The 72,089-nt window shown below is 40.3% G+C and overlaps 1 protein-coding gene and 2 pseudogenes across 1 annotated transcript; 2 read left to right on the plus strand and 1 right to left on the minus strand.

Annotated features, from left to right (window-relative positions):
• Positions 1-22,655: 22,655 nt before the first annotated feature.
• LOC101414803 (olfactory receptor 4P4-like) lies at positions 22,656-23,612 on the plus strand (annotated as a pseudogene).
• Positions 23,613-43,341: 19,729 nt separating this feature from the next.
• On the plus strand, positions 43,342-44,280 carry LOC101413917 (olfactory receptor 4P4-like). The gene has a single exon (XM_004473972.1). It carries the CDS (start codon positions 43,342-43,344, stop codon positions 44,278-44,280), a length of 939 nt encoding a protein of 312 aa, XP_004474029.1.
• A 5,467-nt stretch (positions 44,281-49,747) lies between these two features.
• LOC139437516 (olfactory receptor 4P4-like) lies at positions 49,748-50,658 on the minus strand (annotated as a pseudogene).
• Positions 50,659-72,089: the final 21,431 nt, after the last annotated feature.

The following is a 72,089-nucleotide window of genomic DNA, read 5'->3' on the forward strand; positions in this document are numbered from 1 at the left end:
TCTTCCCAGATACAAGTAGTGGGATCACCATTTTCTGATCACAGCTTTTTGATTAGTGACTTCAGATTTCTGGGTGCTCAGCTTTAAGGGCAACCATTTAGTCCAAACTTCCTGAGACAAAAGTAGCAACAGAGACTTAAAGACATTATGATTCCTCAAGGCTGTGGGAGACAGTTGAAGGGATGCAGCTGCTGGGCAAGTCAAGAAAGTTCAGTTTTGGTGAGTCATGGAAGGAAGTTCATGGAAACTTCCTGATCCCCTCCACAGGGCACATTGGAGCCAGTCCATGACCCTTCTGTGCATCCCTAACTTGGTTTCATCTGGGAAAGACTGACTTGGAAAACTCCTTTCTGGTGTGTCCCCCTTCTCAGAATTTGCCTTTCAGGGAAAAGCAGTTTGAGACAATGAACAAAGTATAAGAATTTATAAGAATCTATAGAGGTGAACAGCTAGGGAAAAGGCCTGCCTCACTTAAACACCCAGAAGAGGGAGTGTTTTATCTTGGGAAACAGAGGGGTTATTCAAACTTCTGTAAAAGGGACAACTACAAAACAAATAACAAGCACAAGCCCAGGACAAACACTGGCCCAGAAAAGAAAGGAAGTTCCCTGAACACTGCATTCACCTTGGACTGACCTTCCTGATAGGAGGGCTGAAGCTCCAGAAAAGCTCTATTTTGTCACATGGGGTGACAAAATCAAGAAACCGACATCTCAGGATTAAATCCTAGAGTTAAGATTTTAGAATATTAAACTGTGCAGTGTACAATAAAAGAGTACAAGACAACAAACAAACAGGAAATGATGGCACAAGCAAAGGAAGCAGTTAAAAACACAGAAAAAAAAGTAATGTAAAATAATGTGGACAAACCAAACATAACCTTTAAAAATTGTGCTCACAGCATGAAGATAGTTTTGAAAAAGTTTATGACACTTATTAGTTTGATAAATAATAAATTGAACAGCTGAAAATTATATATATATATATAAAATATTCAAATGTTCAACTAGTTGAAAGACATTCCAGAGAAAGTACTAAAGATATCAGGAAAACAATGAATGAACAATAGGACAGTATTATAAAGAGATAAAAATTATAAAAAGGAACCAAACATCATGACTGGAGTTGAAGACCACAATAACTGAAAAGAAAAATGTTCAAGAGGACTTCAAGAGCAGATTGTTGCTGGTAGAGGAAAGAATCAGTGAATTTCAATTAAAGATGAAGTGAGTAAGGCTGAGGAGCAGAAAGAGAAAAGAAATACTAAAAGCAAAACTAACATAGGACAGCTATGGTATACCATCTGGCACACACACACACATATATATATGTATATATATATATACACACACACACATGCACATTATGGGACTCTCAGAAGAAAAAGATAGAAAGAATAGTCAAATAATAACAGAGAATTTCTCAAACTTTTGAAAAGAATTAATGTGCATGTCCAAGAAGCTCCAAGAACACCGGACAGGATAAAGATGAACAAAAATATATCCTGTCATGTAGTGATCACACTATTTAATGCAAAGAAAAAAAAGAGAGTTCTGAAAGCTATAAGAGAAAAGCAACATGTTGTTTACAAGTGAGAGCCAGTTAGATTGAGTGACCATTCTCATTAGAAATGATAAAGGCAAGAAGGCAGTGGGTTGAAATACTTAAAGTCCTGAATGAAGACAAATGAAAACAAGAATTTTATTTATTTATTAAAAAAATTTTTTTAAATTTCTCTCCCTTCCCCCACCCCCAGTTGTCTGCTCTCTGTGTCCATTCACTGTGTGTTCTTCTGTGACCACTTCTATCCTTATCAGGGGCACCAGGAATTTGTGTTTCTTTTTGTTGCATCATCTTGTCCTGTCATCTCTCTGTGTGTGTGGCACCATTCCTGGGCAGGCTGCACTTTCTTTCCCTCTGGGCAGCTCTCCATACAGGGTGCAATCCTTGCATGTGGGGCTCCCCTACACGGGAGACACCCCTGTGTGGCAGGGCACTCCTTGCACGCATCAGCACTGCGCATGGGCCAGTTGCACACGGGTCAAGGAGGCCCGGGGTTTGAACCGCGGACCTCTCATGTGGTAGGCAGACGCCTTAGCCACTGGGCCAAGTCTGCTTCCCGAAAACAAGAATTTTATATTCAGTGAGACTTTCTTTCAAAATGAGGGAGAGATTAAAATCATTCCCAGATAAACAAAAGCTGAAGGAGTTCATCACCACTAGATTTGCCCTACAAGCAAAGCTAAAAGGAGTTTTTCAGACTGAAAGTAGAAGACACTAGACAGTGTAACTATAAATGTCAGTAAGTATGTATTGTATTTTTTGGTATTTAACTTCACTTCTTCCTACATGTGCTAAAATGCAAATGCATAAAAAGTAACAATAAATCTATGTTTTTGAACATAAAAAGTAAAAAGTTAAAATTGATTATAAGTAGAAAAAAGATGGGGGATTTAGAGGTATAGAAGAAGTATGTGGTAGGCTATTGAAGTTTGGTTGGTATAAAACCAAATATTATTATTTATTTAGGATGTCATATTTTAACCCTATTTTAGCTAAAAGGAAAATATATGAAAAATATATCCAAATAGAAAAGAGAAGACACTCAATATGGTCTAACACAAAAATCAAATAAATATAAAAGTAGGTATTAATGGAAGAATTAGGGACAAAAATGGTATTAGACTTACAAAGTCTGAATTTAAAACAAATAGCAGAAGAAAGTCCTGAATTATCAGTGGTAAATTTAAGTGTAAATTAATAAATTTTCCCAGTATAAAGGCAGAGATTGGTAGAATGGATAAAAGCAACCCAAGTATATACTGTCTAGAAAAGACACACCTTAAATTCAAAGATACCAGTATGCTGAAAATGAAAGGATAGGAAAAAAATATATATGTACCATGCAAATAATAAGCAAGAGGTAGCTGGGGTAGCTATATTAATATAAGGTAAATTAGACTTTAAATAAAAGTTACGGGAACAAAGAAGGACATTTTACACTGGTAAAGGGGCCAATCAAACAGGAAGATGGAACAATTACAAATGTATATTCACCTCATAGTAGAGATCCAAAATATTTGAAGCAAATACTGACAGATTTGAAGGGGAAAATTGATGATTCAACATTAATATTGGAGACTTTATTTTATTTTATTATAATATGTATTTTTATTTTTAAAAGATACTTAGATTACATAAATGTTACACAAAAAATATAGAGATTCACATATGCCCCACTTTCCACACCTCCCACATAAACAACATTCCTCATTAGTGTGGCACATTCATTGCAATTGCATTGCAGTTGATAAATACATCCTGGGGCATTGGCTCTGAGCATTTTCCATAGTTCACATAGTTCACATTGTAGTTTACACTCTCTCCCACAAAATTCTGCATGTTATGGGAAGACATCTGTCATTCAGGATGATATTCAAGTTCCATAAAGGGCCCCAAATTACACCTATTTTTCCCTCTCCCTGCCCACAGAACCTCCAGTGGCCACTGCCTCCACATCAGTGTTGTAATTTCTTCCATTGCTAGAGTCACAGTGAATCTATAAAAAATATCAGTAAGTCCTTTCCCCTAATCCTGAGGATTCTGGGATGATGATGTCCACTCTAACTCTAATGGACAGTGAGCTTTGATCCCATACAGCCAATGGTTGGGACTCTCTTGCTTGCAGTTGTAGGCTCTCTTGTTTCCTTGGTATGGTGGTTGTCAATTCTCACTTCCTTGTTAGGTGTCCTGGGTGAGTCCAATGAACTGGAGAGTAGGTGTTGCAACTCCACTGAGGCACAGGGCTCAGCTGGCACAGGGACAGCCTAAAGAGTCCAAAATCTTTTGTATGTATACCTACAAACACCAGCACCAAATAGGGGAGAGTTTAACCTGCAATGTAAATTATAATCCATCCGGTGCAGCAGTGCTTCAAAATGTGTTCACCAAATGCAATGAATGTGTCACAATGATGAAAGAAGTTGTTGATGTGGGAGGAGTGGGGTGGGGTGTGGGGTATATGGGAACCTCTTATTTTTTTAATGTAATATTTTTATGATCTATGTATCTTTTATAAAAAGGCAATTAAATAAAAAAATTTAAAAATAAATGCAATGAAAGAAAAAATAATAGAAGAGACAGATGAGCATATGTAGGGAAGCCATAAATGAGTCCAACTCGGTCACTCTCAGGAGCAAAAACTCCAAAGTAGGGCCCTCTTGCAAGGCACCAACTCTGGAGCTATCTGCCCTGACCATAGGACCTGGATGTTTCCAGAGCCCTCAGGAGACCTACTATTTGGGGTAGTATCCACTTTGGCAGTCTATGAGATCATGCTGAGATGAGACTTTAGTACACCACTCAATACTGGATAGAACATCTAGTCAGAAGGTCAATGCAGTAGTACAAGGCTTGGGCAATACCAAGCTTCACCAACTGGACCTAACAAACATATACAGAAACCTTCACCAAACAACAAAAGAATATTCATTCTTCTTAAGTGCACATGAATCATTCTTCTGGATAGATCCTATGCTGGGTCACAAAAGAAGTCTAAGAAATTTTTTTAAAACGTTGAAATCATGCAATGTATCTTCTTTGACCACAGCAGAATGAAACTGAAAATCAATAATGGAGGGGAAAATGGAAAGCACAAATATATGGAAATCAACAATAGATTCTTAAGCACTCAGAAAGTTAAAGAGGAAATCACAAAGGAAACTAGGAAATATCTTGAGGTGAATGAAAATGAAAATACAACATACCAAAATACATGGGTCACAGCAAGGCCAGTGCTGTGAGACAAATTTATAACTCTAAATAGTTACATTAAAAATGAAGAAAAATTTCAACTCAAAGATGTAACCTCAAAACTATAAAAAAAAAAAACAGAAGATCAATTAAACATAAAGAAACCAGAAGGAAAGAATAAAAAAGATAAAATCAGAAATAAATGAAATAGAGAACAAAAATCAATAGGGAGAAACAACAAAATCAAAACTGGTTTCTTTGAAAAGATCTATGAAATTGAAAAACCTTTACCTAAACTGACAAAGCAAAAGAGAGCATACAAATAGAGAAAATTAGAAAAGAAAATGGGAAATTACTAAGGATCATGCTGAAATAAAAAGGACTATTAGAGAATACTATGGACAACTGTATACTAATAAATTATATAACTATATAATTATATAAATAAATTATATAATAGACAAATTCTTAGAAACACAGAAACTACCCATACTGACTCAAGAAGAAATAAAAGATCTTAACAAACCAATTAATAATAAAGATATTCAATCGATAATCAAAAACCACCCAACAAAGAAAAGCCCAGGGCCAGATGGCTTCACAGGGGACTTTTCGCAAACATTCCAATTAAATCCAATTCTGTTCAAACTCTTCCTAAAATTGAAGAGGAGGGAACACTCCCTAACTCATTCTATGAGGCTTACATCACTCTCAAACCAAAGCCAGATAAAGTTACTATGAGAAAGGAAAATTACAAACCAATATTGCTTATGAATATAGATGGAGAAATCCTCAACAAAATGTAATGGTACACTGAAAGACTTAAACTACCATGATCAGGTGGATTTATCCCTGGTATGTAAATATGGCTCAACATAGGAAAGTGAATTAATGTAATAAACCACATTATCAAAATGAAGGAAAAAAAAAACACACACATTTACCTCAACTGATGAAGAAAAGGCATTTGACAAAAGTCAGCACTCCTTCATGAAAGAAAAAAAAAACACTTAGAATATTAGGAATAGAATAAAAGTTCTTCATCATAATAAAGGGCTTATGTCAAAAGCCCACAGCTCACATCCTATGTAATTGTGAAAGACAGAAAGCTTTCCTTCTAAGATAAGGAGCAAGCATTTATTTGGGTTCTAATTGCAATTCAGGTAACAATACAAGTGTCCCATGATGGGACTTCCAGGCAAAATTTTTAAAGAAAAAGGTTATGTAAGTTGTTTGTAAAGCATTATGATTGGGAGATATTTCGGGTGTTCCAAATGTTCTTCAACTTAGTTTCCTGTTTTCTTTATCTTATAGTTGTTCATGGCATCCAGATGTCTTCAGAAACGTTGTTTTTGGGTTTGCATCCTTGTCAGATTGTGATAGCTGGCTGAAATGTGCAAAATAGGAACTTTCTGAATGGTCAACAGCTTCCATTTTTTGTTTTTTGTTTTTATTTTTATTTTTTTTTCTCCACTTCCCTCTTCTCCCAACAGTCTATCTTAAATCTCATTGCCATAGTAACTCCATTTTGTTTTATCTATTTTCTCAGTTCTTAAAGTCATTCTACTAACTAGATTCAATTTGTAATAATTTTTTAAAAATTCACCTCTGTCTCAATGTACATATATAAAGAATGCAATATATAATTTTCATTAATGAGGTATCATTTTTAATTCTAATTTTAAATAAATTTAAAGAAATAAGGAAAAATTATTAAATTTTTTGAGGTACTATAATTAGAAGACAATTTCAAGCATGAGACCTGTTGTCTTTATGTTGAAAATGTAGGGGCGGCGGACTTGGCCCAGTGGTTAGGGCATCTGTCTACCACATGGGAGGTCCACGGTTCAAACCCAGGACCTCCTCGACCGGTGTGGAGCTGGCCCATGCTGTAGTGCTGATGCACGCAAGGAGTGCCGTGCCATCCAGGGGTGTCCCCGAGCCCCACGCGCCGGTGAGGAGAGCTGCCCAGCACGAAAGAGAGTGCAGCCTGCCCAGGAATCGCGCCGCCCACACTTCCCGTGCCGGTGACAACAACAGAAGCGGACAAAGAAACAAGAGGAAACAAAAATAGACACAGAGAACAGAAGGGGGGGTGAGGGGGGATTAAATAAATAAATAAATCTTTAAAAAAAAAAGAAAGAAAATGTAGAATAGAAAGTCTTAGGCTATTGCAGACATAATATGACCAAGTTGAGATTTTTCTTTTTTAATGTAGTCAAAGATACTGAGCTAAAATTGAAAAGGGAATTACTTTCAATAAATGATACAAGGTGTTTTAAAGCTATGTCTTTTTACCACCTAATATTACTTCGATTATTACCAGAAATATGCGTGCACAATGTGGAAAATGATGGACATTAATTTATGCACATATTTGGTTCAAAAAATTCTGTATATAAAAATGTTGTCTATTGGGCCAAGATATGGTTGATATAGCTAATCTAGGAGTAAGGTGAAAAGCCCACCTTGAAACTAACTAATTTCTAACTGGTGGAGAAAACAGCACTCAGAAGAGGAACTCTTTTATGATAAATACTTCCATTGCCTTTATGGAAGTCCTGTCCTTATCATAAAGAAAATAGTATAACCAAATATTGAATAAGTCATGTAAGAGATAAGAGCTATATACTTCCTGACCACAGTACTTGTCTATGTTTATGTTGTATAAAATCATTTTATTAACTTTAGTGCAATAATTTATTCTAGCATAACCCATTAATTGTGCAGAACTCAAGGTAATTGTGTGCGGTCACCCCTCGGGCTGAAGTGTGGTTTGCTGGCCTGGTGAGGGGCAGCGGCCACGGCTGTGGTAGGCCTAATTCCAAGCCACTGCCCCCATAATAGGGTGGTTGGTCAGGCCCACCGCCACCCCTTAAGGAAGCTCGGCATGGGCGCAGAGTGCCCTCGGGTCTCCCCTTCTCGGCAGCCATGCTTCTGCGGCCGCCCCTCCTCCCGGATGGCGCCACACGATGCCTTGTGGGGCGGCACCCTTCTTCTTTCTCCCTGCACAGGCGCAGGGCGGAAAAATCCAGTCTGCCCTTTCCCCCCCCCCCCCTGACAGCAGCAACAGCCAGGCATGGGCGGAAAAATCCAGTCTGCCTCCCCCCGACAGCAGCAACAGCCAGGCGTGGGCGGGAAACTCCAGTCTGCCCTCTACCCCAGCAACAACAGCCACCAATCACTAAACCCTGCCACTTCCCCCAGCAACAGCAACAGCCAATCCCTAATCACCACCCCTCCCCTGTCCAGTACCGCCCACTGACCTTTCTCCAGCAACCAATCAGAACAGGGCGTGGCTTCGACCAATCAGCTTTCCCCAGCCCCTATAAAACTGTTGCCTCTCCCTCAATGAAGTGGACTTGCGTGTTTACCTTGTCTCCGCGGTAGTTCTTCTGCCGTGCGCCCTCCAGTCCTGAGAGCCCCCGACAAGGGCCTGGCCTCCCTTGTCCCCAGTTCTTTGCCTGCTTCTCTGGGTGACCCCCTCGTCGCCGGCTTCGCTGGGCGACCCTGTCAGCCGAACCGCGCAACCCCTGTGAGACCGACCCCTCGTCTGCTGCCGGACCGACCCCTCGTCCCAAGCTGGACCGACCCCTCGTCCGCAGCCAGACCCCACCTCTACCGACCGAGCAAACCGTTGCAGCTGGTGCCCAACGTGGGGCAAGGCAACCCCACCAGAGCCTCACTCCATAACCTGGCGGCCCCCCCCCTCTTCTCACCGTGGGGCTTCTCTCGAGCAACATTGCTGCTACCTGAGCCTTGGCTACCTCATATGATCCACGGTGGTCTAGGAGAATCGCTGGATGGCTTTCTCCTTCCATGTCGGGGGCTTATACCAACCCGCTTTGATTAAGAGGAGCCTTGGATTTCTCGGGAGCGCGCGCTTGCACGTCTGAAGTAACCCTACCACAGCCCTATGCCCTCCTCTTTTCTCACCCCTATATTTTCACTCTGCATTGCTGCTCCTGAACCTTGGTGACCTCATACGATCCACGGCGGTCTGGGAGAATCGCTGGATGGCTTTCTCCTTCCATGTCGGGGGCTTATACCGACCCGCTATGATTAAGAGGCACCAATAAAACTCTCAGGAGCGCGTGCCTGAGCACCTCCACCCCTGTCTTCAACTCTGCCTCCTCCCCTCCGCGCTTGCTCCCCTTTGCCTTGCTCCACTGCTCATTGTTCCGCCTTCCCCTCGTTGGGGCCTTCTCTTGGCCTGCGACCACTGTCGGAGTCCCATTGGCTCCGACCCCTCGTCTCACCGTGCACCTCGGCTCCCATCGCCGTGCTCTCAAGGTAAGGGCCCCTTTTCTTATCGGCTCCAAAAGGCCATTAGCAATGGGTAACATCCTTTCTGCTAAGCAAGCCCCGCAAGTTCAGGCCCTCGCCGGTCTCCTAGACACTCACTGGTGTAAGATCTCTTTGAAACAGCTCCAAGTATATTGGGACCTTCTTCTCCCCTTTAATCCGTGGCTTACCACGTGTCAGCTTTGGGACCCGGACACCTATACTCGCCTTATAGATAGGGTCACTTCTGCTGTGGAGCAGGAAGGTAAAAGATTCCCTCCTGGCTTATTACCAGCGCTTTTAACCATCCGCTCCTGCCTTCAAGGCGCCCCTACCATCAACTCCCCCCGGCTGCGCCACCGCCGCCGCCGTGATTGTCAGGACGGCGACTTTAACTGGGATCCTGATCTGGATCCTGATGCTGGCTCCGACTCCGACTCTGAGTCACTTGTTGAGCGCCTTAATAATGCGCTCGAAAATTGTCCCCCTAAACAGTGTAATCTTGCAGTGCCGAGTGCCGGTGAAGATGGCAAACTTCCGCCTTCTTCCTTGCTCGAAAAGGGGAAGCACTCCCAAGATGGCGGACTTCCGCCTTCTTCCTCGCCCAATAAGGGGAGGTCCCTTTACCCCTCCCTCCCCCCGACGACTTCCTGCCTGGGTGGGCCGGAAGCTTCCTCCCTGCCATTTTACCCCTCCGCACAGGGCGGTCCGTAGCCATCTTGTAGCCCACGGCCATTTTGTGGCCCGCCGCCATTTTGTAGCACTGCTGGGGACAGCCCGCAGCCATTTTGTAACACCGCATGGGCAATGGCTCCTCTCGCGCCCTCCGCGCCAGCAGCCCCCCCGGCTCCGCCTCCCCCTGGCAGCCCCCTCCATCCAATCCGTGGCAAGCTGCCGCACGCGCGGCCCCCTCTAGCCTATTTTTGGACCTGTATTCCTCCTCCGCTGGGGCACCTCCGCCTACCCCCCTGCCGCCTCCTACCACCTGTTTTCCCCTTAACGTAACTCCCACCCCTCAGCAGCGGATGTCCCACAGGGAATGGTGCCAAATGCGAGTGATCCAGCACCAACTGAGCCAGCTCACCCTCCACCCCGAGAGGCAACCATCCAACCCTGAAATCCGTTCGCTGCTCGCACTCTACTGTCAGTGCAGATGCCGCAACCCTCGCCATGCTGCCGAGCCAATTAACATAGTCTGTCTTCTTCTCCTTATGCTCTCCCTCGCCACCTCTGGCCAAGCTAACCCCTCGCACCAGCCCTTCAATTGGACACTCGCAGCTATCAGTGACTCGCCACTGCCGAGGACACCCCCCCCACTTCATCTTCTCGGCCTCCTCCTACCCGACCTCTTCCTGCTCACTCTTCCCGCAGGTGCCCCAAGTCTTCTGTAACCACAGCCCCCCATGCCGCCATCGCTCTCAAGCAGCTCCAGCCCTGTTAAACGGCCCACAACCCGCTTTCCCTGGCCCGTGGCCTGCTTTCTAGCATCTAATAACGTTTCTGCTTTTGCCTCCCCATACTTCTGCGAAGCTTCCTCCTGTCTCGACCTCACTCCTCATCTCAGCCATCCAAAGCATCCCTTCTCGTACCCCGCCCCCCTCCTTTTTTTGCTTGAACCCCCATTGCGTTGCAGATTGGGCCGCCCCATGTCGGCCCACCCCATTAACATTGGCCTCTCTCGTGCCCGTGGAGATTTTGGCCTTCTTGCTGTCCTCACCTATGTCTCCACCACTCCCGACGCTGCCACCACCACCGCCGCTGGTGCCCTGACGCGACTTGTCCTCACAACTGTGATCCTCCAGACCATCACACAGTCTGCCTCTGCCGCTCTTCGCCGCCAAGGAGAGATCAACTACCTGTAGCATGCTGTCACTCTGGACTTTTAACAGCAGATGGACCTTATAGCTGCTGAGATCAATGAGAATTGGACATTGGCCACCCTTGTTTGCAATGGCAAGATACCGCCCCCCTAATTGTACATTTGTATCCCCATCATACCCACCTCCCCCTTCAGCCCACTTCCCTCATTTGCTTACTGCCCTTGGGCCTCGGCTACTTGTTACTGCTGCCATCCTGGCCCTTATTTGAAAAGAAGGGGGAAATGCAGTCACCCCTCGGGCTGAAGTGTGATTTGTTGGCCTGGCGAGGGGCGGCGGCCGCGGTAGGCCTAATTCCAAGCCGCTGCCCCCATAATAGGGTGGTTGGTCGGGCCCACCGCCACCCCTGAAGGAAGCTCGGCATGGGCGCAGAGTGCCCTCGGGTCTCCCCTTCTTGGCAGCCATGCTTCCGCGGCCGCCCTTCCTCCCGGATGGTGCCACACGATGCCTTGTGGGGCGGCACCCTTCTTCTTCTTTCTCCCTGCGCAGGCGCAGGGCGGAAAAATCCAGTCTGCCCTTTTCCCTCCCCCCGACAGCAGCAACAGCCAGGCATGGGCGGAAAAATCCAGTCTGCCTCCCCCCAACAGCAGCAACAGCCAGGCGTGGGCGGGAAACTCCAGTCTGCCCTCTACCCCAGCAACAACAGCCACCAATCACTAAACCCTGCCACTTCCCCCAGCAACAGCAACAGCCAATCCCTAATCACCACCCCTCCCCTGTCCAGTACCGCCCACTGACCTTTCTCCAGCAACCAATCAGAACAGGGCGTGGCTTCGACCAATCAGCCTTCCCCAGCCCCTATAAAACTGTTGCCTCTCCCTCAATAAAGTGGACTTGCGTGTTTACCTCGTCTCCGCGGTAGTTCTTCTGCCATGCGCCCTCCAGTCCTGAGAGCCCCCGACAAGGGCCTGGCCTCCCTTGTCCCTAGTTCGTCGCCTGCTTCTCCGGGCGACCCCCTCGTCGCTGGCTTCGCTGGTCGACCCTGTCAGCCGAACCGCGCAACCCCTGTGAGACCGACCCCTCGTCTGCTGCCGGACTGACCCCTCGTCCCAAGTGGGACTGACCCCTCGTCCCAAGCTGGACTGACCCCTCGTCTGCAGCCAGACCCCACCTCTACCGACCGAGCAAACCATCGCAATTGTGTATTTCAGTTAGTGTTTTATTTTTCCTTTACTATGTTCACCATTAATTTAATAATTGTTAAGTTTACTTTAAATACAACCTAACACTAAAATCAACCAGATGAGATAAATAGCTTTTTTAAAAATTCTTTTTCAAAATTTCAGACTATGACAAATTCTTTTTCCTGAATGTGTCTACACTATTTTATGTCTGTAACACAGTAAGATTGTTATCCCAAGCTCAATATACAGTCAACTTCCTGTCCTCAAATTCAAGAAATGTTCCCCAATCTGTAAATCAAGCAGCTGGCCATTTAGGTGAAGTTTTTAAAAATGCAATTGGATTTCTCAATCATATGCATGCAGAAAATTCAGAGAAGTGATCCATATTATGCTAGGAAAGGGAATAAGACATAAATGAAAACTCCACTATGATTAAAGAGCACAATTGGAAATTGTCAGTATCAATAAATTCCTGCATTAAGTTTAATAAATTTGCTTTGTTACTTAAATATTATTAATAACAGTCATAGAGCATTTTCCACTTTGGAAATAGTAATACTTAAGACATAATATTTTCAAATGTGAATAAAATGTATTTTTGTTGCCATCAATGTAACAGAATATTTAAAAACATTAAAAATATTAGAGAATTTAACTGATTCCTAAGAATAAATTTAATAAATATTAATTATATTCTCACTTGCAGATGCTTTTTAAATAATTGTGATCATACTAGAAATCTTCTAATACAAATACCTATTGATGTATTGTTTTTGAGATACTTAACTGTTTATTTCAGATACTTAACATATATTTATTATATGCCGTGCATAGCATATAATAAATTCAAAATATAGAACATCAGAGGAATATAACAGAATTCATTGTCATGGGACCACGACATAAAAACAATTTGCTTTGTGCTTTTCTTATTTTTTACATTGCACTTTTTGTGGGAAACTTTCTGGTCTTTTCAACAACCAATGTACTTTTCCTCAGGTGTTTATCCTTTATGGCCATCTGTTACCTGCTTGTGGGGTGCCCTGCAAAGCAGGCTCCAAATTTCACAGGAAGAATGTAGATAAAGAAGGAGGTGCCACTGATCAAGATTATGTGCTGAACAAAATATACTAAGTGTGGATAATTCCAGGAGAACTGTTATTAGAGGGCTATTGAAAACCAAAATAACTATTGTATTTGTGAGCTAGAAACAAGAGCTGTGAGAGCTGTTGAACGTGCTAATGTCACTTAAGGTATAAAATAACGTGCATGATTAAACTGCATGCCTGAGGTAGCTGCTGCACTCCTGCAGTCTCCTCAAAGCCCACCTGGTCCCTGCTGTTTTGTGTCTTTGATTTCTTCACCCTCTCACCTTCCCCTCCTCGGGACGGGACGGGCTGCGACTGAATTGTGCGGGTCGCGGCACCTGCTTTGTGACTCTCAAACCGATTATTGACCTGCTAATGGAGAAAAAACAATCACTTTGATAATTTCACACTTTCCATGTACTTTTTTGCAATGACTGAGATTGTCATCCTTATAGTCATGGCCTTTGATTGTTGTGTTGCCATCTGAAAACTCTCTGCTATATGATTACCTGGAACTGGACAATATAAAGTCTCCTAGTGTAACTGCTTGGGGTAGCAGGGCTGGACTTTCCTCCTCTCAGTTTTATGTCATAATTTGGCTACTCTTCTGTGGCCCCCATGACATCAATCACTATTATTGTGCAATTTTCCCTTTAATGAAAGTTTCCTGTTCTTATACCTACATCACTGATGTCCTACTGGTTGCCAACTCAGCAATGGTTGTCTTAATAGCATTTGTCCTCTTTTTTGAGTCACAAGTCATACATTATTCACCTGAAGAAATCACTCAGCTCAGGGAAGATGAAAAACCCTCTCTACATGTGGGTCGCATATCACTGGGGGTAGCAATTACTCTTGGGGGGCATTAATCTTCGCTTAACTTACACCTCATACAACTCATACAATCGCAAATATGTGTGTGATTTCATACCATCATTATTGCTATATTTAAATCTTATCTATATATTGGTAAGTCTGAGATGAGAAAGGACATGAAAAAGGCTTGGTGTTAAAAGATAATCTCAGAAGAAAAACACAATTGATTTGTACTGCTCAATACGCTAAACAACTTTATGTGGGAGTAAAGTGGACTCGGAAAACTAAATTCTATGAGTTGACAGATCATTGAAGCCAACTCTCTAATTTCAAAAATGTCAGAAAGTGTAAAGTGGAGAATTGCAAGTCAATTTCCCATGTAAGTCCCAATTGGATAAGATGAAAAATGAAAGGCGACTGTGTCTTACAGTCTTATAGGCGTGGCTGAACCCGAACTTTAATAATTTTTTGTATTTGAAACTTATACTTGTATACCGTCCAATGTTTTGAGCTTTTGTAGAAAATGGAAGAGATTGAAAGTGATCTTCAGAAAATTAACAACATCTAATATTGAGCTTTATTTACTTATAGTATGTTTAACTAAATCATGAATGATGACCCCTTAAATAAATTATGTAATGAAGAATTCCACATAGAGTAGAATTTGGTTTAAATTGTGAAGGAAAACTGGTCCTCTCACTGACTTAAAGTGTTGTAGGGAGAGACAAAGATTTGAAAAACCTGGTGGCTTTTTATATTTCTGTTATAAATGTTTATTACATTCAGAATGTGGAAAGAAAAATGAGAAAATTAATAATGCACATCTATTTCCAATAGACTTCCACTTGATGAAAGGATACACAACTCGGGAGAAGAAATTTCACAGCTCAGTTTATTTTGATATATAAATAGAAGAAATGAATTGATTTACCATCTGAGTGGACAGGAAATAGGCCAGAGGAAGTTATGTTTTTAAAAATGTTTCATTCAGCATCAATTTGTATATATTTATTTCATGTTTTATGAGAAAAATAATAAAACAATTATATATTATATTAAAATATATAACACCATGGTGCATTGATAAAACACATCATTTGTAAATATTGGGAAGAATATTACTTCCCAATCTTTCCTTAGGAAAAGATTTCCTAATGGAGCTAGAAGGAAACTTAAGAAAAATATTTTCTCATCAGTAAGATACAAATAAGAAGTATCCACATGAATAGAAGTTATAAGCAGTGGACAATGATATAACATTAAGAAAGGAATTATACAAACAATACAAAGATTAACTGAAAACATAAAATGCTCTAGAAGTTTAATAACTATTTAATACCAATGTAAAATGAAAGAGAAAGAAAGGGAAAGGAAGTAATCTGAAAAATAAATCATAGCAGAATACTATTAGAGAGGAATTATTAAGAAAGAAATGAAAATTTTGCTACATTAAGCCATTTATCATATCAAGTATTAGTAACAATGTAGCAATATCCTCAAGTCTTGAGAAAAAAGTTTTGATATAAATTTTATTCCTAGTTCAACTGTATTTTTTATCTATGCAGAAAAGAAAAAGACAGCTTCACATTCATTTAGCTTGTAAGTATGTCCTATCTATATGTTCTTTCTGGCCAAATTATTGTTTAATTCTTTACTTAAAGAAGGTTTATAATACTGTAAGTGATGAATCAAAAAAATGTTAGGGGGAAGAAAATAAATAAGTGATGCATTTTGTCTGCATTCTCAGGAAGCATAGGCAGTAACACTGGGAGAGAACAGGTGCATTGAATCATGATTCTGTAAAGCTTGATTTGAATAATGTACTGCTGACATTGACCAAATCAACAAATTTCCATGTGCATATTTTGCACTCTTAATATCAAAATGAGAAGAAAAGTTATCAATATCACTTAAATATTAGATGATAAATAGAGTTTTCATGTGCAAGATAATTTATTATTGGATAAGTTACATGGGCTTTTATTATTTAGGGCATTAAACATTTAAAGCAGAAGTGATACAACTACTTCCATTTTTGAAAATATGGCTCAGTGCCAGTTTTACCTTCTTCTAAATCTTCTTGAAAAAGGAATCCACAGAGAAGACACCATATTTAGGGATATATAAATCATAATAGATTCTTCCAACCTATTAAAATTGAGCCATAGGTTATACTGAGCAGAACCACATTCAATTTCCCTTCATAGATGCCAAAATTCTCTCCATACACAACCTATACAAAAATAGTTTCGTAAATAATCCTAGGCAGGATTTTCACTAATGTGTAACAGCAGCCTTTACACAAAGCAGGCTCTTCTTACTTCAGTATCTTTGCTCGTTTTGTGCTTCTTTTCTAATTAACTAAATGCCTATCCCTCATTTTAAATTCATGGCCTACTATGTTTGCATAACCCCAATGAACTCTTTGATTACTCTTCAAATTGATGGTCTGAACAAGAAAAATGAATTATTTAATGAATCATTGATCTCATTTTGAGATAGGCTAGGATTTTATTAAATTTTCATATTGTATTACCGAAGAAACTATATTTTTCTCTGGAAAGATAGTGTCCATTAAGAATGTAATGCACAAGGTATAATATAACATTAGTCAATAAAATTGTGGGATCATGATGTGAAGCAATAAAAAAGCTACACTGTTTACACTGGTGAAAATAGAAGATCAAAGACAAGAATAAAATATTCTAAAAAGTTGAGAGTAATCATAATTAGAAATAGATAAGAGCAGTTCTTTTTCTCTGATTTTTTTGACTTATTGAAGATTTAGTGATACTGAAATGACTGATAGAATATTTTGAAAAAAATGTACATCTACTGCAAACCCAATTTTGTTTTATCCATATGTATCCATATGATATGTTAGATAAAGGGATAGTATATTTTATATCATTTTAAAAATGGACATTTTAAAAAGAAGTCAGAATAGAAAGGCATATTTACATTTTTGTTTTTCATTTGGGGTACTGGAGAATCCATGGGAGGAAATGTGCTTCCAGGATGAGATAAAGGCTAAAAAAATCCAGAGAGAAAGGGAAGCTCAGAGGGGATCCTGGACAAGAAATTCTCCATAAAGCAGAGTAACAACTATTAAAACATAACCTAGAGAAATAGAAATGTTTACTAGAAAAGCATAATAATTTCTAAAAATGATTTTTTGGGTATTGTACAGAAATGACTGGGCTAAAAAAAGAAAAAAAAATCCTGGAGTTGTTTTCACGTTAATTCTTTGGAGGCAAATCAAATCTCATATGGCACGTTCCTTCAATGACCTGGACATTGTTTTAGACTTGACTTTTTTTTTTTTAGGCAGTATACGGGTTTGGACCTGGAACCTCATATAAGTGAAGCAGGCACTCAACCACTGAGCTACCCCCAAATTGCAACTTGAATATTTGTGACCCTTTTAAATTATATAATATTAAAAAAAGTAATAACAATTGAAATGTCCCTGTAGCACCCATATGAATCAAATAGAGCATGATCTACTTTTGCAACCTACATTATACACTTTCTGATTTTAATCATTCACATTTCGTATAATTACCTATTTTTATGACTTTTATTGGCCTGACTACCTTGCCTGGTGATTGTATACATGATTTTCTCATGGGTGATATTAGTGATCATATCACTGTGTTGCTGTGAAGATTGAATAAGACCACTTGGTGTAGTCACCACAGTAATTTGTTCTGAATTTGTTCTCAATCAAGGTAATTTGAGCTCAATTACAGTTCAATTCATTCTGCTCACACAGGACATTGGAAGGTACACCTAACTTTGCACGCAGTTGTGAACAAGAAAGAAGGAAAAATAGAGATATAGAAATTAGTTGGAAAGCCTTAAGATATATTTAAGTGTTTTGCGTTTTTTTTTTTTTCAAATTCTTCTGATAGGAGTTTTCTAATTCTATGAAGAATAACATTGAATTTCTAAGTTTATATGTATTTTCAGGAAATCTATTAAAATGATAACATGAAAATAAACAAAACCCATTATAATGTTCTTGGAAAGCACAATAAACCCACTTTGAGGAGAGATGAAGACCATTATCTAATATGAGGTCCTAAAGTTATTCTTTTCTCCTTGGACAATATAAAGGAAACTGTAGAAAGGAAAAGATGTTCAAAGAAAAAGCACCACAAGTTTGTTTTCTTAAAAAAACACACACACACATTGTATAGAGAGCAGGAACATTAAGTCATTGGGGACCAGGAGGACTATCTAATGAGTAAGACACATAAATCACCGATAGCTAGGCTAAATGTACATTGCATACTGTTTATAATCCAGATTCTATCTTTGTGCAGAGGGACTGATAACTTGAATCTTAAAGAAATCCAACTGCTGAGTTGATTATTTGGAAATTAGCTCCAAACAGCATGCAAGGGATAGTCAATGTCTTAGGATATGAGAAATGCAATTTTAGAATTTAGAGTTTACGCAGTGTTCAGCTAGGTAAATGAGTCTGGATATCTCTAGTTATCATTTTAGTGATGGAAATGCAGATCGCAATTGATTTCTTAGATATTCAAATTATTCTACATTTCTTCAAACTGTTCCTGTGAATGTATGTCTTCCCATTATTTAATGAACGTTGGTTGAGTGACATGTGCCAGTTTTCCCTAACATTGTTCATAGTTTTAATCTATGAATGGTAGAAGGAATTAGAAAGTGCATATTAATATCACTGATGGGGCAAATGTGAATTTAAGAATCTGAAATTAAGTAGTCTGAACATAAGAGAATGACTGGCATTTCAATGAGGAAGAAAACACTGAGAAGAAAAGCATAGAAATGGATCCACAATAATTGAAGAAGAATTAGATGAATCTGTGTGGTAAAGTATTTATCTTTCCTTCTGATATCTTGCCTGAGTGGGTGATAAATACTCTATCTATCTATCTATCTATCTATCTATCTATCTATCTATCTAATCTATCTATAGAAGGTATCAGGGATTGAATCCTGAACCTAGTACATGGGAAGACTCTCAATCACCAAGCTACACCTGCTCCCTCATAATTTATTTTTGACACCTTAGTATACAGACTTAAATAAAGGGATAACCTCTGATTTTCACAGATTTATTTGTTTTGTAATTAATATAGTAATAAATTCAAGAGTTGCCTAAAAATATTCTGATGTGATGTTCTAAAAGGATAAGTAGTTCCTCACTGACAGAGAAATGATGCTTAGCTAGGGGGATAATTTCCACTGTAAGAAAATATTAAAAACTCTTGGTAGAAAGTCAGCACAGTGTTAATTAAGAAAAAGTGATTCACATGTTATAAAGTAGTGAGTAGACAAAGCAAAAGAATAATGTCCTTGCAACATCAACTACTGCTGAGCCGAGCTCAACAAAGGAACGACTCGAATGAGAGACGCCGCAGAATTTAAGAGACACAAGAATTAAGAAAAGATGGGAACAGGAATCTCAGCGTCTCAAGGACTAAGAGCCACGACCCAAGCTTCCACATCATATTTATTGAACATTTTTGCATGGAAGTCTAGCTACTGTTCTTACTCTTTAGATAACACTTTGTCAGAGCAATCATGCCCACATTTTCCCCATGGGGTGCAGGGCTCAAATGTTTCTTTCTGCAAACAATCACGGATTGTTCAGGGCAGTGTTCCATCTTGAAAGAACCTGATGTTCAGGGTTCATACCCTCATTTGCTTCTTGGAAACAGTTTAATCTCTGGCCCATAATGGATACTTTTTAACCTCCAGCTGTTTCTCTACCTGACAAACTTACCCAAAGTCTCTTAACAGGTCAATAAAAATCAAATGGAAATATTTCTAAACTGGAATCTGTGTTTGTTACTCCGGACTTTGTTAACTGCCATTCTTGCCTGTGATGATTATGATGGTAATAATTTCTCCTACATATGTAGGAGAAAGGCACAGGATTATTTTGCAGTTTCTATTGGAGTTTTACCTATATTTTTATAGATTTAGAGGATTTTACTTAATTTATTACCCATTTTCACCTACCTATGAAGATTAGCATAGCTAAATACTTCACTGCCAATAATTGTGGTGATTACATGATTTTATGTAAAATTAGTAGGCTAATAGAAAAAGTGAGGGTTTTAACATTAAATTTATTGTTGCTTTAGTTCTACATCTTTTGTGGTTTATGAATTTGTGATGTGGACTCTGAAAATTCTGCTTTCCTGTTCTGATTTGCTAAATAATAATGATGTATTTTGTATATAATCAACCCAGGAAAGACTCAAGGGATTTTTACCCCTTAAAATACTGTTATTCTTGTATTAGTATAAAACTGAATATGATTCCAATGTTATTACATAAATATTATTACAGATATTTTTTCAAATTTCTCCTTTATCTTTATTTTTTAGGAGGCTCCGGGGTTTATACTGGAATCTTATACATGGGAAGCAGGCACTCAAACCAATGAGCTCCCCTCCTTTATTTTTAAATTTGAAACTCAGATTTCCCTGTTTTAGTTAAAGGAGATTCATGTCTCTATATTTTGGATGAAGAAGTTATTTTGGAAGGAAATCAAGTCATTTATTTGCAGTGTACACTGCTAAAATTGATGGCCACATCCACAATAGAAACTATGCTCCTCCCTATTCTAAAATTATGGAACTAGACAATAAGTGGCAGTTTATACAGTAAGAATCATTATTTTTAGGGGAAAGTTAACTCAACAGGAAGGATTTCCAAGAAGAGAAATAATCTTCATCTCTGGCCTTGGGAATGGAGAAAACTGGTATTTCAGACACTTTTATTAAAATTGACTAGTTAGAATGTCAGTTTTGTGTCAATAAATGCAGATAGATGTTTGTTTGGCTTTGCCTTTTTGAGTCATAATTTAGTATGTCAACCATAATTTTGTCATTTTATTTTCAGTGGAGGGGTGGAGAGAGAACAACTAAGGTTGGTTTTAATTACTGGCAGTCGATTTAAATAACATTTTCTTTTTATGTCCATGTAAATGAATAGGCAATTACATTGAGTGCTCAAAACAATATTTTAAGTATTATTCCAAAATAAAAAAATATTCTTTTAACTTATAAGTGAGGAAATATTTACATAGTATAAATGCAGGTATATTGAGAAAATCTAATCATCAAGGACTTGTCTATAAATTAATTCTAAATCTTAAAACTGCCACATAGCAATAAATTCAATTGTCTTACAGCTCCATCTTCATTTCAATGGAAATTTTTTAAATTTTCATGGTAACATGGCTCATATTATCTGTGAAATAGAAAGATGGGAAGGGAATCAAAAAACATTTGCTATGGAATGATAGCTACAAGATTAAGGCCAATGATGCACAGATTTTTAGGAAAGGTGATGAGTATTATTGATTCAGATTATGGTCAAAATTTATAGTAAAAACTCTTACACATGTGTTTACCAATCTATGTTAGTTTTCCATTTGTGTTGAGACTCAAACTAACTTAACAGAAGCTCTGATTAACCTAAAATGCGTAGGCTATGTTTCCATACATCAAATGCTATTGGCTTAGTATAAAAATATCTGCTGAATGAAGAAGAGATTAAAAAATTTTCATTCTATATTTGACTATTAATTAAAGACACTTTTATTAAGAATGAAGGGATTTGACTAGTAGACCTCAAAGTTTTCTTATTGTGCAAAATGATTTTATGATGCTACAATTTTCTTTTCTGTAGGGGAGTCAAATTTATCAGGCAGTGCTCTTAACAACTGTTAGAATACTGATTTGGTAACACTGATATTTTGATATAAAATCAGACTTTAATACTTCTATGATTAATAAGGCAATAGTCATTTATTGATTGGTTTCATCTTTACAACCATTTAAGGCAAAGTCCAGTCACAAATTCACCATTTTAAATAAGAGATAACATTCATAGCTAAAGTGAGTGCTTCCAAAATTCACACATTGTGGTACCATTAAATAATGCCATGAAGGTAAAACTACCTTATGCTACTCTCTTGTAACTTTAACTAATGCTTTATTCTGTGATCCACTTAAGTATATGATTTTCATTAAAATATCAATATGTATAAATATACTTCTGTTATATAATGTCAGCATTTCTTATCACAAATCACTAAGAAAAAGGTAAACAAGAAATAAAAACATTAATCAAATCATTTGCATTGCTTTCTTACAGAGAACTTTTTCTTTCTACTTATGAAACATGCATGTATCATTATATTAATCTTTAATTTTATTTTCTAACCTATTCTGAAATTATTTTTAGATAGAATATATTCCACTAGTGACCACGATTAAAACTTTGCATTTGCTTCTGCATGGTTTAACAAAGGCAATGTATGACGTATACATGAATTTTTAACAAATTTTGAGTATGTAAGGATACAGAGTGACATCCTTTCTAAGTATGTAGTTGTATATTTCATTGTAATTGGAAAATGTTTTATATCTATATGGCTTTTTAAAATTTCTATTTTGATTGAATGCATTTATTTTCATTGTCAAGATTGAACATAATGTTCTGAAAAACCTATGGAAATCATCATGAGGAAAACCAGGAAATATACTTTCATTAAATATCAGAATTTCATTTTCTGTAAAACTGGAATCATGTTATTAAACAGAGGTTCATGATATGTGTGTAACCATAAATATTCTCCAAAAGCATTTCCAACATTGCTTTATGTGATTTCAGGTGCCTGTTACATATTTTCACTTCACTGGAACATGGAAAATAGAAATAATGTCACTGTATCTATTTTCTTGGGACTTTCTCAAAACAGTTCCTTAGAAATATTGTTTATTATTATTTTCATTAAACTGTTATTTGGATGGGAAACTTGCTTATAATGATTTCTATGTAATGCAGTAAACTAATTGACCTGCCCATGTAATTCTTCCTTAATTACCTCTTACTCTCTGGCCTTTGCTATACACCCACCATGATGTTCAAACTAATGACTGACTTACTGGCAAAAGGAAAATCATTTCCTATAATAACATAATAGCACAGCTTTTTCCACACAGAACATCAGAATCTTTATCCTTACAGGGATGGCTTATGACTGGTACATGGACATCTGCAAGCCCCTTTACTACACTACCATCATGAGCAGAAAGAGGTGTGACATTATCATCATAACTTGTGCAGGGGGACTGGTACACTCTGCCAACCAATTTCTTCTCACCATCTTCTTATCCTTTTGTGGTCCCAATGAGATAAATAACTTCTTCTGTGATGTGTTTCCTTTGCTGAAATTGGCCTGCACTGATACATACAAATTAGGTCTCTTGGTAATTGTCATTGTAGGTGTGATTGCTTTGGTTAGTTTTGTGATTTTGATATTATCTTATTTCCTAATGTTATACACCATCAGGGTTTATATTGTTGAAAGTCATAGTGAAGCTCTTTCCCCTTGCATTTCTCACATTAGAGTTGTGGTGTTTTTCAATGCACCTATTATCTTCATTTGCATAAGACCCGCCATAATTTTTCCAGAAGATCAAGTGTTTTCTCTTTTCTACACCATCATTGCTCCCATGTTCAACCCTCTGATTTACACTCTGAGAAACATGGAGATGAAGAGTGCCTTGAGAAAAGTATGGTGCCTTTGTTTCTTTTTCGATGATAAGTGGTCTATTTGGAAGTCATTGCTGAATTTCATTCTAAGCATTTTTAAATAGGTGTGTGCATAACCCAACCCCTAATATAGATCTGAAATGATAGTTAATTTTATTCAATAGTGTGCAAAAGCCAACCTCAAATTATAGATCAGTGTCTTCAACACTTGCCAAGAACTCTTTCTGATTAAGCATATTTGATGTATTTTCTCATGCTAAGTTTTCCTTCACTGTCTTCACTTATCTACCTCAAATCTGCCTTATTTTTACTATTTGACAGTGCAAGGAAGTGTTTTCTCTGTTCCTCTTGTAATTCTCTTGGCAATATCTAACTGGAAGCCATCCAATACAGGAAAAATGATGTTTTTAGACTCCTAGCTCCAATATCACAAAGCAGAGCTTAGAAATGTGGTTATTCCAGTTTAGGCCAATAGATAAATGAATGAAACATTTAACCATCTTAGCTACTCATTATTCATAAACATTCCTCTATTCAATTTGAAGCTCCTAATAAAACAGAAACATCTTTCTGTTTACACTGATCAAGATGTTTCTGTAAATATATTCTCATCCCATAACAGAAAATAAGAAAAATATCATCCCCCAAATCTTGGTATATGGCTGTATTAGTCAGGGTTCTCTAGGGAAACAGAATCAATAGGAGATATATCTGTAAATATTATGAGATTTTACAAAATTCTCTCATATGACTGTGGGGATGCACAAGTCCAGAGTTTTGCAGGCAGGATGCAAACCAGAGGCTCCAAAGAAAGTCCAATGAAGGCCATTGATGAGTTTCTGGGAGATGTTGGCTGTCCAAAGGTGAGCTGGGAAATTCTCTCAGAATGCTGAAATCACTTCCCTTTTTAAGGCATTCAAATGATTGGGAAAAGCATCATTCATTGTTGATGGCAAACTCCCTGGTTGATCATAGATGTAACCAGCCATCTATGCGGTAAACTCACTGATGACTAAAGTCTATAAATGTGTTGGCCTCCGCTGCGGCACTGCAGGCGGGTCACTGCAGGCGAGTCGCTGCCGGGGATTGGGCCTACGCCACGGCCTGACCGGGGCGGCAGCGGGCGGTTCAAGGCTTGGTGGGGACGCGCGGTTCGATGGAGGAAAAACCACGGAGACGAGGTCTATGCGCAGGTCTGATTTTATTCGGGAAGTACATGGGATTTTATAGTGTCATGGAGGCGGGGAGGTTGTGGGAGGGGCATGTCCGCGGGGCAGCTGAGGATTGGCTGCAGAGGCAAGGGCGGACCTGCGGTTTATGACGTAAGCCATTGATGGCAGAGGGGGTTGTTTCCGAGGTTGTGCCGGGGCGGATACGGGATGAGGGCGGTTGAAATGAGGCGGGGAGAACAGCGATCAGCTGGGAGGGGGAAGATAACAGTGGCTGGGAGGAGGGGCAGAGGGAGGCAGCAGCACAAACTGCTGCTGAGAAGGGCCATAATACAGGGAGGTTACGAGGAACAGGCGGGCAAAGTGTAAGGAAGCGAAAGGCAGGGTGGGAGCAAGGGACAATTGCTCCCTCTTTCAAAAATAAGAACCATTGGCGGCTTTGAAGAAAGCGCAGATTTTGCAGGATTGACATTTTGTAGGGAGGAAAGATGAGGGGGGTGAGAGGAGGGGAAATAGGAGAGAAAGGAATGAGGAGGGGTTACCGGCAGGGGGCGTGGGGGCACGAGGGGGGCGTGAGCAGAGGGGAGGGCAGCTGAAATGCCCGATTCCCCATGCGGAGGGCAGAGAACCCGTACCCACAGCTCGAGGCGACCACGATGGGCCCTATCGATGGCCGCCTCCTGCCACCTCCGTGAGCCACACCTGGGCGTGCCGGGCCTCCTCAGGAAGGGGATGGCTTTGGGAGAGGACTAGGACAGCTGTGGAAAGGTTGGTGACGAACTGCAAGGCGTCGAGGGGAATAGGGATGGAGACATTTGGCAACGACGAGGAGACAGGAAGGGCGAGGGGGTCGCAGCTTTCTGGGAGGAAGTCGCAGTTGGGGGAGTACATGGTGGGGAAGGTGGGGGAGTGAGGGGAGAGAAAGAGGAAACCAGGCGGTTGAAGAAGGGCGGCCCAAAGGGGCGTGGCCTGGGCTGAGGAGGCTAAGGAGAGCATAATGATGAGAAGGTGTAGGAGGGGGGGGTGGTAGGAGGGCGCGGGGCAGGGGAGGCGCGAGCACGACGGAGAAGCTGGAGAATTTGCTGCTCGATGGAGGCATCTTCGAGGGAGAGATGGCTCAAGCGGCGGACAAGAAGACGATGTCGACGTCGCTCGCGGCGGGAGAGAGCTGGCGTGGTCCCTGCGGGTGATAGCGCAGGAGGGGCAGACTCAGGCGGGCTCGACTGGGCGACTGGAGGCGTCATCTGCAATGACAAGAGGAGAAAAACCTCACGGGGGGGTGAGGTGCGGAGAGGGGCCATCATTATGGCAGGGGGGAATCATCAGGGGGAAGGGGGTCGGGAGGTGGAAGGTCGGCAGGGCCGTGTGGAGTGAAGGGCTTAACAAGACGAGCAGGGATCCAGGCAGGCTGGGGTGCAGATTCCGGGAAGACGCAGGCAAATCCTCGCCCTTGGGTGAGAAGGGGCGCTGGTCCGGTCCACTTGCTAGTGAGCGGGTCGCGCCAGAGGACGAGAGGGGCCGGAGTGGGCCGGTAAGAGGGCCCCCAGTGCTTGTGGATGGGCGAAAGCCCCTCAGAGTCAAAGGTCATCAGGTTGTGCTGGATGAGCACTTGCGTGACTGTTTCACGTGGGGTGAGGCAGGGTTGAGTCTCTCTAGTCTTCTGGACGAGGATCTTGAGGGTTTGGTGAATTCTTTCAACAAGTCCTTGGCCTTGCGGGTTGTATGCGATGCTGAAGTGGTGGGTGATGTTGTAGAGCTTCACAAACTCGGCAAAGGCGGCGCTGCGGTAGGCGGGGCCATTATCTGTCTTTATGTCCCAAGGGACTCCCATGAAGAGGATGGCTTCCCGGAGCGCTTGAGTGGCATACTTGGCAGACTCTCCCGGGAGGGCGACGGCGTAGCAGAGGTGCGAAAACGTATCGATGGCAACATGAAGGAACTTCCATCGGCCAAAGGAAGCGACATGTGTGACATCTAATTGCCATCTAGAGTTGGGCCGCAATCCGCGCGGTTTGACACCCTGGGGCTGGAGTGGCCCCAGGGGCAGCAAAGGTGCGCAGGAGCGGCACGCACGCACCAGATGTTTGCATGTCTCGATGGGAAGTTCTGGGAGGAGTCGATGGAGGGCGGGCGCACCAAGATGGAAGCGTGCATGCAAGGTCTTTGCCTGGTTGATAATGTCTCCTACGGCAGCTGCGGGGCTGAGGGCATTGATGGAAGCACCTTGGGCGGCCTGGTCAGCGAGATGGTTGCCGTGAGCCAAGGGGCCTGGGAGGCCTGAGTGGCTCCTAACATGGGCAATGAACCAGGGTTGTCGCCGCCTCTCTAAGAGGAGTTGAAGGTCAGCTAAGGCCAGGTTGATGTCCCGGTTGCCGATGCTAGCAGGCGGCAGGAAGGCCGCAAAGGCAAGGATACAAGAGACCTGCAGGCAGTAGAGACTGTCCGTGAAGATATTTACTGGCTGGTCCTGGAGGTACTGGAGAGCCAGAGTGACGGCTTTCAATTCGGCCACTTGGACAGAGCTGCTATGTCGGCGGGTGTGGCAGAGGGGTTGTGTGGAGTTTGGCTTGTAGAGGACTATACCAAGGCAGTGCTTGGAGGTGTCAGTGAAGGCGATGGCGGCATTGGGGAGTGGCTTGGAGGACGGGAACGGGAAATGGTCAGGAGCTGCGACGGGGAGCGTGCTGAGGCCTTGTATGAGGCGGTGTTGGGGGAAGTGATTATCGAATGGGCCGGAGAATAGGAGGAACAGTGCCTGCATATCTATGGAGTCCTTTAGCAAGTGAGTGACCTGCTGAGTTGTAAGGGGCCAAATGATGACATCTGGATGACGCCCGTAATGGTGGGTGGAGCGCTCAACAAGGGCGATGGCGAGCTGCGCGAACAGGACGGATTGGGGGGTGATTTTGCGAAGCTTGCTTTTGGCTAAATGGACCCACAGGAGTGGACCGTCCTGCCAGATGAGGCCAGTGGGGGTCCCACGGGTGGGAAGGACAAGTCCTGCAAATGGCTTGTCTGGGTCTATTCGCTGGAGCAAGCAGTCCATTAGGGCAGAGTTGACACAGCTCAGGGCGCACTCTGCTTCATACGACAGGGTGACCCTCTTTGTGGGTGCCTGTGATGGTGGGCCAGTGGTCTGAAGGAGCTGGAACAGAGGCTGCAGCTGATGTGTGGTGACTGGCAGCGACGGGCGCAGCCAGTTGAGCTGGCCACAAAGCTGTTGGAGATCATGGAGCGTCATGGTTTTGGGGACGTTTATAAGCGGCGCCATGGGTGTGACCGTTTCTGAGATTTCAAAGCCCAAGAATTGAAATGGTGGGTGGAAAACAGCTTTCTCTATGTTGATCTGAAGACCGATATCTTTCAGATTGGAGAGAAGACTGGCAACTATAGCTTGCAGTTTTGGCTCGCTCGGATGGGCTACAAGGATGTCATCCATGTAATGCACGATAGTGGCCTCGGAGGTTAAGGGCTCAATAGCAGTAGCCACAAACAGCTGGCAGATGGCAGGGCTGTTCTTCATGCCTTGGGGGAGGACTTTCCACTGATACCATTTGGCAGGCCGGTGGTGGTTGGGCTGGGGAACAGTAAAGGCGAACCGTGGGCGGTCATCCGGATGCAGGGGGATAGAGAAGAAGCAGTCCTTGATGTCGAGGACTGCCACATACCAATCTCGCGGAAAGGCTGACGGGTGAGGCATGCCGGGCTGAGGAGAGCCCATGGGTTTGATGTGCTTGTTAACCTCTCGCAGGTCGTGGAGGAGGCGTGGCTTGCCAGATTTTTTGATGATGAAAAAAATGGGAGTATTGTATGGACTGGTGGAGGGCTCAACATGGCCAGCACGGAGCTGCTCTTCCACGAGGTCCTGAAGAATAGCTAGTTTCGGGGCAGTCATAGGCCATTGCTCCACCCAAATGGGTTCCTCTGTGTCCCATTGCAGAGGAACGGGTGCTGGAGGTCGAACGCGAGCAACGGTCAAAACTATTGGGGGGGCAGCGATGGCTGCGAAGTAAAAAGAACGGCGCCTGACTGGTGAAGAATGTCGCGCCCCCAAAGGACTTGCTTGATATCCCTGAGAACCAGGGGACGGAAGAACCCTGACCGTCCATCGGTGTCATGCCAGGCAAGATCTTCAGCCGCCTGTTGCGAGGAGAACTGGCCTGTGGCGCCTACGATGACGGGTCCGGCTGTGAGTGGGAAGTCACGAGCTTGGGAGAGTGGGATGCAGGAGATTTCGGCGCCGGTGTCAAGAAGGCTGTCCATCCACTTTCCATTGACCTTGATGGTGATGCGCGGCTGCAAAGCGGGCGACATGGGAACGGACCAGTGGATGCCTACGGGCGGGGCTGGTGCGGGGCGATTGGAGCCTCTTGATGGCGGGGCTGAGGCTTGCCCCGCTGCCCATTTAAAGGCTGTCTCGGAACACGGCAATCGCGAGCCCAATGATACCCTTTTCCACAGCGCGGGCAGGGGGTGGAGGGCGGCCAGGCGGCAGGAACAGGGCGCGGTGGTGGCACCATAGGCTGGACTACGGGTTGCGGCGGAGCCGGAAGGTTGGGGCACTCCCGAGCGAAGTGGCCCAATTCGCCGCAGTGGAAGCAGGTGTTGGTTGTTTGGACTGCCGCGACAATAGCCGCTGCAAGCGCAGATGCTTGCCCAGAAACTCCGGAGCATGCGAGGACCCAGTCTTGGAGCGGCTTGTCACGAAGGGGATGAATGATGGCTTTGCAAGCTGGGTTAGCCCCCTCCTGCAGGATGTCCTTAACGAAGGACTCGCGGGCTGCATTGCCGACGACTCGCCTCTCTGCAGCGGCCTGCACACGAGCTACGAACTCATTAAACGGCTCCTCGGGTTTTTGGAAAAGCTTCACGAGGGGCTCTGGGGCGGCCGCGGTGCACGAACGGAAGGCTCGAAAAACACAGTCACGGAGCTGGATGAAAAACCCAGGCGGGGTGGCAGTGTAGGCGCTGGGATCGCCGTAAGGGCCGAACCCGAGAAATGCGTTTGCAGGGTAATGCACACCCTGACGAGCATCGTCGGCAATCTGATTGTCGATCAGGACACCGAGATGGGCTCGCCAGTCAATGAATTGCCCGGGGGAGAGAACCGCTCGGGCTAGAGAGATCCAATCGTAAGGGATGCAGCGAGGGATGGTCATACGCTCGAGAAGGTCTTGGGCATGAGGGCTGGCAAGGCCATCCTCTTTTATCGCGTTGCGGAGCATTTGGGTGTCTTTGGGAGAGAAGGGGACCCACGCTTGTGGGCTCTGCGGAGTGCGAGCGGGATTGAGGGGGAACATCTGAGCCAGAGGCGGAGTGGGGGAGGTGAGAAAGGCGGTGTCGTACGCTGGTGGAGGAGGATTCCCGATGCTCCCGCTATTGCTGGGGCAGGCGGGAGGTGAAGCGGGCCATGGAGGTGAGGCATTGGCGGTGCCACCAGGCGCCGGCCAGGAGGGCGCGGCGGCAACGGTGTTCCTGATTGGCCAAGATGGCGGCACGGTGATGTCACGCCTGACATCACTTCTGGCCTCGGGCCAAGATGGAGGAGTGGCCACGTCATTTCCAGGTACAGGCCAAGATGGCACCGGAGGCTCTGCCGGTTTAGCCGAAAATGGCGATCGGCAGGCATCCGGGACGGGACCGGATGGCGACGAGACAGGAAGAGGTGGGTAAAGGCGGGAAGAGGGCACCGAGGAAGAAGAAGGAGGAGGTGCGCCATGTTGGCATTGTTTGCAGGACGCGGTGGGGGGGGGAGAAGGCGGGGGGTCGCCATGTTGGTTGGGGTCCGGATCGGCGGCTGTGGGGGGATCCAGTTCGAGCGCGGCCTCTAGCTGGGCAGACAGAGAACGAGCATCGTCGTCTCCATCAGGATCGCAGGTGAGAGGGTGGCTAGGCTCACAGGCGAGAGCGGAGGCAGGGGAGGGCACACCTTGGAGACAGGCGCGGATAGCGACGAGGGTCGGGATAAGGCCGGGGGGAAACTGCTTGCGATCGTGCTCCATAGCGGACATCACCCGCTGAATTAAACGTTCGTAGGTCTCTGGGCTCCAGAGAGCACAGGTGACGAGCCAAGGGTTAAAGGGTAGGAGAAGGTCCCAATACCGCTGTAGCTGACGGAGAGAGACCTTCACGTGGTGAGTCTCTAAGAGGGCAGCGAGCAGGCGGACTTGAGGAACCTGACGGGATGAGAGGGAGGCCCCCATCATGGCAGAGGGCTCAGGAGGGGGGTGAAGGGAGCAACGCCGGAGAGTCCCTACCTTGAGCAGCGGCACGGGAGGACGGCGATGGGTCCCGTGCGAGGGGTCAGCAGCGGGCTGGCCAGACAAGGGGCCGTAGCTGGGGTCCCTGTTCGGGCGCCACCTGTTGGCCTCTGCTGCGGCACTGCAGGCGGGTCACTGCAGGCGAGTCGCTGCTGGGGATTGGGCCTACGCCACGGCCTGACCAGGGCGGCAGCGGGTGGCTCAAGGCTTGGTGGGGACGCGCGGTTCGATGGAGGAAAAACCACGGAGATGAGGTCTATGCGCAGGTCTGATTTTATTCGGGAAGTACATGGGGTTTTATAGTGTCATGGAGGCGGGGAGGTTGTGGGAGGGGCATGTCCGCGGGGCAGCTGAGGATTGGCTGCAGAGGCAAGGGTGGACCTGCGGTTTATGACGTAAGCCATTGATGGCAGAGGGGGTTGTTTCCGAGGTTGTGCCGGGGCGGATACGGGATGAGGGCGGTTGAAATGAGGCGGGGAGAACAGCGATTGGCTGGGAGGGGGAAGATAACAGTGGCTGGGAGGAGGGGCAGAGGGAGGCAGCAGCACAAACTGCTGCTGAGAAGGGCCATAATACAGGGAGGTTACGAGGAACAGGCGGGCAAAGTGTAAGGAAGCGAAAGGCAGGGTGGGAGCAGGGGACAAAATGTCCTTGTATTACAACTAGTCCAGTGCTTGCCTGACCAAACAATGGGGCATAATTACCTGGCCCAGTTAACACATTAGCCTACCCATCACAATAACTCTAAATAATTTTAATTAAAACATTAATTTCTCTTCTAGCTTTTAGACTACAATCACAATGAATTATTTGTAACATAAACATTAGATTTAAAATTAACAATCAAAAAATCTCATATAAAATAAGTACAATTTATTACTTGTATATATATACATATATAAACTAACAATCAAAGGAAATTATGCACTGCTACCGTAGCTCTTATTGCTATAATTGGTCAACAGATTCATTTATAACTTTAATTCTTCCAGATTATGTTCCACTTTCCCTTTGCTACCAGGCTGACATCTGTTTCTCATTCATTATCTAGTTTTCCTACTGGTTTTTTGTTGTTGTTTTTTTTGCCCAGAATAACTCTTTTTTTTAAATTGAAGTATATCATTCATACATGAACACACATAAACAATAAGTGTATAGTAAAGATTGCAAACTTACAAAATAGACATACATAACATTACACAGGGGTCCCATACATCACCCCTCCACCAACTCTTTGCATTAGGGTGAAACATTTGTTATAAACTATGCTGCTAGACAATTGTCAAAATATTACTACCAACTATATTCCATATCTTACATTTGGTGTATTTTTCCCCCAACCCACACTATTTTTTCAAATGTATTTTTGTTACAGATATTGTGAACTTGCAAAACAATCATACAGAAGTGTAGTTTTTGATCCATTATCTAATACTCCTGAGTTTCTAAATTCTCTATAATCATGACATTTTAGTTCCCCTATTTTTCATTACTTCTTAATATTTGTCTTGGAAATTTTAGGATCTCCTTAGAGAATCTCCAGGTTTGCAGATATTGGTCATCTACTCTCATTGTGTTGAAAAAACCACATTTCCCCTGGTTTTCAGTACCAATCAATATGTCCTCTCATTTGTTGATTGGTTTAGTAGGAGGGTGAGGAGCCCAAAATGTCAAGGTGGCATTCTCACTTAAAAATTCAATAAAATCATTTCTGATTTCCTCTATAAAAGCATAATCTTTTTGTAACTATGACTTTGAACCAGCTGAGTTGAAAATGAAGAATCTGTAACACACAAATTGGATTGCAAAATTAACTACTAAAATGTATTATTTGAAATAGAGAAAATTTAATAATATGCATATATATGTGAGCATATATGCATGTGTACACAAACATAAACATATATTTATACATATATAAATCTAATAAACAGGAAAACTATGAATTGTTATAATAGTTCTTGTTCCTGCAGTTGGTCTTTATAGCTTACATTATTTGTTACTTTATTTTTTCATTATCTTTTGCACTTTTCTTGATAATTTTAAGAGATGCCTTAGAGAAGTCCATGGATAGAGGATATTTTCCATCTCTGCACTCATTGTATTGCAACCACCAAATTCCTTCTGCTCACCAATATCAATCAATCCAGCCACTTCAGTGTCTGTTAGTTAAACAGAGGTGTGAGGACCCCCAAAATTCCAGGTGGTATATTCAAATACTAATTCAATAAAATAACTGTTGTGTTCTGTGTTGAAAACATAAAATCTTTGTAAGTTAGTCCTTCAAACTAATTGACCTGAAAATGGTGGAAGAAGCAGCAGAAATTCTCTAAGTAAGTGCTGTTTTTTTTTTTTTTTTTTTTTAGTGTAATAGTAAAAGGAGCGTCTTGCACTTTCCTCCCTTGATCCTGATAGCAATTTATTCTGGCTATGGAGAAACAGCATTATATATTGGTCAATACACTCTTAAAGATAATGCCCAAGATTTTCAAGATGATTTTTCTGAATTGGTACTTAAATGTTAAGTATATCATCTACAACAAAGTAATTTGTTCATGATAAGATAAGTGAATTCCTTGGAGTTGCATGCACTGCCACACTGATTTTTACTATGATATAAATTACTTGATAAAACTCAGTGTTTGATGTGTGACAAGATGATGAACAAGACATTCCATAAATTCATAGAATGTGCCTTTATAACTTGTATCTGGCCAAACCTTCTGACAAGGCCACCCAGAAAACTAGGTTTTGTATTGGGAGTGGGAGGACTGTTTAAAGATTCAGAGAACCATCAAAGTAACCAAGGCTGGAATAGCCAAGAGGCAAGAAAATAACAATATATGCATAGGTGAGGCTGATATTCAGTGCTGTCTTGTCTTGAGTCGCTGGATAATTTTCAAACTTCAGTCAACACATGGAAAATTAAATATAACATGTATTTGCAAGAATTTGCTGCAATTAGGAAAATCATGCATTACCACTGAATTGTAAATCAATACAACCAAAGAACATGCTTTAGAAAATAATTGATGAAAATTGCCCATACCATGTTCCCATGTCCTAGAAATAATCCTAGATATACACTCTTACAGAAATATTTATATATGTTCAACAAAAGAGATGGAGTCAGAAAGCATTGATGAAATAGTCCCAAACTTCTATTTTATATATATATTTATTTCTTTTTGGGAACTTGGACCTCGTGTTCGGGAAGCTGGTAGTCCACCACTGAGCCATATCTGCTCCCCTAGCCCCATGCTTTTTTTTGCCCCCGGCTCATGGCAACTTTTCTTTTTTCTGAAGTTCATAAGCCTACTCTAGAATCACAAACACACAGGTCTCTTTTTCGCTTTCTTTCTCCATACTGGTGGCACATCATTTTGGCTATCACTAGGGGAATACACGCTTGTTTTGTTTCATTTTACTGTCGTATGGAGACTTTAAAATAAACTTTATCCTACTCCGGGCGAGTAGCCTACACTCCTAACAAGCCTTCCACCCTAAAATTGTACCATTCGCTCCCGAAAGTATAGCTGACAAGGGAAGACGTTCCAAACTGTCTAGGGCAGTTTGGAGAGAGCGGCCAGGAATAAGGGAGAGGGGGTAGGAAGACGCCACTGAAAGGGAGGAGTAAAGGGGGAAAAGGCTGGCTCCAAGCAAGGAGTCAGGATGAGAAGGGAGGGGGTGCCGAAGAGAGATGGTTCCAGGAGATTTTCTCCCTTTTCCTTTCTGATGGAAAGGAAAAGGGAGACAGTGGAAATAGAGGGTCAGAGTCTAGGAGGTTGAAGAGGCGGGAGTCGACAGGGGGACATTATCAGGGTGAGGGTCTCCTTACCCTCACAGCTCCCAGGGCCAGGTCCTAGGCCGGGGCAGAGCGCGTGGCCTGGCCGCCTCTCCTCATTCCCCAGCAGTGACCCCGGGCCGGCTGGCCCCTCACTCGAGTTAATGGAGGCGGGGGCGGAGGCGGAGGCGGAGTCCGGGGCCTGGGTTGCTTTTCCGCACTGGATCCGGAGCTGGAGCCACACGGGACTGAGCGGGACAGGCCTTCCCCAGTGACTTTTTGCCTGCTCCACCCGGGTTGCCACTCCGACTCCGGCGGCTGGTTCAGGATCGCCCCATGGTTTTAATAACTCAAATGTAGAAAGAATGAATAGATGTTGGTATATTCATACAATAAAACACCATTAGTGATATTAAGGAATTATTGCTGCCCATGGTATTGAAAAGTGTCAGAATCTTACAACTATAATAATGCAGAAAAAAAGAAGGAATAAATGCGTAAATATTCTACAATTACAGATATATAAAGTTTAATATAGGTAAAACTAATCTATGTTATTATATGTCAGAATAGCAATTACTTTTGGTGACTAGAGGAAGGAATCTTTAGTGTTTCTCCAAAAGTACTATCTCTTAATGTATATGGTGGTGATTTGGGCATGTTTATGTTGAAAAATTCACTCCATTTACCATATGATTGTGTAGTTTTCTATATGCGAATTAAACGTCAGTGAAAGTCCTTTAAAATAAAATTAATTGAGGAATTATTACATTATTGGATGAATGTGAATAACACTAAATGGCTACAATAGAAATATTAGAGGTTCAAAATTAATGAGCTAAGCATCCAACATAAGAAACTAGAAAATACATAGAATACAAATAAATAAAAGAACAATAATACAAAAAGTAAATGGAAAAATAGGAAAGAAACATGAATGAAAAATATGAAAATCTTAAGTGTATTATGTGTCCATAATTTCTTATACACAATTCCCTACCTCAAAATTCTCTGAAAATCATTCTTTCCTTTAAGTTTGAAGGAAAACTCAACTAATCTAAGACTATTTATAAAAAGGATCTCCCTTAGTGTCAATATATATTTTCTGGATTGCATTAAGATTCTTGATTACAAGGCATTACACTGGATTCTACTGGGATTTAACACAATATAAAATCATATACTACATAATTTTCTAAACCTTTGAAAAATCAGTATTCACGAACACATATTGGCCAATGTATATCATTTAAGAAATGGCATTTGAGAAGACAACTACAGTTAATATAAGATCTATTCAAATTCATAAAAAATTAAACAATTAAAAACATGACATACAATAGTTATTCAAGAACTCAAAGAAAATCTAAAAGTTTCCGCAAATATTAAAATAAAATTAAACACATTTAAAATATAAAACACCAGGTATATAAACTTTTACAGTAGTTTTTACCAAATATTGAAGGAACATATCCTTCTGATCCTCTAAACTCCTTCAGAAAATAGAGAAGAAATGTTTTTTCTTTAAATTCACTTTATAGAACATTATAAACTTAATATCAAAGCCAAGCAAGAAAGGGATTATAGTCCGATCTTATTCATGAATATAGATATGAATCTCAAACACAATACTAGCAAAATGAACAAAGTGACTTCTTCTATACATGCCTGATATATGTTTACCAAAAATAGATCATTCTACATTAGAGATTCACATTCTAAAGGAGAGAAAAATCTGTTTCTACCTGAGAAATTTTTTAAAAATGGGGTAGATATTCTTAGGAGAAAAACTTATAAGAATATTTCTTATATTTGATACATGTTATCTGAAAAAAGAAAAAAAGGAACAGAGTCAATATATTCAATGCTGGGAATGTAAAACACGAAAACACATTCCACTTAATCAAGAACAAGTCAAGGATATCTATTGTCACCCTTTTTATTCAATGTTGTTCTGGAGGTTCACTTAGCATATTAAGATAAGCAGAAAAGTTTGTTTTTTTTTTAAATCTAAGAATTACAAAGGAAATTATAAAACTGCTATTCAAAATTGATGTGATTATCTACATAGAAAAATAAGCAATGACTATATCAAAAGATTTGTTAAGTGACTATTTGAAGTTTTAAGAAAAAGGACTAATGCAAACGGCAATTTCATTTTGAAACTGCCCAGAACTGATTAGTAGCATCTTCACTTATCTGTAACTTTTGTAACTTTTCTGTCTGTTAACTTTTATTCTTGAGCTTGTTTTCAGGTGGCCAACTGAAAGTTATATCACCTGAGCATGTGCAGAACTACAAACTAGCATTGTTCGATGACCTCCATGACACCAACAGAAAGTCATTCACCCTCAGAACCAAAATTGCATGAACTGGGAGGCGTCATAAGCAAATCCAATGCAAGTGGTCCTTCAACAAAGGAAATTTGGTCTGGAGCCTTCCTTACCATACATGGACAAATCTGTCCCCAGCCAATCAAACCACACCAAGCTAATCTTCCCTATCGCAACACCTACCTCCAATCCCAATAAAATCTCCCTTAACCCTTAAGTCAGGGAGACAGATTTGAACTGTGAGTCTTATCTCCTGTCTGCATGATGGTTGATCTTGCAGTAAAGCTCTTTCTTTTCTCAAATGCCCAAGTTATGAAATTGACTCTTATGCGCACAGGGCAGCAAGATTTGCTTAACAATAATTTCCAAATATGAGCAGTCAACAGAAAATATACTTTCACAAAATACAATGTATAACAGAAAACAAAAATGTAAGGTACTCTGAAAAGAATGTCACAGTATATATACAAAGTTATAAATTTTTTTAAAGACATGAGAGGGACTTAAGGAAATAGGGAGCTGCTGTACTTTATTCTTAGATAAGTATTATATTGATAATATAAGTATTCTTAGATAATATTATATTGAATAAAAGATTTTTTTTTCATAAATTGATTAAATATTCCACCCAATTGCAAGAAATATCAGAGAAATATTTCTCAGGGAACTCATTGAGCTTATTGTACATTTATGTAGAATATCAAAGGGCATTAAAGCCATGACAAACCAGATGGATAAAAAGAGAAGGGAGGGAGATTGGTCCTCACAGATATCATCATTTATTATCTCATACATGAGCAAAACAATGTAATATTAGCCCAGGAATAGAAAAACAGTCCAGTATATAAAAAATAGCTCAGGAACATACTCATGTGTGATCGTGAAAAGAAATTAAAGTTTAGTGGTGGTATAATGACCAATAATCAATTATTCATGCTGGAACAAGACATTTTCCATATAGTAAAAAATAAAAAGGAAATTTAGTTTCATCTAACCCATACAACAATTCATTTCCCAATAGATTATGTATTTAAAGGTAATAGGAAAACTTACCTTTTTGAAAAAAAATTATAACAGAGTACATTTATCCTGTTTCTATTGTGAAGGAGTCAAATGAAACAAAAGATAACCACAAAATTGGGAATTTTAATGTTTCAAATTAAGAACTTTGTTTATTAAAAAATCATCCAAAGGTGAAGGAACAAATACATAAACTGGAAGTTTATTACTTGCTAAGGATCGGTATCCAAAATACATAAACACTCCCAATGAGATAAAAGATAAACAAACTATTGGAAAAAAAATGGGGAAAGATGAAAACAGACATTTAACAGGAGAGAAAGTCCAAATCACATATAAAGTTCTGAAAAGATGATTAGTAATCATAGAAATAAATATTAAAATCACAATATAATAAAATTTAATCCTTATCAGTCTGGCAAAATTCAAAGGTATAAAAGATTATGTGGTGGAAAGATATGAGGTAATTGAAATTCTCATGTATTGCTCATGAGAGTGTTAATTTTACCACCTGATTGGAAAGTATTAAATATTAAGTTGAATGTATGCATTTCCTTTGACTCAGAAACTCAAATAGTATTTATATACATCAATAGATATTCTAAAAGATTTCTAACAAGGTAATGATAAGAGTGTTCAAGTAGCCTTGTTTGTATTAGCAAAAAAAAATAATAAAAATAAAGACAGGAAAGAAAATGGGAGACAAATAAATTGTTAAGTAATAGAAGAATGGATAAATAAATTATATATTATTCATACAAAGAAACGTTACATAAGGAAAATGAGTTAAGAAAATATATGCATCAGATAAATGAAACTCAAAAATACAATTTTGAGGGAAAGAAATTATTCACAATAGATTTAAGGTCAGAAACAGGTAAAATTAGAAAATACATTGATTCATAAAATATATTGATACTATTGATGTAAAATTAAATATGAGATTCATTAATTCACAATTCAGGAATTAACTACCTTTGAGTGAGAGGGGGGAATATGTTGGGGAAGAGGCATTTAAGACATATGAATGTACTGGTAATGTTTTATTTCTTAACTGGTTTTGTGGTATAAGGGAGTTCATTTTATTTTGAATTTATCTCTTTCTCTCTCTCTGTGTATATATATATATATAGTTAAAGAAATGGAATAGCTATATATATATATAAATAGTTATAGAAATGGAAGTAGAATTATATATAAAAACACTCATAAACAAAATTCATATTTTAAAGGATATATTTATAATTAAAACCATAAGACTCAATATTTTGAAAAGCAGATATTGTGCTATTAAAAATTAATGAACTATACAATCACCTGTAAAATTAATGCAGAATTCAGTGTAAAATGTTAAAGAAATAATTTGTGCAATTTCAAAGCTGCTGGGAAGAATTAACATATACATGTAAGTGGTATTCAAGAATTTGAGAAGCATTACTCAAGTGAGAATTTGAGAAAACCAACTTGAATTTAAGAAAGCAAAATAATTCAAATATATATTAATCATCTACTGATATCCACTGATTGTCAGTTACAATAGCTGGAAATAGAACAATACATAATAAACTCTAGTGAAATGTCTCAACCTTTATTTTTCAAATGTATTTACCTCCATTAGGGCTGTGTTGACCCCTGACCTTTACTATTGGTTTAAAGCAATGAGTTATGAGAATAAATCAAATTTTAAGAAAATAAGCATTATTTCTCAAAGAAAGAGCTTCAGGTGAGTTTATTCTATCACCTCCAAACAAATAGACTCAGTTACCCATTGCAAAAGAAGAATGGTCTTAGTTTGTTCATATAGAGGTTTTAGGGAATTTGAGCGTTCACAATTCTCAAACTCAATCTGTAATGCCACTATTTCAGGATTCCATTTTTCCAGGACTCTGTTGACATAAGAGATTCTAGAAGCTGTGTATTCATTCTCCTTTAGAATTCTGCCACAGTTACATCCAATTCTGGCTCTGATTTTCAGTCTACTGAAAGTTTAATCCTTATCAGTTTGCACAACATAGCTCCAACAGATCTATGGAGACTGCTGGCTTTCACAGCATTCCTCAGGTTGCTTTTAGGCCACATAGACTACCATATCCTTTACATTAGGCTTCTGATGCTAATGTCAGGCAATGAAACAATACTTATGATTATACATTTATCTTTAACATTCAGGCTCCAAAGTCATTGAAAATCCCAAGACCCTGTCATTTTCTTTCATTTCATCTCAGTTAATACAGATGAGAAACTGGTTTAGTGCCCTGAATATACAAAATAGATGCGAGAACATTTTAGGCCTGTAGAGAAACTTTAATTTACAGAAATTGGGACCAATGGAAAATTATTTTCTCTTCCTTCCAAATGGTTTGTCTGAGCATAGAAATTTATATAGATGCTCAGAAGACAATCAAGCAAGATGGCAGAAACATTCTAATGCCAAACAGAGGCCTGTTAGAAAATGCACACCATTATATATTTTTGTCTCCTCTTCCTTGACTTATTTTAATTTTATTTCATCATAGAATTTTCAGTTATAAGCTTTTACTCAATTTCCATTTCCCGGGAACTTCAAGTTAAGATATTTACTATCAGAAGTGGCCTAGGAAGCAGACCCATAGTATGGAATTTTAGATTTCTATTTCCCTCAAGCCTGAGTGCAATGGAGTCTTACTTGCTGTAGGAATTGGTGGTAATGACCTCTGATATAGTGGCATGATCATTACCACTGATTCAAATGAAGAAATCCAAGAACAGGGAAATCTTTGCCAAACAACTTCAGCAATGTATGAATTCACCATCAAGGACTGACAAGCCTAATGTCAGAGAAGCTGGAGAAGTAGTTGATTCTTCTTTGGCATTTTCTATTTTGTCTCAGCTCAAACTCTGAACTTTAGAATTTTTTACAATAAAAAGTACATGCTTTGTGGCCTCATAATATTGAGTGAAATGGGACCCTTGGTGTGTGTTCAAACTTCACAGAGTATAAAGGATTACCAACTTTGGCATAATTACTTTTTAAGAACCTGAGATGGTTTTCATCATTTTAAACTGTGTACCTGAGCAACTTTTCATTTGGAAGATTTTTCAGTCCACAGAGGAAATGAGAAAGATGTTTAGTGTCATAGTCTCCCAGGTAATCCATTTTAAATGCCACTTGGAAATTAGCAGAAAAATGTATATTTCCACCCCTGAGACTACAGTTTATATGAAACTTTTGGTTTGGAAAAAAATTTCAACATAAATACCAGTATTGGTATTGCGAAATCAGGAAAGACTGCCCTTCTCTCTGCAGATAAAAACAGTGAAGTTCTACACCGTGGACAGCCTCAATGCATGGTGAAATTCATTAGTCTTTAGCAGTGAATGTAAACATTTATTCTCACTGTATTGTAAACACTGAAGACTACATTTAACTCAGAGTTAAGTGAATTTATCAAATGAGTTTTTCACCAGGTAAGTAAAATTCTAACTAACTTAACGAGAAATGAATATTACTTTCAAATAGAAGAAAAAAGTTTTCATACACAATGTAATTGTATTTTTCTCTATAAGTGCTTTTATTTATTTTGAAATGTGCATTTTCCCTATTTCCTTCTAGCTTTTGTGGACTTTTTAAAAAAAAAATTTAATACAACTTCAAAAAATAAAATAACAGACAAAAGGTAACCTGACAAATTATGGAAGAATTACTTTTTAAAAATCCTGTCTAGGCATATTTATCTTATTTATTCCTAAAAATAACAAATGTTTTTAAATAATAACTTCCCATTATCTAAGTAAAATGCAGTAAATGATTAGTTTCATATCCATCAGAAGATGTCAAATAGAAGCAGGCTTTTTTCTGGTTTGGAGAAATTAATAAAGGAAAAATAGCCTTTCTATTCAGTGTTACATATGGAGTAAAGTAGAGAAAAGTAAATTGATAGATAAATGAAGTGAGTGATATGCATTTTAGGCAGAAGAGAAATTATATACATATAAGAAAAAGAGGCATGATTCAAAAGAAATTAAGGAAATGCAGCAGAATAGAAATTCATTGCTTTTTTCCTTCCTCTTTTGTTCCTCTATAGATGTTATGTATGCAGGGTGAATTAATAGTATGGAATATTATGGGTTTAGAACACCTTAACTTGGAAATCAGCCCCATGCAGGGGCCTTCTTTTCTCAATTTTATGTATAAAAATATTATTATTTAATCTATTTATTTAAATCAAAAGAAATATCACAGCCACTTAAGATTCTCATGCTGTCTTTTTTTTAATTGTTCTTCCTAATACTGTTAAATACATAATGCTTTTTAACCCAGGATTAGAACCTTGGATGAGGCCAAAGAGATACTCACATTATGTGCAATCAACTTAATAATCAAGATAAACAATATTTGATACAATCTTTAAAAAATAATGCAAAATTCCACAATAAACAAAATATCAATATTTTAAATAAGCACAGGATCCTATTCTCTACTTGTCGAATTCATTTCACTAACTTCACCCTAGACCTGTATATCAAGAAGGCAAGTTATTCCAGGACAAGGAATGCATCCAAACTAAGCTTGGCTTTGAAGCCTATACACAGAGTTGATGCACATTTTGTTTCTTTCCCTAAACAAGTGTAAAATTACAACCTTTCCCTTTCCAAAATAGTCTAATTTATATGGTCAGCTTATTCATATAAAGTTTAGAATTAATTACTTTAAAATAAAGTCAGGGGAAATGAATGTGGCTCAAATGTTTGGGCTCCCATCTACCATATGGAAGGTCTCAGGTTCAGTTCCCAGGGTCTCCTGGTGAAAGCAAACTGGCCCATGCAAAGAGCTGGCCTATGTGGAGTGGAGAGATGGTGCATCAAGATGACGCAAGAAAAAAGAGACACAAAGAAGAGACAGAGAGAAACAACATACCAGAAAGCTAAATTGGCTCAAGCTATCAAGTGCCCCTTTCCCACATTGGAAGGTCTCAGGATTGGTTCCTGGTGCCTCCTAAAGAGAAAATGAGAAGACAAGCAGACACAGAAGAATATGCAACGAATGGACACAGCAAGTCTAAGCAGTGGGGGGCTGGGAGGATGAGGGGAAGTGGGATGTGGAGGAATAAATAAATAAATAAATCTTTAAAAATATATATATATATGTATATATTAGTCAAGATGGATGACCAAATAATTTATTTCTACAATATGAACTCTGATTCACCGTATGCTTATCAATGTTTCTGATGTTAACATGTCATTTTTTTTCAGGCAGCCCTTTTGAGCATTAACTGCATTAGACCATGGAAACTGCCAATAACATCACTGAATTTATTCTATTGGGACTTTCCCAGAACAAGAAAATTAAATATTTGTGCTTTCTATTATTCTTATTTTGTTACACAGCTATTTGGATTGGAAACTTGCTCATAATGATTTCTATCACATGCAGTCAGCTCATTGACCAACCCATGTATTTCTTCCTTAATTACCTTGCTCTCTCAGATCTATGTTATACCTCAACAGTGACGCCCAAACTCATTACAGACTTGCTGACAGAAAGAAACACAATTTCTTATACCAGTTGCATGGCACAGCTCTTTACCATGCACTTCTTTGGTGGCATTGAGGTCTTCATCCTTACAGTGATGGCCTATGACCGTTATGTGGCCATATGCAAGCCCCTGCACTACACTGTCATCATGAGCAGGCAGAGGTGTGATGTCCTGGTCATTGCTTGTTGTGCTGGGGCATTTCTGCATTCCTTTGTTCAGTGTCTCCTTGCTCTCAATTTACCCTTCTGTGGTCCCAATGAGATAGATCACTATTTTTGCGATGTGTATCCTTTGCTGAAACTGGCCTGCACTGATATATATAGAGTGGGAATCCTAGTTGTTGCCAATTCAGGCATGATGGGTTTGGTGATTTTTGTGGTCTTGATGATATCTTACATTTTTATATTGTACACCATCAGCATTTACCCTATAGAAAGCCGCAGCAAAGCCCTTTCCACTTGCAGTTCTCACATAACAGTTGTGGTCCTGTTCTTTGTGCCTGTTCTCTTTGTTTACATTAGACCAGCCACAACTTTTCCAGAAGATAAAGTGTTTGCTCTTTTCTACACCATCATTGTCCCCATGTTCAACCCTCTGATCTACACACTGAGAAACTTTGAGATGAAGAATGCCTTGAGGAAAGTGTGGTGCCAGAAAGGATTTTTGATTGGAAAACAAATGATTTGAAAGACATCTGATACTATTACATACCCTGTTCAAGTGGTGCTTGCCTTATCTCAAATATATTAAAGCATAAACTCTGCTATAAGTAAAAATCAACATAGCCACTAACAACAGTACATTAATATTATAATTTACTTGGAAATATTTTTCTTTATCTGTCTTTCTTACATTGTTCCTTGACTTTTTTGTTATTCTTTCCTTGTTAATGTCTTTTACACTTTTCTTTTAGTTTTTCCCTTTGGATTTTATTTATAGGTTGCTAAGTGGAGCCCATCTTTCTAAACTCCCTATACTTTGCATTCATGAATGTATCTCCAAACATACACATGCTACACTAGTAATGATCATTCCAGACCTAAAGGGTCCATAAGACTTATTATTTTTCCTTTATTTCTCATCAAAATAAAAATGGAGCATCAGAAATTCAGAACCATATTTCTGAACTCATCCCATGCTTTTGTGTATGCATTGCAACAGTTTAAAGAGCACAAATTATTTATGTAGGGTCTAAACAGTAAACATATTTTTAAAGAAATAATGCATAAAAAAATTGGGAAGATTTACTTAAAATGATTTTAATTGGATCATATTAAAGGCCACAATATTTTAATAATTATAGTAATACTTACTATGGATATATACTATACTGCCACTCCACTTCACAAAGCAATGAAATGTTATAGTAAAAAGCAGGTCAGTCATATAATATATTGTACAACTTGAGCAACATTGACCGTAAGAGGAAGTGTTACTAATAATTATGCTCAAACAATAGACATAATAAAATGGGATAGTGTCAGATGGCAAGTATGTCTAGCTACCTTTAAAAATCTGGGATGTCTAGGCACCCCAGAAAAAGTTCAGTGCCAGTTGTGTAATCTCCACTTAAGATAACTATTTAGTGCTAAAGAGATTGTAAATACAAAAATAAATACTGGTACTGACATTACTTGATCCAGAGTATGCTTAAATTAACTTTTTCTATTACCACTGAAATGAAAACTACAAATTTTCAGTTTCTTATGGAACAAACGTATGTCTTAAAATATCCAAAGAATTGAAAAATATTTTCAAATAATAAATTAACCAATTATAGTGGCATTAGACACATTATAACAAAGAATAATTTCATTTAACACAGGTATTTATGAGGAATTGAGAATTTTTTCTTAGAAAAAACCTCCATAAATGCTAGTTTTGAAATAATGATCTAATTATTTTTATTTCACTGATATGCAAATTGAAACTCAAAGGATTAAAAAGATTTTCTCTATCAAACTCTCAACTAGAGAGGCAAATAATTAAGTAAAAAAACCCTCATGTAGCTTGATGACAACTGCTATAGTTTTATTTCAAATTTACCAGCAAGGGAAGAGTCTTCATAAAAGCCAGATTAACAATTTCATAGAAAGTTTTGTGGGAGTAAAAGTGAAATGCAGATTTGGATGAGATTTTTAGAGTAGGTACAATAGAAGAATGTCTGATTAAAATTGCTAAGTGGGAAGCGGACTTGGCCCAATGGATGGGGCATCTGCCTACCACATGGGAGGTCCGCAGTTCAAACCCGGACCTCCCTGACCTGTGTGGAGCTGGCCCATGCACAGTGCTGATGTGTACAAGGAGTGCCGTGTCACGCAGGGGTGTCCCCCATATAGGGGAGCCCCATGCACAAGGAGTGTGCCCCATAAGGAGAGCCGCCCAGTGTGAAAGAAAGTGCAGCCTGCCCAAGAATGGCACTGCACACATGGAGAGCTGATCCAACAAGATGACACAACAAAAAGAAACACAGATTCCTGGTGCCGCTGATAAGGATAGAAGTGGTCCCCACAGAAGAACACACAGCAAATGGACACAGAGCAGACAACTGGGGGGAGGAGGAAAGGGGAGAGAAATGAATAAAAAAAATAAAAATTTAAAAATTTAAAAAAATTGCTGAGTAAACATATGTATGGATGATTGAATCCAGATTGCTTAGAGGCTGTTAATCTCATTAAATTTTATCAGAAAATTATTCCCATATTTTTCCTCCAGAAGGGTCTCCAAAGATAGTGAAATATCTTTCCTCAATTATGAGATAATTTTCCTGCTCTGTAAACTTCCTTTTGACAGTCAATCCTTAAAGATTCATCAAGATAAACAATCTATCACATTGTAATTTTGTGCTAAATCAGTAATTGAATGTTACTTCGTTAATATTTTGCATTTGTATGTTTAAATTTGGATTTGGGTTTAGTAAATATATTTCAAACACTATGGGCAATAATAATACTATTCCATTCTCTCTTGCTTTCCCTTCCTCCCTTCTTCCTTCTCCGCCTTTATTGGAAGATTTCATAGGGGCTTTCATGACAACATGCCATATAGACATGGTGTGGGCTTGACACTAATGTTCTGCTCAGTTCTGAGTGTTCTCTTCACAAAGGTACAATAATAGTGACTTACAAACACACAAAGACCTTCTGGTTATTTGGTCACAGAACCTACAGTTATAGAGTATGAGGACATGTAATTCTTTTTAACTTGAATTTATATTTATAACTGTTTCCAACTTTTCCATAACTGCTTTTCAGTTTTTTATTTTTTATTTATTTTTCACTAAATTTAATACCTTTTATAATTTGAAGCCAGTTAATGAGGGTTAGCTCATATCTTCCAGATTTAGCCTTCTATACCTGCTGGAACCCTTTTCTCCCAAGATTCCTCAGTTTACTAAACTTCTTGCCCAGCCATTTAATTTGCAATTTTTAAAAGCTAATTATCAAAAGTTAGGGATGTTCTTAAATTCCCGTAATAATTCTTGTAGAGGACTGCCTTCCACAGCAAACCAAACCAGAAGCAAATTTGTATGCTAACATCTTGTTCAGCAATTTAATTCCAGGGAAGCTGTTCTGAGGGAAAATGGAAGTGAGTCTGAGACATGGGTGAACCAATACAAAGGATGGTGTAAGAGAGCCCACCAGAACTTCAAACCAAACACTGCTGAGTTATTGTGTCTCAAGGAGCAGTTTACAAAGCCACAAGAACATACCACACATTAAAACATTAAAACCATTCATGAAAATGTTAAAATAAAGAGAATTATCTATCTGACTGTCTCCTGTCTCTTGATTTCACTTGATCAATATTCACCCCACATAGATGAACTCCCAGGGAATTCTGAGTTTCATCATTTGTTCCCTTCATGATCTCTCAAGCTGAAGACCCCACACTTGACAGTGTCATATTTCATTGAAGGTTAGAAATAGTGGAAAGAACTCCAAAGATCCAAGCATATTTCTGTCAACGTTTCATGCAGTGACAAGCTTGTATGATGAGGTCTCTCACCAATAGGTGGTGGGCACATTTGTGAACCACTGACTCTCAGTTGTATTATATGGACTGATATGTCATAATAGGACAAAAAAAAGTAGATGCTATTACAATGTGACAAATTTCCAGGCACAGGTAGCAGAGAAATTCAAGTACATGCTATTGAAACAGCAGTGTCTTCGTAGACAAATTCAGATTCCCCAGGAAACTTGAATGAAAAAGGGATATATTAAAAAAGGCACAAAGAAGCAAAGTGGGGGAAGAGTGTTACCTATAGCCAGAAATAGAATGGAATTTTGGTAGCAAAGGAATAAACTAGTTTCAAAAGTTATTAGAGAAAACATGTAATAATGAAGCAAACTACTGATCAAAGTCAATAATAAGCATAGAAGGAAGGTTTTCAGGAACTGTCCATGTTTCTCAAAGATCAATCCCAAACATGTATAGGGTTCAGCTATTGAAAATCTAGAGTTATTAATACAAAAAGTAATTGCATTTGTCAAAAAGAAGTAGCACATTTAGAATTATGGATGAACATTATGATCATCAGTGTTGAGGAAATTGATAAACATATGATAGTATAATCCTAACTTGTGTAAAAATATACCTTTTAAATAATAAAATCTCAATTACCTCCCTATAAGAAGGTGTAGCTCACAGATCCCCATCACCAAATATGTTACATATTTGCTGCCAGAAATTACTTTTAGACTATTTTACAACTGAATTTTGAAAGTAAGTATGAAACTTTTACTTTAAAAAAATCATTCATTTTATGGGAAGCAGTTGTAGCACAACTGATAGAACATCCTCCTACTATTCCATACCCAGGGCTTCCTGACCTGTGGGGTGAGCAGGCCCATGGACAGTGCTGCTGTGTACAAGGAGTGTTGTGCCATGCGGAGGTGTCCCCCACATAGGGATGCCCCACACACAAGGAGTGTGCCCTGCAAGGAGAGTCACCCCACGCGAAAAGCGCGCACACCCAGGAGTGGCACTGCACACACGGAGAGCTGATGCAGCAAGATGATGCAACAAAGAAAGAGACATAGTTTCCTGATGCCACATGACAAGATTGTGAGATGACACAAAAGAACAGACAGTGAATGGACACAGAGAGCAGACAATGGGGGAAGGGGAGAGAAATAAATAAAATAAATCTTTAAAAAAATCATTCATTTTGTTTTACTCACTGATGATATATATTTAATGTCAAACCAAAATAACATTAGTTCAGCATCCATGACATATCTGGCAGGATAGTGGAGAAATCTCACAGGCATATCAAACTTGTGAGAAATATAGTAAATATTTTGGGAAAAAAATAGTGGGTGAAAGAGATAAAGGGGAATATAACAGAAATAGAATGGGACACTCGGTCCTTCAGCTGTCAGGCATCTCTAATAGAATAAATATCATCCTGTACTGGATGGTTGAATCCCATCTTTATTATTTAATAGCTATGTGACCTTGGGCAATTTTAACCACACCCAACTCTTACCTCATATATTGAAATTAGAGTCCAATGTACATAAGATGTGACTTTACTATAACAACATATCTATATTGTAAAAACCACCCAAATTAACAAGTAGACATGTTTATAAAATTCCTACATATTTCTAGGCCTCAAAGTTAGAAGACACGATTTCAGAGTCTAGCTGATTTAGCCATTTTCCCACTGGACCTAGGGTAGAAATCTTTCCTGACCGACATCATGGCTGCATGAAATAAAAATATATTAGAGATTAAATGAAGAGTAAATATCATAGAGATGTTTGATGTCTAAGTGGATCATTAACCACGAAAGAGGTAATTCTAATATGGGATGAGAAGCAGAATTATAATTAAGATATTTTATCAATAAATACTTATTGAGCTCCTCATATATGCTATACACTTTGCTTGCTAGCAGAAAAAAAGTAGTGAAATAAGCAAGGCATACCCCTGCCTTCATGGAAATTCAAATCAAGTCAAGGATGAAATCTAAGGAAGCAAGTCAGGAGAGGCAACTGAAAGAGGAGCACCACCAATGTCCAGCATGTGCTTGCTAATTTTCACATTGGTGGGAGGGACTCAAAGTGAGGGGTTGTAATGAGAAGATATCCATTTGTATCTATAGATAAATGTCCTTCAGATATTTGTTTCCCTTCAAGAACAATTAATTGTACCATACTTTCCTTATGGCATTTTTCATTTCCATGTTTCTAAGAGTCTAGATAAGAGGATTGAGCATGGGGACAATAATTGTGTAGAGCAGTGTAAACTCTTTATCTTCTGGTAAAGTTGTAGCAGGTCTAGTGTAAATAAAGATGACAGGTGCAAAAAATAGAATCACAACTGTAATGTGAGAACTGCAAGTAGAAAGTGCTTTGTGGCAGCTTTCCAAAGAATATGTTCTCATATTATGCAATACCATAATAAATTAAGCCATTAAATCAAGAAAAAAATCATCAGCCCCATCATGCCAGAATTTGGCAATGACTAAGAAGCCAATTTTGTGCTTATCAGTGCAGGCCAGTTTCAACAAAAGAAATAGTTGCAGAAATAGTGATGTATTTCCTTGGGACCAGAGAAAGGTAAAAAAATTTGTAAGAAGAAACAGGCCAAAGGAATGAAGAAAGACCCAGCACATGATGCAATGATTATTGAGTTATACTTTTGCTGATTCATGATGATAGCCTAGTGGAGTGGTTTGCAGAGGGTCACATATCAGTCATAGGCCACTCCTGTGAGGATGAAGACTTTAAAACCTCCAAAGAATTGTGTGGTAAAAAGCTGTGTCATGCAATTTTTATAAGAAGTGATGTTCCTCTGTGTTAATATGTCAGTCATTAATTTGGGTGTAACAGTGAGGTGTAGAAAAGGTCTGAGAGAGCAATGGTAACTAAGGAGAAAGTACATGGACTGGTTAATTAGCTGACTGCATTTGACAGAAATCATAGTAAGTAAGTTCCCCAACCAAATAGCTAGGTAACATGGTAAGAAAAATAAAAAGCAGAGGATCTGGACTGTCTTGTTCTGAGAAAGTCCCAAGAGAAAAAATTCAGTCACATTATTTCAATTTTCCATGGTGCACTACAATTTGGGATGACTCAAGTAAGTTAGCTTAAATGACAAAAGTAATGAGAAAAATCATTCAAGAGAAAAATGGAAATCTATTATCTAATTAAAATGGCACTAATCAATTTTTTAGACCTTAGCCATCTTGAGGACCATCAAAATCACTCATTCACTCAGCAAAAAATTTTTAAATACCCAATGACAATACTTTTTGAATAATTATGGATACAGTGATGAATTAGACAAAGTCCAAATTTTAGTGAAATTAAAGTTCTTTTATGGTCAAGATTAAATTAGAAACATAATCTCAAATAGTTATTTTAGGAAAATGTATAATGTATTGTCTAAATGAATCATTTGAGTAGAACAGGACACTATTAATCATGTTCTGTTAATAGATTTAAAACATGACTTTGGAAAGTTTACAGTATGGTTCATACTGATAATGGGACCTCTCACAACTTGTGGCTCATTGAAAATTCCTTTGTCTACTTCACTAGATTATTTTTCACAACTAATTAGAAAAATGGTTATGAAGTAACTTTACAACCTCCAAAATAATTATATGAACATAAACTCTGCAATTGCAGAACTTAACTAATTATTTAGTTATTTTTAAAGCAACTCCTCACTAGCCACTGGTTTCAGTAAAACTTACAATGTTAACCTCTAGAAAATAGCTTAATTTTACTGTAAAGAAAGAAATTTTATTCCCCAATAGAGTAACAGAAAATCAAGCTTAGTGTCAAAAATGTACATAGTAAGGAATTTTCTTGTTTCTTTTTGTTTATTATTAGTATTATTGAAATAATGAAACTGCTCTAATAATGATTGAAGTGATGAGTGCACAACTATGTGATTATAGCAAATACCATTGATTGTTGTATACTTTGGATGAATTGCATGTCTATTAAAATGTATCAATAAAATTAATTTGCTAAAAAAATAGTACATAGAAGTGGGGAGCCGGTGTAACTCAGTGCTTGGGCACAAGCTTCCCATAAATGAGATTTTGAGTTCAATCCCCAGTGCCTTCTAAAAAAAAGTACATGGAAATAGATAAATAAATTTAATGATATTATAAGTATAAAAAGGTAAATGATAATTATTAAGTCCTTTTAATATATGTTTTATTTTTACATATACTAACTTATTACATGGTCTGTAAATCCAAACAAAAAAGATAATATTTTCCACATTTTCAGATCAGAAAATTAAAGCTCTTAGGAGCTAAATAATGGATCCAAGTACACAAGTCCAGGAAACAAGAAAGTTTGAACCCATGTAGATTATCTCTTCAAGCTGTGCTCTTAGAAACTATGTTATGTCACTTTCTGGAAATAAGATCTTCAAAGTACTTTATTTAATGAACTATTTCTGGAACAGCTGAGAAAGTTTATACCAAATAAGACTTTGTGGAATTTATTATTATTATTATTATTATTTATATATTTATCCTTGATGATCCAAGATTCTTCAGGTCATACTGATATGCCAGGAACTGGGTAGAAATGTAGCACCTCAGCAGTGCTGCTGTCAACATGGGGTGGTGGGGAGGAGTGGCTGGATGATGGCTGGAGGATCCCCACAGTAGAGAGAAAATATTTTTAGACAGAGAAGGAGATTGATTTGTAAAATGCTAATATAGATAATATGGACAAAGAGTAGAGGAAAACATTTTCAACTTCAAAGGAAGGAAAAAAGAAGAAAAAGTGGTTCAGCACAGGACGATCATTTGTAGTCATTCTACCCAAGATAAAGCTTTTTAAAAAAAATATTGCCAATTTAGGTCACCTGCTGAACAGCCTTATCCCTTCCCAGATGTTCTAATATGCATATCCCACATGTTAGCCTTTATATTCAGAGGCATGGCCAACATAAAGTAGGGAACCCTGTGGCTACTTATTAGACTGATCTGACTTGTACTTCTTTTGTTTATAAGATTGAGCAACTAAGAATCAACAGAATTTGGAGAAATCCGAAAGCATACCAAAGAATAATGAAGATATATAACAACAATTGACCATGGAAGGGATAAGGAGTGATTAAAACATCTATAGATTTCTTCAAAATAGTCAAAGTGAAAATTACTTAAGAAACAAAAACACATTCTTATTATTGGGTTTCTTTTAGTTAAACGATCAACATGGCCTACTTACAAAGTTCAAATTTGCTAAATAATTATGGGGGTGTTTCTTTTATTGGATATTTCAATTCCCTGACACAAAGTTCTTGCAGTGAAAGACAACAGGAGGAAAAGGACATTGAAAATTACAGGGCATTATGTAATTTTGAATGTTGTTGTCACAAGACTGTGACTTTGGGCATGAAGTGAAGAAAGGCTACAATGATAAACTTGCATTTGTTATAAAACACCCATCTTTTCAGTTATATACCCTTTCAAAACAAATAAGAAATTTTCAGAAAGTTACTGAATTATATCTTAGCAGACATTTAAATGTGGTTGCCTAGGTGGAAAATTTATAAAGACATGTGGCCCAGTTCTCAACTTAAAAATTCCCCTCAAACACAACACTGTAAAAATGATGTAACCTGCGTTGCTCAACCATTTTTCTCCCTTCCTTCTTATGGAATCTACCCATAGAATAGACACTGTTCTGTAAAATAATCTAATCACTTACTAGTCTCTCAAATAGAAAGTTATACTTACTTCCATTCCATGTAACCATCTGGTAAAAGCACTGTATTAGGGCACAAGATATTTAAGATTTTCTGCCTCCCTGTTATTTATCAGTTTATTCCCTAGGATTACATGTTCTCATCCATGACATGAAAGATGTGGATTACATAATCTCCAAAGACCCCTTCAGATTCTGATTGTGTGTGGCACCTGATTCTCCATTAATTTGAGAATAAAAATGCTATAGTCACTTTTTTTACTTCTCCCTGTCTTCCCTGTTCCACTGGATAAATTGAAAATATGGAAAAAATAGTGTTGAGAAAATCCATTACTGTTTCTGTGCCTTAGTTTCCATCTCTGTAAAATTTTGATAATGATAATACCTTCCTACAGGGTAATTGTTTGAATTAAATGATTTAATAAGTATGAAGTTCTTGAAACAGTGCTAGAAGTAATCCACATTAAATAATTGATTTTAAGCTACCTCTACCATTACTAAAATAAGATCCCACTTCCATCATCCTTATTATCATCCTTATCATAATCATGATAACAAGAATAACATCAAAGGCAACTTTTTGCATGTGCCAAATTAAATTCCCTAAAAGTTATTATTTTTTATTTTATTCCCTGAACAGAATTTTCTATTTTATACCTATTATCTACATGGAGAAACCCAATATCATTCACAGTGTAGTCAAGCATCTGACATTCAGTCCATGTCTATGAGAAATTACTTTAATTTCCATAGCCCCTCATATCAAATATCTTGTACAAATAGATAGGACAGCTCACCATTCCCCAGGCATGCTCTGCTCATTCACCACTCTACCTTTTAGTTGATTTCCCCACAATAGAATGACCTCCTTCATGCTGTGCCCCATCCCAATCCTGCCAATTCTTCCAAAGTCACATCATGCCTCATTAAATTCAGTGAAGCTCTCTGGCCTAGTCCAATATTTAACATTTCTGTGTTTCCCTAAGATCACCCATTTCTGATAAGGAATGGACACTTAATTTTGTTTGTGTTGTTTGAATCTTTTTCAGTTTCTCAGTTGCTATGCTTCAAGGTGCAAGAGATAATGTAAGCATATTGGGCCAGGAATTATGTCTTGTGTTTCTTTTAGTTTTCCCAATGCTTGGAGGAGCAGAGACTGTAGAGATAGACCCTAGCTCTGAACAGAGCTCTGATATTTCATTGCAAGATTCTTCACTTCCTTAAATTTTGTTTTTCCTTGGCCCATCAAATGAATTCTGCTGCACCTAATATACCGGACTGCTCCAAAATTCAAAGAGAATTGCATGTATGAAACTCAATGCTCAAAGTGTTGCTGCCTCTCACCACCCCTCCTCCCCTTTCCAGCCATCGCTATCTTTCCCGCCAGTCCCGCCCATATTGCCAACGTACAATCTGCCCTCTTCCCCGGTAACTGCTTACCTCGGGGCTGTCCATCAGCTTCAGCCTGTCCACTACTGCCCCGTAGCTAGCCCTCCCTCCATCTTACTCCTCCCTCTCAACCCTATATAACCTAGTGCACTTCCATAATAAAGCAGACCTGTTCTTGCGCTCAAGCGGTCTCCGTGGTTTTTTCCCCAACCGCGCGTCCCCCACGCCTGGAGAACCGGTGCTCCCTTCGGGAGTACCCCCCACCGGCGGTTCGGCAGGAGCGAGCCCCCCTGACTCTTGGGCCTGAGCGAGGCTAAGCCCTCCAGCCCGACGGCATTTGGCGCCCGGACGTGGGGCTGCTCCTCCCCTGGCCCCTCTCTGCTGCTGCTGCTGCTGCTGCTGCTGTGAATCGGACGGCTCATCCTCTTCTCCAGGTAGGGACCCCTCGCCGTCGTCCCACCTCTATTTTAACATGGGCGCCTCTCTATCATCGCGTCAGGCGCCACAAGTTAGGGCCCTCGCTGCCCTGCTCGACACCAACGGAGTCCGCGTTTCCCTGCGGCAACTCCAAAAATACTGGGACCTTTTGCTCCCTTTTAATCCATGGCTCGCCACCTGCCAACTCTGGAGCCCAGATACATTCTCTCGACTCATAGATCGAGTCACCTCCACAATGGAGCATGAGAAACGCTCTTTCCTAACGGGCCTCTTACCTGTTCTCATTGCCATTTGTGCCTGTCTCCTTGGCACCCCATCCGAGACTATTTGTGAGGCTTCTCCCAAGCGGCCTCTAGACTGTGATTCCGATGAGTCCGCCGACACTGACTCTCTGTCTGACCAACTTGCGGCCACCCTTGAGTGTGAGCCCCCCCGTCGCAGCTCCCCGCGGCACACAGAGACCGCTCCTGCCGCTCCCCAAGATGGTGAACTTCCGCCTTCTTCCTCCACCTCTGCCCAGGATGGCACACATCTGGCTTCTTCTTCACCGATGCCCTCTTCCCGCCTCTACCTGCCTCTTCCTGTCCGGTCAGCATCCGGCTCCGCCCCGGAAACTGTATGGTCGCCATCTTCTGCTAAACCGGAAGCGCCCCCCGCACCATTTTGTTCACAACCGGATGTGGCTGCTTCGCCATCTTGGCCGGCACCCGGAAGGGTCCCGCCGCCATTTTGTTGTCGCCTGGAAGCTGTTAGACCACCATTTTCTCTCCTGTGTTCCGCTTATCCCTTGCCGCCGCCGTATGGCAATAGCCCTTCACCTGCCCAAGCCGCTGTCCCCGGTGCCACGCCTTCTCAAACCCCCCAGCTGTATCCGCTGAATCCGCAGCCCACGCTGCAACGGCCGCAAACCTGGCTGCCCTTTACAGCGGATGAAGTTAAAACCCTCGGCAAAGCTGTGAAGGAGGATGGAATCAGCAGCCCTTATGCGCAACAGCTCCTCGAGGAGCTAGGAACCCAGCTCTTTCTCCCATATGACTGGATTTCCCTAGCCCATGCCGTCCTCATGCCAGGACAATTTATTGAATGGCACGCTCACTACCAGGCGGCTGTTGACCGGCAGGTAATAGAGAATGCCCAAGCCGGAGTCCTGGATCCATCCGACGCATACATGGGGACCAACAATTATGCAGACCCTCGCTCTTATCTCGAAATCGACCCAGGGTTTTGTCACCGGGTAAAAGTCCTCGTCCAGCGATCGTTCTCTCTAGTTTCCACCAAGTAGCCCACCAAGCTCGCGCAATTGCTTCAAGACCCCAATGAAACCTTCCCAGCATTCGTCGCCCGTGTTCTGGAAGCTTGCCAACGAAAGATCTCCAGCGAGGATGCCCAGTTCGCGCTGGCCAAAGAGCTTATCATAGATGGATGCCTTGCGCCATTCTGGGCTGTAGTCCTCCCTATACGTGACAAGGCTCTGCATGAGTGGGTCCTTGCCTGCCGTGACGTTGACCCGCAAGTCAAAACGCTCACCGCTGCCTTTGCATCTGCCATGGCTGTTTCATCTACCTCCACTTCTGTCTACTTTCAATGCGGCCACCCCGGCCATTTTGTCCACGAGTGCTCTCAGCCAGGCCCGGCACCTCGCTCTGACCCGCCGTCGCGACAACCAAGGGGCCCTTCTACGCCATGTCTGCGTTGTAGGAAAGGATATCACTGGGCCCGCGACTGCCATGCCACCCAAAGTTTCCAGCAGCCTTTAAACTCCCAGTGGGGCAGGCCTCAGCCCCACCCTCAAGAGGCCCTCAGAAAAATTCCCAAGCCGTAATGTGGACAATGCCTATCTCGCGTCACTGGAAACCCTCATTAGAGCTCAAGATCGATGGGTAATGGCTCGATGGACTCCTAGACTCTGGCGCTGAGATCTCCTGCGTTCCTTTTGAAGTCGCTGCATTTAATCACTGGCCCCTCGAGACTGGCCCTCAAGTCATCGGCACCACAGGAGCCACTACCTCCTGGAAAACATCCCAGCCTCTGCATTGGAGTGACAGAGAAGGCCATGAAGGCCAAATTCACCCACTCGTCCTCTCTTCAGTCCAGACCATCTTATGGGGAAGAGATGTCCTCAGCCAGCTAAAAGCCCGAATCACCACAGAAGCCTTCTCAGCTACGCTGCCCCCCCCCTTATAGGGGCCACTGCTCTCGTCACAAAACCTGACCCTATCCCTCTGGAATGGGACACAGAGGAGCCCATCTGGGTCGAGCAGTGGCCCTTGCCAGCTCACAAGCTACAAGCTCTCTCTGCCCTCGTCGAAGAGCAGCTACAAGCAGGACATATTGAGCCATCCACTAGTCCCTATAATTCACCAGTCTTTGTCATTAACAAGAAAAACACTGGCAAGTTCCGCCTTCTCCATGACCTCTGTGAGATCAACAAGCATATTAAGCCAATGGGATCACCTCAGCCAGGATGCCCGCATCCCACCGCAGTCCCCCAACATTTTCATGCAGCAACCATAGACATCAAAGACTGCTTTTTCTCTATCCCTCTTCATCCCCGAGACTGTCTGAGGTTCGCGTTCACAGTTCCACGCATCAACAACCAGGGTGCAGCACAGCGATTTCAATGGAAAGTATTACCTCAAGGCATGCGCAACAGCCCTACTATATGCCAATTGTATGTCAACCATGCTGTTGAGCCGCTGCGCTCCAAGTTCAATCCGGAGCACACATACATCCTCCACTACATGGACGACCTCCTTTTGGCAGCGAGCTCCCATGCGCTCCTCAATGATCTGCTCTCGGCAACAATAACAAACCTCTCCAGCCTCGGGCTTACTGTGCAGTCTGACAAAATAAACCTCCAACCTCCTTTTCAATTCTTAGGCTTTCATTTTCACCAGTCCATTCAACCTGCGAGCCCAAAAATTCACGTCTCCCACAAAATGACACTCACTGATCTCCAACGGCTTTGCGGGCAAATCAATTGGCTTCGATCAGCGCTCCCCATCACAACAGCGCAAATGCAGCCCCTCTTCGAGCTCTTGCAGACCAAGGATAGCCCACCAACTGCGGTTACTTGTAACATCACCATCACCCCCGCTGCCCGAGAAGCCGTCCAACAGGTCAGTGCCGCTCTACAGCAATGCCGCCTAGAGCGGTTTTCCCCTGACCTTCCAGTTTTAGCTTTAGTCCTGCCAACGCCAATCACTCCCACAGGCCTCTTGTGGCAAGATGGCCCTCTCCTTTTTCTGCATACGTCAAAAAGCAAACTCCCAAAAATCTGCCCTTTTATAAAAGCCTGGATCACATTGGCCACTGACTTAGTACTTCTCTCCATACAAACATACGGCGTCCCGCCGCACACCATTGTCTGGCCTTTAGATGCCAAGGATGTTACCTCCCTCATCATGAGCAATGCCCAAATGCAAAGCTTAGTAGAGCTCTTTCGTGGCTCCTTTGACAACCAGTATCCTCATCACCGATTGCTGCAAGGAATGTCTCAATTAGCGTTTTCCAACCCATTCTGTCCATTGCCTGCACGGAACCCAATTCCTTCTGCCATCACTGCCTTCACAGATGCCTCCAAAACGACGTTTGCTGCCATCATATACACTCCCGACAATCCTGAGCCGCGGCAACTGCTGTTCGCAAATGACTTTTCTGTTCAAGTAGGCGAACTTCTAGCCATCGCTGCAGTCCTCAATATTCACCCAGACCAGCCTCTCAACATCTTTACTGACAGCCTATACACTCTTCAAGTGTGTTGTAGCCTTCCACTTGCCACTTTCCTACCAAGTAAATCAAACATCGACCGGGCACTCGCCTTTGTGCAGCGACTGCTTGAAGAACGGCAACAGCCCTGGTTCATCGCTCACATTAGAAGCCATTCTGGCCTACCAGGACCTCTGACTCAGGGAAATGACCTTGCTGACGCTTCCGTGTCTGCCCATCAGATAAACCCAGTCACTCTTCGTGAAGACTCCACCGATGGACCGCGGCTTGGAGACTTTGTCAACCAAGCCAAGCTTTTACATTCCCAATTTCACTTCTCTGCGCGGTCCATCCAGAAGCTCTTTCCAGACATCCCTATTGAAACTTGCAAGCACCTTGTGCATGTGTGCCAAACTTGCGCGCCTTTGCTGCCACTTGGACCTTTGCAGCCTCAGGGCGTCAACCCCCGCGGCCTCCGCCCAAACTGGAGGTGGCAATTAGACGTCACTCATGTCAGCGCCTTCGGCCGCCTCAAATATCTTCATGTGGCAATTGACACCTTTTCAAATCTGTGCTATGCAGTCCCCCTCGCGGGGGAGAGCGCCAAACATTGCATCAAGGTGCTTCGCCAAGCTATTTTGTTCATGGAAATCCCATGGGATCTCAAAACAGATAACGGACCAGCATATCGCAGTGCTGCCTTCGCCAGCTTCGTGCGGATGTATCACATCACGCATCACTTTGGCATTCCATACAATCCACAGGGGCAAGGAATCGTCGAGCGCACTCACCAACAGTTCAAGCTACTCATTCAAAAAGAAAAAACCTCCTCTCCCCACAAGGCCCCAGCCGACGTCGTGACTGCCTGCCTCATTCACCACAATCTCTTAACCTTCGATAACCAGGGGCTCTCCCCCACCCATAAGCACTGGGGACCCATGTGGCAACCCTCACAAGTTCCCCTTGTCCATTGGAAAGACCCTGCCACCAATCGTTGGCAAGATCCCACTCCCCTCCTAGCACAGGGGAGAGGCTTTGCTTATGTCTTTCCAGATTCTGAGCCACAACCTCTCTGGATCCCTGGGCGCTGCATCCGGCCTGCCACCGACCCTCTAGTCCCAGTAGACGATCGGCACCCTATGCCTTCAGTGAGAGATAACATTGACAAAGGATACGGCCCAGAAGTCGCCCCGTTCACCCAGATCCAGCACCAGCCCTCATTTAGAAACGCCTCCTCATAAAAAGTTTCTAACCCTTACCCCACTCTCTTTACCCCCCTCATGCTGCCCGCTCGCCGCATGTGGAGAGCGAGGAATTTTCTTTTCTTTTGTCTCCACAGATGCCGCACCGTCAAATGATGCCTCTATGCAACCTCGTGACCGTCTCCTTCGTCCTGGCTTCCTTCGCTCTCCCAGCCGCTGCCAACCTGAATCATCAGCCCTTCAATTGGACCCTCACCCTCTTGACCTGCTAGAGCTGCCAGGGCGGCAACCAGCTCCTCGCCTCCAACGTGACCGCCTCCACCCCCTCTTTCACAACTGATGTCCTCAATCTCACTGGACGCATAAACATCCCGTCTTACAATTTGGGACCAAACAGCCTTTCTGCCACAGGTTTCTACATGTGCCCATCCTCCACCAGAGGATGTCATGACCCAACGCATTACTACTGTCCTTCTTGGGGGTGCGAAACCATCGCTCACGGATGGTCCGGCGCCCCTAACAGAGACCCATACCTTATTCTCCAGCGTAATGCTACTCGATAGAACACCATCACACTCACAGTTAAAGACCCCAACTCCGACCTCTGGTTACAGGGCCGCACGTGGGGAGCCCGCTTGTATGCAGTAGGTCATGATTACGGTGGCATTATCTCTATAAAAAAGGAGCCAATCCCCTCACGCTCCACCCCTATCGGCCCAAATCGAGTTCTCAATCCTCCAAAGGCACAGCCTCCTTCTCCACCTCGCCCCACCTTGCCCGCTCCTTCGCCCGGCACCCCCCTCGCCACTGCCTCTCTCAGCTCCCACAACCCCAAGCCTCACTTACCCCCTGGTCAGCTTCCCAGTCCTCTCATCAGCCTAATCAAAGCCTCATACACCTCTACTTCATACCTCACGCCTCTAGCAGCCTCCTGTCATTCCCCCCCCCTCTAGGAGGGTTCAGGGGCATCGCGAGACCGTTTTGCTGGTAAGGCTCGGTGTGCGCCTAGCGCCGGCGTGCACCGACCCTGAGGGCTGACACATGCGTCCTGGCCAGATGCTATGTTGTCCGCCCATAGCCGGCCGGCCTCGCCCCCTCACCCTTCGCCTTCCCCCGACCCATCTCCCTCCCCTTCCTCATTGTTTCCCTTTTAAAAACAAAAAGAGAGCAATTGTTGCTGCCTCTCGCCACCCCTCCTCCCCTTTCCAGCCGTCGCTATCTTTCCCGCCAGTCCCGTCCATATTGCCAACGTACAATCTGCCCTCTTCCCCGGTAACTGCTTACCTCGGGGCTGTCCATCAGCTTCAGCCTGTCCACTACTGCCCCGTAGCTAGCCCTCCCTCCATCTTACTCCTCCCTCTCAACCCTATATAACCTAGTGCACTTCCATAATAAAGCAGACCTGTTCTTGCGCTCAAGCGGTCTCTGTGGTTTTTTCCCCAACCGCGCGTCCCCCACGCCTGGAGAACCGGTGCTCCCTTCGGGAGTACCCCCCACCGGCGTTTCGGCAGGAGCGAGCTCCCCCCTGACTCTTGGGCCTGAGTGAGGCTAAGCCCTCCAGCCTGACGGCACTCAAAGAAATACTAGTTCCTGTTGCCTCCTCCTTGAAATTCCCATAAGGCTATGAATATAGGAGGTACCCAAAATATTCAAGTGGTAGTAGATCTAGTCATTAAGAAGATGGGTTTGGAGCCAGTTAAGTTCCTGCCTCCAAAATTTACTTGTACCATGATATTGGGCAAACTATGTAACTTCAATTTCTTCATCTCTAAATTGGGTAGTATTTCAACTCTGAGGTTGTTTTAAATATTTTTTTAAGGTTTATTTTATTTTTTTAAATATCTCTCCCGTTCCCCCTCTCCCCTGCCCGTTGTCTGCTCTCTGTGTTCATTCACTGTGTTTTCTTCTGTGTCCGCTTGCATTCCTGTCAGCAGCACTGGAAATCTGTGTCTCTTTTTGTTGTGTGATCTTGCTGTGTCAACTCTGTGTGTGTGTGGCCCCACTCCTGGGCAAACTGTGCTTTTTTTGTGTGGAGTGGCTCTCCTTACAGGGTGTACTCCTTTCTCGTGGGGCTCCCCTATGTGGGGGACACACCTGCATGGCATGGCACTCCTTGCGCACATCAGCACTCGCATGGGCCAGTTCACCACATGGGTCAGGAAGCTGTGGGTTTGAACCCTGGACCTCCCATGTGGTAGGCAGATACTCATATTAGTTGAGCCAAATCCACTTCCCTTTTGTAAAGATTTGATAGATTCATTTATATAATGAGTTTAAGACAGAACCTGGCATATATTAAGATTAAGGATTTAGTGAATATTTATTTTCCTACTACTATACATTTTGTTTTATCTAAACACAAATTAAGAGCATTATGATAGGCCATATTTCTTATATTACAAGTTTTAAATAGATTATTAAAATACATGTTTTCAAAATGGACAAATACTAAGAAGATAAGGCATAACATAGCTTTCCTGCTGTGAACAATCTGTCTTTTCTTACATGAACACTGGAGTATTTTATACCAGGGACATTTTTCCTCATAAAGCAAAATCATTTTTCTGTTGGTCAAGGCTGAGCTGCCCCATAACCCTGAAAGTAAACTTTTTGCTTATACCAGTTATTTAAAACTTTTGTTTTCTCTCTCTCCTTTGGATTCTTTAACTTCACCTGAGTTAGACAGATGTTCAGATTTCCCCAGTCCCAATTCTATGACTATCTTTTATCAGAAATAATCATTCTCTAAATTAAATTTCGAAGAAACATATACTATAGATATTAGATAATGGGGAAGTTCATTAAAATTGACATGCATTTTCCTTTTTCTTTATGTTTTGTTATTTTGCTTTTGAATACTTTTTATTTATCCCCTTCCATCTGCAGCATCAGTAAATTCACATTCATATGCTACTTTTCTCCATCATTGAACATGGAGGGGTACTGATATAAATAAATTTCTGAAACTCTAAAATAAAGCAAAACAAATCAATGTAGTAATGTTTGGCTATCTGCTGAGAGATAATGAATGCTCTTAAGAAGGTAATGGACAAATGTAAATAAAGTTCACTGTATTTAGTGGTTTGTTATAGTTGGAAAGTAAAGCAAAAGCATTTCCAGAAAAGTAAAATTAAGGATTCTGGATTATTTACATTCAAAGTTTTCTGAGAAGGGTTATATCATAAATAAGATCAGTATAATTTAAATATTCTTTTCAAAGAAAATTATTAATGCATTTATAAACTGATTTAAATTATCAGCTGCTTAGCTTACTAGAGTAATTCCTTATACGCTGAGGTTTCCAACCTAGGACAAAGTCAGAATTAAAAAATTTAAAGTTACATACAGTAATAAGACTCAAATTGTGTACATCTTAAGCTATGACAGAACTCTTCCAAAGGCTAACAATAAAAAGGCATATGGTAAATATACCAAATTTAAGTGTGTGTGTGTGTGTGCATGTATGTGTATATCTTTTCTTTTTGATATCAAATTGGTATTTAAAGTGAATTTCAAGTAAAGTAGTTAATAAATAATTCTCATTATATGATAATTATAAATATTTATATTTATTATATAAATAAGTATAATAAAAATAAATATATAAATATAAATAAGTAAATATTCATATTTATCATATAAATAATCTCTGTGAATTTAGATATTCCCCATCAGTAAACATTGACAGGAATTTACATATTAGTTTAAATTTCCCTAAGAATAATTATGCCAAAGTAAATTATTATTTTTTCCTATTACATTGAAATCCAAAGTATAGATATTAGAGATAAGAAAGTTGTAATCAAAGAAAAAGTTTTACGTTATGTTAAATGTCAGGACATGGAGGGAGGCTGAATTGAGTTGAAATGGGAAATGCAAAAGAACCCCATGGCTATGGTTAAAAGTACAAAATGTAGACCAAAGTTTTCAGATTTACTTTTTCCCAGAAAGGTAAGCTTGTCCGGGTATGGAAATTTCTAGTTCGTGTAAACGAAAGATTTATTTTCTTTGTAACTGCTCTTTCAGTGTCTCCTATGTTTTCTCTTCCCTTTTGTGCAGGTAACTTCATAGCTATCTATAGCCAATGCCTTTCTAAAACTACATATTTTTTCTGATTAAAATTTTTATATATGTGTATTATAGAGATTTACGAAATAAGGAGAACTATAACAAAAATGAAATGGTCTCATTGATTCATTTTTTAAAATGCTTACTGTGACCTACTTTTAAATATTAAAGATTAAACTGTGTAGAAAGCAGTGGAGGGATAGCACGTAGTGGTGGACATGGTCTTTGCCCTCAGTAAGAGGACAGACAAAAGGAGACAGACATTAAACAATAAACAAATAAATGATTACAAAAGAATGCATTCAAAAGGAAAGAATGAGAGGCTGCTAGTTTTTTCCTTTAAGATTTGTAGAGACTATAAAATAATAAATGTTTGACTTTTTATATTATACAGATATTCATTATTTGGTTGTCTCTTGAATTTGTCTTCATTTAACTCTACAAATCAATTTTATTTTCTCATACGCTTTACAGCTAAAACTTCTCATCCTTAGATCTAAACCTGGAATCATACGGTGAATTAAATTTTAAAAATTACTTTATCTTTATTTTTTGCCTGAAAGCTTATCAGATAATTCCATTTACCACTGAGATTGCTTTGAATAGGGTACATGTGTCTATGAATGGATCTGTTTTTAGAGATTTTTAAAATTCAGGAACATTTTAAGTCTTTAGATTTACATCCTCAGACTTTTTATTTATATATTTAAATCCTCATTTCGAGAAAGTTATTTTAATGAGTATTTCTTTTACTCTATTTGTTTCCAAATTTAACCATATAAAATTTATAATATTCATAATATATGTAATTTATATCCTCCAATATTTACTATAATCTCCTTAAATGATTTTATCATTTTCCCTTTCTTTACTAATTTGAGTTTCTCAAGTTTTCAGCATTTGATAGCAATTTCAATTTTGCTTTTTAATGCTGTCAAAGATAATTTTAATTTTTCTATTTATTTTTATTTTTCCTCATGATTTTCCCAATCTAACTATTTCAGTGTTTGACATCACTTTATTTTTAATATCAGCCCTTCCTCTTTAAATCTTCTTGCTACAGTTTCATTGAGACATTTTCATTCAACCTATTGAGGATCACAACCTTCTTTTTTCTTCCCTTTCCCAACAGAAAGAATATTTACAATTCTTCCTACATGATTTCTGATAATATTTAATATTTCCTTTTTTTCCTTTTCTGCATTATTTTTTCACAGTCTTTTATTCCCATTTTTTCTACTTCAGTAAAAATATCTCTAGTGTTTGTCAAACAACAGGTTGCTTTCATTTTCCTCAGTTTGCTCTCTATCTTCCTACATATCACTGAAGTCTGCTCTCTGACCTATAATAGCAACTTAGATTGGTAGGCATATCTCCTTGCCTATGTGACTTTGTGTACTTGGTTTTCATGATGAAGCTTTGTTTGACTAAGAAGTATGCCCTCCACTGAACCCTTGAGCTCAAGTGTCTTTGCCTTATTTTAAACATATATTGTCAGTGCCAAATTAAGATAAATGACTAATTTCTTGCCTATTGTCTCCAAAACTACCCACAGAATGTACCCAAATAAGTGTAAATAGCTAACATTCATTGAATGATTGCTATATACTCTTCTTTTATTGTTCTAATTTACACTTCATTTACTACTCAGGCTAATATTATGGGTACATACCATTTTTATCCCTCACTAATAAGTAAGAAGACTAAGGGATAGGAGTTGAGAACTTTTCCAAGGCAATAAATGTGGGTTTAGCATATTAACACAGACCATCTGATTTCAGAGAGCACATTCTCACTACACTCTACTGGTTCTAGAGAATCTACTAGACACTTCAAGAAATAAACAGGTTTTAGATCATAATAAAATACCATAACTCTATAGTGTTTAGGCATTTCTTATAAATGTCTTTTATTTACCATTTTACTCTACATTCCTCAGGATCCAATCTCCTCACTTTATAATGCAGATATAATTAACTTTTGCCTCTGCATAATTCTGAGTCTACTTTCACTCCAACTATGTTAAGCTTATTCAATTATAGACCTCTCTATTCAGAATATAAAACATTTGGAAAAACTTTGGATTTCAATTGTCTATTACTTTTATAAGAAAAAAATGACTGCCATTGGTTTGTTTTCAATATTTTTGTTGTTTTTTTCATATTTTTGTGAAATAGTGAATATTTGAGAAATTTCATTCAGTTGCTGTTAAAGATTTTTTTTTCAATTATTTGAGGCTCCATTTCTTCACTTCCTTAATTTTAATCTTAAATTTTCAGTTTCTTCAAGTCTAACTTAATGCCCTAATTCTGCCATAAGTTATATAGTTAAAATTCTTTCCTTTTTCCTAATTTAAAATGCAATCTATTTCCTTAAAGCTGAAAATTTACTGCTGAAATTTACATATGTTTATATGTACCACAAATAAATGATCTAGTTAATACAATCACAATATTATGTGTTCAGCTTAGAAACAGTTCATTTCAGTTGTAAACTTTGTCAAATGAATCAGTGGCCCAGATGGTTTGGTGGAACATGCACTGAATTGAGATTTAGGAGACACATTTTCTGCCATTAACTAACTAAATGAGAGAGACACTAAAATTCTGTGAGATAACTTCATTTATATAGGAGGAAATATTGCAAACCTATAAAATATTTTAAATTTTGATAAATATGTCTATAATAAGAAAATAAGCAAGCTGGATAAATCTGTGTACAAAAATTAAGCAAGATTTTATCTGACATAGGAAGAAAAAAATAGAGAAGGAGAGAAGAGGTTCTCCTTACAAAAGTAACAAAACGATAAGATAATGACAAATAAATTTTAATAAGAGAAGCTTTGGGTCAAAGAGAAAAAAATCCTTTTACCTTGTTTAAAGCAATACATTAAGCATGAACAAACCAAAATAATATCAAAGATTTGGATGAGGACATATCATTAAAAAAGCACAGTTTTCTGAATTAATATATGAATTCAGTGCACTTCCAATTAAAATTCCAGTATTTCTTTTTAAAAAATAAAATAACCATAAAAATTTATGTGGAAGAAAAAAATGCCTGAGAAGAGTCAATAAATGTGTTTTAATTAGTTGGGCTAGTCCTTGGTTATATTCATTAGGAAACAATTTAGGAACTTTTGCAGATTTATGAGACAGGATAGAATAGGGGCTTAAAGGAGGAGGGGGAGAAAACCTAATGAGCTACACATCAATATCTGAGAAGAGATAATGTGGTAACAGCCTGCTTATTCATACAAATAATTTATCAGAAGGCAGCTCACAACATCCACCCAACCACTGGTTCATTGATATGGAGACAGTAGCTGTGGGAGTTGCTGAAGGCAGGGAGAGGGAAAAGGAGGTGTGATATTGGGGCATTTTTGGGTCTTGGAAATGTCCTCAATGATCTTGCAGGGACTGATGCAGGACATTATATATCCTGCCGTAACCCACTGAATGGACTGGGAGAGAGTGTAAACTACAACATAAACTTTAATCCATGCTGTGTAGCAGTGCTCCAAAATGCGCTCATCAAATGCAAAAAATGTACCACACTAATGAAAGAATTCGTTGATGTGTGGGTGTGGAGAGTTAGGTATATGGGAAACTCTTATATTTTTTAATGTAACATTTTGTGTGATCTATGTATCTTTAAAAAAGAAAGATAATAAAAAAAGAAAAGAAAGACTGCAGCTTCAGCATTCACACATAGCAGAATGAGAGGGAAAGCAGGAAAAGGGCCTCCACACCTACCTACTTTCATAGATACTTCACTTAGTAAAGATGCACTAGGGCTTATGGCTAGTGGCCAGAAGTCAATTACCACTTGACCCTGTCCTGCAGGGCTCATGGACAGCAACCAGAAGCCAACCACTGCAAAACGATAGCCCCTAAAAACTAAAATACCCAATGAATTTTCCCCACTTTGTCCTAAATGCTGCAGTTAGTATAGATTCTAACCCCCAATAACAGTGAACAAAATCAGAAACCAGTAAGTAGCGATAGAGCACGTGTCTGCCTTGAGGAGGCCCACACTCATGTCTGAGTGTTTACTTTCTCCTGATTAAACTCTTTTCAAACTTTCTTATAACTGTATTGTGTCTGTGAATTATTTCTTACAATGTAACAAAAGACCTGAAAATTAGGTCTGGCAATATGTTTTTTTTTGGTGAGCCAGAGATAGTCTGTGGTAACTCTCTCTTCTATCAGATGAGATTGTTGGCTTCTAACCAAAGCCTTCCTATGTCTGTCTGTCTCTCTGTCTGTCTCTCTTCCCCCCTCTCTCTCCCCCTCTCTCTATTTGCCATTCTGAATGGGTCTCTGGCCCTGCTCCCAAAGGATATAATCTCAGTTTACCCAGAGGTAGGGGCCAGCGCCCATGTTGAGCAGATCTAAGAACCTGACCAGGTGCATTTACTGAGTTAAATAAGAGTCCAGAAGAAGTACAGGAGTCCAAGAGCTCTGTCTCATCCTAAAACTGCCTTTTAATTCTGTTCATCTCCCCCCTATTCATGAATAACTGGAGGCAGCACTTGCCATTTTTCCTCACCTTTTTCGGTCTCCTCAGGGACTTTTCTATTCTCCCCTTATGCCTCCGGTCAGAGCAGAATTATCATCTAATATGGCACCTTCTCCAGCCATCCCTAAATTTTACTCAGGCTTGCTGGGTCTGCTTTTGCCATTCACCAGAGGGAAGTAGAATTTGTGAACAGCCTAATCTGGCCCCTTAAGAGACTCTCATCAGTGGCCATGTCCAGTCATCTTTCCCATATACTTAATAGCTTAGAAGCCTTATTACCCCTTCTCCTCCATTACCTCACCTTCTGGGAGGGATTTTGGTTTCCCGAATATCAGACATTTTTCCTCTGGTACCTGGACTTATGGTTTGTATGACCCTGTCCCTCAGCGGTGCTCTCATTCAGATCCCAGATCTTCGATCCTTGGGCATGTGAAAATTCATTAATATTCTTCCTAGGTCCTTCACTAAACACCTCAAGGCCATTAGAAATAAAAGAGAAGTTTGGCTTGGTAGTTTCAGTCCAGAACCTGGGTCCAAGACCTAGGGTGCCACAGGAATCCTCAGCACCGGAACATGTCCAGACCCTGGGAACCAGAGCAGTAACTCCAAATATCTCCCAAGACCTAAGACACTTGGGAGCTTAGGTTTGGAGGATAAAATTTTAGTCATGCCAGGGTTTGGAATTCCATATTGGCTGATATACTCTTCTCTGTTTCTTCTGAAAACAATGGGCACATCCTCTTGCATACCAGAAGACTTCCTACTGACATACATTCTCAAAAACTGGATGATCTTGTCTAACAAGGGGTTGAAGAAAAAAAAAAAACTGAACTTCTTCTGTAACACTGCATAGTCAATATACTGTCTTGAGGATGGCCAACAAAGGCCTCCCAATGGCAGCATAAATTATATTATTTTACTGTTAGATATTCTGTGCATAATGGAAGAGAAGCAGGCAGAAAGTCCCTATGTCCAACTCTTCATGACTCTATATCAGAACACAGGTTTGAAGTGTATTGCAATTTGTGTAATGCTCAGGAAGGAAACCTATCCCCATATATTAGAAGGAAACTTCAAAAGCTAGCCTTAGGGCCCTAAACAGCAAGGAATTCTCTTTTAGAATTAGCTTTTTGCATCTTTACCAGGGAGGACAATGTAAGGAGGGGCAAGCAGAAGGCTTGCCTTATAGCGGTCAGTATTAGCAGTGGCCTGCTACATCAGGGCACCCTGGCTTAGGTTTTGAAACACTGAGATCCTGCCTCAAATGAGGAGAGCTAGGCCACTGGAAGAAAGACTGCTCCAGACCACCGAGCTCCACAGTGAAGCTCCTGGTCCCTTTCTTCTATGTGGGAAAGCAGGCTAATGGTCTTGGAAGTGCACCAAACCTGAAGGAGGGCCAGAGCATGGCTGTAGGCCTTGTGCTATCACCAGAAAGAACTGATGGAACCTGGGGCAAAAACTGGCTCCTTGGACAACTCCATGGAACATCAACCTGGAGGAGTCCTGGGTGACTTTCGATGTGACAGGTAAGAATATTAACTTTTTAATTGATCTGACAGCCATCTATTCAGTTCTGACCTGTCACCCCAAGCCTTTCCCTTCCTGAACCTGTCCAGTAGTGAGAATTTATAGAAAATCTAGTTAGATCCTTTATGGAGTCTCTCTTTGGCCAAATAGGAGACCTAATAAATAGCCATGAATATTTAATTGTGTCTGAATGCCCTACCCCTTTACTGGAACAGGACTTACTTCAAACCCTTGGGGTTTGCATCCAACTAGTAGGAATAAATAAAACTTCTAAATGCCTTTTCTGTGTCCCAATCCACCCAGACTTACAGTTCCTTTTTGCCTTTGCATGGTAATAGTTCAATCTTAAATCTTAGGTCCAGCTTGTGTGGACCATGTTGCTGCAAGTGTCAAAAACTCAAAAATCATCTAATAGGTTGGGAACAATATTCTCCCCAGACCCAATTATGAGTTACCTTTACTTAAAGTCAAAACCTGGCAGGAAAGCAAACCTCACTATGAAAGTAAAAAAAAAAAAAACGAATAATGGAAAAATGCTAGCTGCCTTTGTAAGCTTGCATTCAATCATGTCTTAGCTCTGATAGCAACCAGCTTCCCCTGACAACTTACTTCCAGAAAACTCTCTTAGAAATGTGTCCCTGTAAATGTTTCATATCGTATCTCATTGAAATACTGATAAAATAATAAACTAAAGAATAAATACATTTATGAAAACTGTTCCCTATAAGCTATCAATATTCTAGTAATGCATGCTCCTAGATAGTTGAAATGAAAAAAAAAAGTTATGTTTGTGTATAACCAAATTTTCTGACAATTTCATTTAATTTCGAGGGTAATTTTATGATGTAAGACATTTGATTGGAGACAGTTTCCAAAAATATATGGTAAGTTAAGTATGTAAAGTGTATAGAGTGTGTTTTTTATTATTTTTAAGGAAAAAGAACATAATTTTGTCCTAAGAAAATTAAGAAGAAAAGAAAATGGAAAAACCAGAAAGTGCATAAGGTACACAGAAAAGCTATTTTTGTGACCAAAGTTAGGTAAGATTTGATAAGTCTATTTATAAAGAAAAGTCTTAGTATTAAGTAGTATACTGACACAAAACAAAGATTTGGTTCGCTTTCTGTTAATGTAACAGAGTCTCTTAAATTATTAGTCTGTTTTAGTAGAAGGTTACAAAGAGTTTTCTCTTAAATTATACAAACCTAAAAGTCTGTTTTATCAAAATAGCATCTTGTACTTTAACCTTGTTATGTCCTAGGTATTTAAGAAAAAAATGTCTTCTCACTCTTAAAGGCTTAAAGGACATAATATTCAAACCCAACAAATGTCAACATTTTGCTTTCTCAAGGTCAAATCCTGAAAAGTATCTTTTTATTTCAAAGTATTACAAAAGGTTTTTCTTTCACTTTGTAAAAATCAAAGTAATAAAAATAGTTAAGTCCATTTGCTATGTTAGAAGTTGAATGAAGTGTTTAGAAAGGGTATAAAAAAGAAAAGAGATGAACTTCAGTGCTGTCAGATTCCCTTGTATATTTAAGCTAGGCCTCCAACACCTTGCATTGGACCTCTCCATTTGAGCAATTGGCCAGATTGGTCACCAAGACCCCTAAAATAATAACAAAATTTGCCACTTCTGGTCATGCTCATGAAGTAGATGGAACTAGTTGATGATTTGGACTTCTGTGGATTTGACAGCCAGGAATTACTCTACATTGCCTCCAGTCTGGATCTGTGTCATAGTGCTGGAGGATGGTATGCACCAAGCTTGTGAAACACTGGAGCCTCTGCAATATGCTGGCTGTTTGAAGGTTATACCAGTGGAGCAATCATTGCCAAAGTAACGTGAGTAGAACTTAAATGCAATTGGCATTGGAGTCTGATCTTATGGAGGGACAACACATAGGGGTTTACAAAATTGGAGCTTAGATATATTAAATACAGTTCA

Source organism: Dasypus novemcinctus, chromosome 24 (genome assembly GCF_030445035.2).
Source record: "Dasypus novemcinctus isolate mDasNov1 chromosome 24, mDasNov1.1.hap2, whole genome shotgun sequence".
Taxonomy (NCBI): domain Eukaryota; kingdom Metazoa; phylum Chordata; class Mammalia; order Cingulata; family Dasypodidae; genus Dasypus; species Dasypus novemcinctus.

Excerpts from the sequence above, each read along its gene's own strand:
- LOC101413917 (XM_004473972.1), top strand. The coding sequence starts at position 43,342 with ATGGAAACTGCCAATAACATCACTGAATTTATTCTATTGGGACTTTCC.